The sequence below is a fragment of the Drosophila takahashii genome, chromosome 2R (genome assembly GCF_030179915.1).
Source record: "Drosophila takahashii strain IR98-3 E-12201 chromosome 2R, DtakHiC1v2, whole genome shotgun sequence".
In the NCBI taxonomy this organism is placed as follows: Eukaryota; Metazoa; Arthropoda; class Insecta; order Diptera; family Drosophilidae; genus Drosophila; species Drosophila takahashii.
Genome location: NC_091679.1, coordinates 8,928,031 through 9,000,119, shown reverse-complemented (window position 1 = coordinate 9,000,119; position 72,089 = coordinate 8,928,031). Strand labels below are relative to the sequence as shown.

Below are 72,089 nucleotides of genomic sequence, written 5' to 3'. Positions count from 1 at the left end.
AATTTTACCTTATATAGATATTGCTGTACAACCCTTTGTATCATCACTTTCTGTATTGCTGTCGGTAACCATCACTTTAGGATTATTACCTGGTTATCAATAGTTCTCCTGCTTAATGACTTTGAAATTATGGATGACAAATTTTTACTAACCCTTTGATCGTTTTTTATTTATATTCTGTTAACTACATCTTTATACTATTTTTATGAATCACTATGGATATGGACGGCAGTCCATGTAGTGACGAAGCGCACCAGGAGAGTGTGCGAAGGCGACTACTATATATACACGAAGAAATGAAAATCTACTGTGATGGTCCGATCATAATGAATGATACACCTATCGAAAGGTATTGCGAAAACTAACAGGATTGCATACCAAGACTCTAAGAAAATCAATTGGCTTGGGAGATAGAGCGGTGAAAGTGAAAAAGTGAAAATTTCGAAATTTGGAGCTGTTGGGGCCGGTGGGGATAAATGCCCCTCGCAATGTTTTAGTTGTATTCCTTTTGAAAATACCCGTCGAATGAGGGGTCATTTGTCAAAATCCGATGCTCCGTTCAAAAGTTATAGCCAAAATAAGATTTTCTTCGTCTTTCCAAAATGAAAATTTAATTCTGTTTGTCAGTTTGTCAGTTTGTCCAAAACATGTTTTTTAAGTTTTGAAAATTTGATATGACGTTCATCACATCGATATAAAAAACTTTTGTTCTACCACTTTTGGAAAAACTCGCTAGTTAAGCGGGAAAACAGCTATAAATAGCTAAAATTCGGAAAGCCGTAACTTCTATCCTACTAAAGCTACAGACTTGTGCTGCATCTCGTTTGAAAGGTATTTTTAAATGCTATAAACGCTTTCTATATGCAATTTGTGTAAATGTAATAGTTAAAAAAATATGAACAAAAGACAATTTTTTAAAACTTTTTTTTTAGCTTTTTTTTATTTTTCTCAAAAACGGCTCTAACGATTTTCTTTAAAACCTTAAACTGTATAGCCCTTGAGATACCTTAAATTTTGGTATATAACACATTTCTGTAAAAAGTCACGTTTAAAAGTTATTTTTATAGGAAAATAGCCACTTTTGCCAGCTCGAACAATTAACGCTCCCTGAGTATTGAATTTTGTGGGACGGTATACGAACTGTATTTTAGGGTCATGGAATCAGTAAATTTGCACTTAAGAGTTTATTATTTAATTATTACACTCGTCGTTAAATAGACTTTCTAATATTTTCTCATTCGGCACGCTGCAATAGAAAATGCCTGTGAAGGGAAAAAGGCTGGAATAGTTTGCTAGGGCGGGCCGAATGAGAAAATATTAGAAGGTCTATTTAATGACGAGTGCACTATGGGCAAATATTCAGTCCTTGAGGCATAAACTCCAGTTTTAAAGATACAAATCTAAAATTTTTGTTATATACTTTTAAGGCTAAGATGTAATTTCGGTTTTTGTTGCTTTTTGAATCGGACCACATATTCATCCTACGCCCACGCCGCAGATATACATTTGAAGGCAAGGATTTAAAGAAAATGTTGTTTGTGTTGGTAACTGTAATACAATTTCTGTTTTTGTTAAATTTTGAATTGGACCAAGTCTCCATCAACCGCCAACGCCGCATATTTACTTTTAAAGGCAAGGATATAAAAAAAATGAATTTGTTAATAAATATTTCATATTTAACGCCTTTCGCAACAAAACTGAAGTATCTTCTTGTTTGATATTTTTTGCCAAAAAGAAGCACCATGCCAAATTAATGGCATCGAATTTTCTTTTTCTTTCGCCAATTGAGATGCCACCTTACGCTTTAATCGTGGTCCTGCCTCATTAGAAGTTAGGCATTTGCGACCAGGTTTGTCGCTTGGCAAGCCCTTTTCCAAAAATGAAATTTTCATGTTCGACGAAAGCCGCAGGAAATGTTCTTCCTTGAATCGGTCTATTATTCTATGACATTTTGGCAAATTACGACTAAAAAAGGCAACAATCTGCTTAATTTTTTTTTGACTATTGTGTGCTGACTATCGCTTAATTCGATTCCGTTCATAGTTTGCAAAACAAATTCCATCACAGCGGTTTGTTGCCGGTTGTTGCCGATACAAACATTAAGCAATGTGTAGTGACAGAACTCGAATGCAACTACAACATGGAGGTTTTACGTATAACGTGCAAAAACGTGCAAAAAGTATTGATAGGGTTCGATTAGCAATTGTTTTGTTTATAACTTCCTATTTTTACCTTGCCTATACTCTCCTATACTCACATCTTACACTCCACAGAAAGCAAAAATACATTTCTTATTTGTCATCTAAAAACTAAGCGACAACTCATCAAACAAATGGACAAAAAGCACATATAATAAACATTCAGTGTTTATAATTTATTTAACAATCCTTCACTCTTTGTATCCATATTTAAACTTTTTTGGTTGGCTTACAATAACCAAAGAAATCGAGGTGTGAAAACTACAAAGTTTTTCGTCCCTTTTTGTAAACGTGTGACCCTATTTCAAACTTTCGAATTTCTTAAGGGAAAAAATAGCGAAAAACGCCAAATAAAATTCTATGAAAATGGATTTTAGGTTCCTTTAAGTATTGTAAATAACCACAGAAGGTCATTTATGTAATACTGAAGAACAAAAAAATTTAAAAATGCCTCACTTTCGAATTTTTTGCCCATAGTGGAGTGTAATAATTTTTCGTCAAAAATGTTGATATCAGAACTTTTGTATGTTGAAGGTGCGGTCGTCACTAGTTTTTTACCTCGTTAAGAGGTGTTTTTATTTGATAGATACATTCCTAAGAAATTGTTCTTCTTATTTCCGACTGTGTCAAACTGTTGTTGACAATCTTGACATTGGGATTATTATACACTTGACCTCTTTGTTATTCTTAGACCTTGTAATATTGTTAATAACTGTGGTTATGGGATACAAGGCTAGCAAGTGGCGATATTGAAAAATGTATGATGGAATCCGCGATACGAACCGAGATATATAGAAAGGAAGAATGAAAATAATAAATATCTAAAATAATAATAGCTGATATAATACACTTGTGGAATGAGATTTTATGATACTTTTTAATCTTGTTGGGAGATATTTGCAAATAATCGGAATGGAAAGATTTAATGGTATTTATGATCAAATTATAGCCGTGATATACTTAACTTTCTTGTTTTTGTTTCGTTACAACAATGTAATGAGTATTGAGTAGGTGTAGGTAAAATAGTATTTTATATTAATATTCTATCTATATTTTGCATTCAATATTCATTTATTAGTTTTCTATGTTTAAGCAGGTTTGAATAATAAGAATAATATCTCAAATATTAGTATTATTCTGTGTGTTAAAAATTTTGATGTTAAGTTTTATGATAATTGTTAGCTAATCAATGACGAGAAAATGTGTTATGTTTAACAGGTCTAAGGAAACCGGTTTCCATATTGTGTACACATTTTAAGGGCGGTTTTTCTTCTCTAAGCAGTGGTTTTTAAATAATTTAATGTCAGGAAGTTAATGTTATATACATCATTATAAATTTGAGACCAGATATGATAAGAAATATAACTATGAAATTGATTAATATGTTCAAGAATTATTTTAACTGATGCCTTGTTACTATTAGCTGTTATTAGCTGGTTTTTAGTTGTTACTATCTGTTTTATTTGTTGTGATATGTTAAAGATATTTTATAAAGAAAGAGAATAGAGAAAGAAGATTAACTTTAATAAATTAATTAATAAGTAAAATAATTGAAATTAATAAACAATTTAATATTAATAAATTAATTAAAATTAATAAACAAAATTATCTAAAAACAAGAGAGAACGCTATAGTCGGGTTGTTGTCCCGACTATCTAATACCCGTCACTCAGCTAAAGGGAGTGCGAACGCTGCACTCGGGTTGGTGTCCCGACTAGTAATCGTAACTCAGCTAAAGGGAGTGCGAGGGAGATTGATATATAAATTTTGATTGCGTATAACTTTTTAATGAATGGTCCGATTTGAAAAATGTCTTCTACATTTCGATAGGTATAAATATACACAACAAAATTGCATTTATACTTCTCGGAAATCTTTAAAGATGTGGGCGCAGGACCCATTTTAAAATCGTTAGTGGGCGATTGTGGGCGTTAGAGGGGGCGTGGCGCTCGGCTAAAATAAACTTGCGCTGCGTAGGAAGCCAAAGAATATGTGTGGGAAATCTCAACCTTCTAGCTTTTGTAGTTTCTGAGATCTCAGCGTTCATACAGACGGACAGACGGACAGACGGACAGACGGACAGACGGACAGACGGACAGACGGACAGACGGACAGACAGACAGACAGACAGACGGACAGACGGACATGGCTAGATCGACTCGGCTAGTGACCCTGATCAAGAATATATATACTTTATGGGGTCGGAAACGCTTCCTTCTAGCTGTTACATACTTTTGCACGAATCTAGTATACCCTTTTACTCTACGAGTAACGGGTATAACAAGAAAGGAAGCTACCTTCGGCCAGCCGAAGCTTATACACCCTTGTAGATAAAGTAATGCTCACTCGGTGCAGTTCCAGGGATTCCAGATTCAGCGTTTCTATTTTAATTTTGTTAATACACAAGTAGTCAAGAATCAAAACGCCTACTGCCTACACAGTTACAATGAATTTTCTTATATTTGTTGTAATGTTCCTATGGGAGCCTTAAGATATAGTGGTCCGATCCGGCTCGCTCCGACATATGTACTACCTGCAATAGAAAGAAGACTTTCGGGAAAGTTTCATCGCGATGGCTTTAAAACTGAGAGACTAGTTCGCATAGAAACGGACAGACGGACATGGCTAGATAGACTCGGCTATTGGTGCTGATCAAGAATATATATACTTTATGTGGTCGGAAACGTCTCCTTCACTGCGTTGCAAACATCTGACTGAAATTATAATACCCTCTACAAGGGTATAAAAAAACAAACAAAAAATATTATAATAAATACGACAACATTTCTACAAGCTCTATGCGAGTCTTTTTTATGAAATCTTTATTAGCCATTTGTTGAAAGGAAATAACCTTAGAATCAATTTAACACGTTCTGGGGCGAAAAGAAAAATCTGTATTTGAAAATATTTTTCCACATCTGAGAATCATTAACTTGTGAGATTTGTTTCATTGGACGTTGTTTTAATTTCTTTACTAGTTTTACAATCATAGGATACATATTTCCCTAAAATGATCGGATATGTTTGTCTTAGTTAACAATCTTTAAATACTTAGTTGAATATTAATTGCTCATAATGAGGAAAAAAGTCACGTGATCAGTATTGTTACATGGGGATGTCGGGGATGGACGAAAGGTGAGCTACATTTTCTCACGTGGGTGTGCGACCTTTCTCACGTACATAGAAAGCCCAGTTTAATATTAATTGCTCATAATGAGGAAAAGGTCACGTGATCAGCACCAAATGAATATAAATTGAAAGCCCCTTATCATTGTTATTGATCTTTCAAATCAAAACGAATCTGTTTCGATTGATGTGAGAATTTCAACAGAACTGAGGATACCAAGTCATGAAAATACCCAAGCTTTTTGTCTCCTCATACATGATCGTTTAGAATAACCCTTTAAACGGACTTGTACAACGAGTTGTTTAACATTAGGAAAATGATGAAAGATATAGTTTCAGTTGATGTGCTAAGCTTCTTTGATAATATTACTAATTTCATTCTATAGGAAATAAGAATAGTATTTGAACAAGATCCTAACTTGAATAATAGTTTTGTAATGAAACAACTATATGATTTCACTTTACTTAATAGAAAATCTCGAAAGACTGCAATTTGGTTAAGCAATAAACATCATAACATCGTCAACATCGTCAGCTCATTAATATTGAGGAAATTGATTGTTCGTCCCTATACAGGTTTAAGGGAAACCGGTTTCCATATTGTGAAACACATATTAAGGGCGGGGTTTGTGCTCTAAACAATGCATACATTATTTTAAAATTTATTCAAGATTTTAAGGAGGAGGTAATAGGCCACCACTTTCAATTCCTCCTAAACACAAAAACGATGTTTATGAATCAAGGTGGATATGATCTTAAAACGAGAGAGAACGCTATAGTCAAGTTGGTGTCCCGACTATCTAATACCCGTCACTCAACTAAAGAGAGTTCGAACGCTGTACTCGGGTTGATGTCCCGACTAATAATCGTAACTTAGATAAAGGGAGAGCGAGGGAGATAGATATATAAATTTTGATTGCGTATAACTTTTTAATGAATGGTCCGATTTGAAAAATGTCTTCTACATTTCGATAGGTATAAATATACACAACAAAATTGCATTTATACTTCTCGGAAATCTTTAAAGATGTGGGCGCAGGACCCATTTTAAAATCGTTAGTGGGCGATTGTGGGCGTTAGAGGGGGCGTCCCACCGGGAAAATTCCTCTGGAAAATAACATATTTTCAAGAGGTTTCTCCATACAAGCGGAAGGGACAAAACCTCATTCACCCCTTACATTTCTTCCATCTCTGGTTTCAAAATACACGGGGGTGACACAAAAAGTAAGGGGGAAATGAGGTTTCTATCTGGATCTTTGGCAGAAGAATGCAGGACAAAATCCACTGGTTTTTCGACTTCCCGCATTATAGATTTTCCACACGTACCCAGTTATGGTTTTCCTCCACTTGCCATATCTGCTTTTCTACACCCTCCCAGTTTTGGTTTTTCCAGACCCTCGCAGTTTTGGTTTTGCACTGCTTTGCAGTATCTGATTTTCCACAATAAAAATCATGTTTTTTGTAATATTTGTTTGTGTATTTATTAATAATATTTACAATCGAAGCATTGGAACTACAAATTTTTTTAATTTTGCCTGAAGCATTCCCGGGTTTTGATTGGCCGAATGCAGTTCTTAGATATCCATTTCTTGTCAGTCGTCTGAAAATATCAAAAATAATTAAGATATGAATGTATGACCAGGAGTAATAATAAGAGTAATTACCATTATTACGTCTCCGCACAAAATTAAAGGATCTGGTTTGCCATAACCGATCATTTAACCTCTGATCAGCTGTTTTATGTCGGGTATCTATATAAAAAACTATGAGAAGAAAAAATAAAATATGACAAACGCAGGCGCAACACTTCTGGTCCCAAGAAGTCTCAATCGGCCTGGCTGAAATAAATGTAATATTTTGATGAAGTTAAATAGATAAGTCAGTACTGAAGTACTATTTATACAACCATTTAATGAACACCTCACGCCATTTACCACTGGTAAAGATTAAAAACATTTCAAGTGTCACTGAAATGCAGAATTTGTGTTGAAGATAGCATCCGGAGGCGTATATTTATTAATGGCAAAAATATCTGTGATACTAACCTTTGTAACGCTGAAATAAAGATTATAAAAAGACAAAATTTATTTTATCACTCACCTTTTTATTGTTTTTTAGATTAAAATTAACTATTTTTACGTTTTTTTTCACTTTTTCCAACAAATTTAAAAATGATGTGACCCTGCATTATATTCTTGATAATACCATACAAAATGCAGATAAATTTGGTGTAAATTTCGTTGTAAAGTAGGGTCACACTTTGGCGCCGAATAAATATTTCGCTTAAACACTACTTTTCAGGGACCGTAATCATTAAAGGTTACGTATATTATAGGCATATTAGACATTTTTCGTGTTATCAATACCACCAACACGAATTTTTATATTTTAACAACACTTAAAAATGGCTTAGGCCACGATCTGACGATCAAATTATTTTATTTCACAAAAATGTTTAAAAATGTAAAAAACAATAATAGTTTTCTTTGTAATTTAATGTAATTCCTTGAAAAATGTGATCAAATATTTTAATCGTCTTACTGTGGCTTTTCTCTATAATTTTGTTGAATCCCACATTCACTCTTATTATTATTTGAAAAATGTTGAGTAAAATAAATTAATATTATCATTAATATATATTATATAGTTTAATTTTTTTGATTAAAAATTATTAATATTTTTTCTACGAATTTTAAAATTACTAAAAATTAAAACTAAATGTGAGAACAAGTCTTTTGGTTTTGGTGTAAATCATAGGATTTTTGAATATTATACGTTGGTGATTTTTTTGTTAAAAAATATTATAATCGTAGTGCCACAGAAATCACACAGCGCATAAGTGGCCTGATATTGATGCTACTCAGAAACCCACCCCCATTTAACGCTCAGAAATTATCTATCCCCACACCGCCGCCTACAAAAAGGAACAGGATTTCAAGAACACAAAAACCAACTTCTCACTTTCCCGCTGGGGTGGCGCCCGGCTAAAATAAACTTGCGCTGCGTAGGAAGCCAAAGAATATGTGTGGGAAATCTCAACCTTCTAGCTTTTGTAGTTTCTGAGATCTCAGCGTTCATACAGACGGACAGACGGACAGACGGAGAGACGGACAGACGGACAGACGGACAGACGGACAGACGGACATGGCTAGATCGACTCGGCTAGTGCCCCTGATCAAGAATATATATACTTTATGGGGTCGGAAACGTTCCTTCTAGCTGTTACATACTTTTGCACGAATCTAATATACCCTTTTACTCTACGAGTAACGGGTATAACTATGAAATATGGTGAACACTTTACATTCTGTAATCCCGAGTTGACACCAGCAACATGCGCCTGCCACTTCTATGCAAATCGTCGGGATGGAGCCAGAAAATGAATTTCAATATATAATGAAATATGTTTAGAATCCCAAAATAAAATGAATAAATATATTATTGTGTTACAAATTAAACAAAGTCTTTTTGGAGAATGGAGAATGGACTGATTGCGGGATCGTGATTTCAACCCCTATTATGGCACGTGTTAGAGCTAGCCTTGGGCATTGGCGTAACGTTTATGATCTTATCAATGAGCGCGCGCCTTGAGGCTTGTGGGTTTTATTGCGGTCGGGAACTGTAACAGGTGCGCAGGTTTGGGTATCCCTTGTGCGAGTCCCTTTTCTGACATCTTGTGATCAATATTGCTACATGGGGATGTGGTGGATGGGTGGAAGGTGAGCGACATAGAAAGCCTAGTTTAATATTAATTACTCATAATGAGGAAAAAGTTTCTAGGAAATTTAGCATTTGTCTAAAACCTCTTAAAGGGAATGATTGCGAGGAAGGGATGGTCGTGGAATAGCATGATCCCCCATATGAAGGGGGGATTACTGTGAGAAGTTGCTGTGAAGGAACTTTAGTTCGAACTGAAAGACCACTGGATCAGCAACATCAGCAACAAACAAACATCAATAATCAACCAAACAACAAAACAGCTATACAGTTAAACAACTAGAAACCAGCTAATTAGAACTAATCAGATAAACAACAAAAAACATCTATACAACAACTAATCAGTTAAACAACAAGCAAAAAACAACAGATAAACAGCTAAACAACAAACACCTAATATCAACTAATCAGCTAAACAACAATCAGCTAATAACAAGTAATCAGTTAAACAACAAGGAACAAACAACAGCTAAACATCAAGAAACATCAGTTAAACAGCAATAACAACATCAAGAAACAACTTTATCATCAAGAAACAACTACATCATCAAGAAACAGCTATATCATCAAGAAACAACTATATCATCAAGAAACAACTACATCATCAAGATACAGTAGTTAAACAACAAAACATCATGAATAACAACCACGTGTCTTTCCTCAAAGAAAATGGTGATTTCATTTTTGAGGATCGTCGGCAGTCCCTGGAGATGATTTTCTCCAAACTTCAAAGGATGGATCGAGTCGGTGAGAGAGAAACTAGGTATGGTGTACATATGCTAACATGTCCCTGGGCCGACGATGACGTAAGAGAGGGTCCGGATACTTGTCAATGTCACCAGGCACCATACATTAGAATTAAAGCTATTAATTTAATAAAGAAATACAAAAATCTTAACCTTAAATTTAAAAATAAAAAATTTTAAAAATCTATAGCTATATATATTTGTAAAACGAATAAAAAAAAAAAATAAAATAAAAATATATTTGAACTTCAAATTTGTATATTTTTTTGTTTGGGGGATGTGTTTGTTTTCAGCTATTTCTTTTGAATGTTCTTTTGCTATTGGGGTGGGTGTTTGCTTTAAGCTGTTTCTTTTCAGTTAAAAATATTCTATAAATGTTTTCAATGCCAAGCAAAGGGACCCCTGTTCAAGGGTGATCTTGGTTATACTAATTAAGTGACCAAAGTGATCACATGTGAACGTGTAAACAGCCTGTGACGTAAACAGCCCGTGACATTTGTGCTGATGCTGATGATGAGAAGTAAAAGGTCACTGATCCACTAAAAGGGTCGCTAACAACTACCTGTTGCCACCCTGATCACACCATATTAGCATATAGAATTCCCTTCCGTCGTATTTTTTAAATATAAGTAACGGTCACCCGCCGTACTCCAGGAAACACCACCTGCCAACTCTCATAATCCATTTCCCTAATTAATTTTACTAATTTGGGGACTATATTTAGAACTCTTTCATATATTTTAACTTAAGAGTTATTCATATTTTGTGTATATAAAAAAACCTATTACAAAATTCCAAATAAACATGAACTAAATTCAAATTTACATATTCTTTTTGCTTGGGGTGGGTGATTGTTTCTCAGTGGCAAGCAAAGGGATCCCCTATTTAAGGGTTTGTGTCGCTTGCTCTTAACAACTTGTTTTTCTGTCTGATCCCACCATCCCGTGATGTTATCCAGTATGATAATTAAGTGACCCCGTGGACGTGTGAAACAGCCACTGAGCAACTAAAAGGGTCGTTAGCAATCAACAACCTGTTGCCACTCTGATTACACATATTTGGCCCGTGAACAATTTTTTGTCCACCACTAAATTTAGTTCCCTCGTATTTTCTGAATCTAAGCAAAGGACACCCGTCACACCCCAGTAATTTCTCCCCGCTTAATTAGGAAAACCTAAATACCCCCAGTAACTTCTCACCCGCTTAACTAGATTCCCTCCCCTCGTTTCACCCTATTTTTCTAACTTCTACCATGTTCGATCCCGTCAACCTACTCGTCAACCACTTAAGCAGAATGCCTCCCCTCTTTCACCCTATTTCCTAGATACAAAAGCTGGATATAACTATTGTGGACCCTAATTTACGATCACCCGTCACACCCCAGTAACTTTTCCCCATTAACTAGGATAACCTAAATATATCGCTATGATCACCTGCTAATTCCTGAATACAACTTTAATTACCCCCCACACCTGTCACATTGTCCTGATTTATTACCCTAATTAGCATAATTAATTACCTCCCCCTCCACTTTTGTATCCAGCCTTTGTATCCAGAACTCTCATTTATATACTACTTGTGTCTAAGGTCGGCACATTTAGGGTGAGCAATGTTATTACACAGCCAGCAATCAATTGTGGGCTGACGGGAGGTGATTTTGCCATTTAAAAGGCAAGGTTTCATGCAGCAGGCAGACATAGCGAAATAATTGAAAAATTGTCCAAAAAATACGTGTAGAAAAGAACGTAGATATAGATGTAGAAAGCGCAGCCTGCAGTTTGGTCAGTGATAAGCTTTCCGCGCGTGTGATGCTCGCGCCGAAACGATAATAGAGCAAATGTACTAACAACAACACCAGTGTAGAAGTTTGCGGTAAACTCGAGAATAGAGTAGAACAAGAAAGCAAAAACACGAAACATTTTCTGATTATATTGTAATCATTCGAATTACGTATAAAGTCACTGTCTTTTAGCTATCAAAACTCGTCAGTATGATAAAGATCACCGAAAAATTGTCAACATGTCCGGATTCGGCATTAATCGATGTAGTTTAGGTAGGTAGGTAGAAGTGGTGAGGTCCTCTCTGAGAGCCTCCAAGTAGAGCTGAGCTCCGTTTTGATCCACACCCTCGTAAATTGTTGTCTCCGCGTTCTCTTCAGTACCAGCCTGCATCATTTAGAAAACCTAGGATTGCAGTTATCCTCTGCTTTCCTATTTCTCCCAATGATTCCAGCTGATACGCCCCGAAGTATCTCGCCCTGATATGGTTTAGTGCTGGGCAATGACACATCATGTGCTCAGGTGTCTCCTGTGTGTCTGTTTCTTTGCAGCTCCTGCAATTAGCATTGTACGGAAGCCCCATCTTCATGGCTTGCGTGCCAATGGCCCAATGGCCTGTGATGAGTGCCGTGATCCTTCTAATATCCCTTTTGCTTTTGGATATTAGTTCTCGAGTTCTCTTGCTATTGATGGTTGGCCAGCAGAGCTTTGATCTCCTGAGACCCTGCTTTTCTGACCAACTTTTACTAGCTAGTGTTTTGTAGTGTTCGTGAATCCTTGCTTGGACTGTATTAAGGGATTCAGGTAGACTAGTTGTATAGGAGTCGTCTGCCGACCCCTTTCGTGCAAGTTCATCCGCCTTTTCGTTTCCTGGTATATCATTGTGCCCTGGCACCCATGTTATCTGTACATGGTTGTTTGTTGCTAGTATGTTGAGAGCCGACTTGCAATCGGCTACTAGTGTCGAGTTGGTTCTTGCTGCTGCGAGAGATTTGATAGCCGCTTGGCTATCCGAGTATATCCGTACCTTGGTATTCCTGAGGCATTGCTGAATCGAAAGCTTGGCTGCTTCCAAAATAGCGAGTACCTCAGCCTGAAAAACTGTCGCTGATTCTGGGAGGTGGAATTTCGATTCTATCCCCCAGCTTTCAGCGAAAATTCCAGCCCCTACACCACAGTCCATCTTGGAGCCGTCAGTGTAGAGTGATACCTCATTTTGTCCGGTTACTCTGTCATTCTCCCAGTCTTCCCTCGTTGGAAAGGTAGTCGTAAATCCGTTTCCAAATCTTATCTCCGCTGTCATATAATCCGTCTTGTTCTTTGCCAGATAGTTGTTGTCCTCTAAGATACGGCAGTGCCCTGTGTGGTAGCCTTTCCAGCAATTACTTGCCTTCAGTCTGGCCGCACTCTGCGCTGCCGTATCCTTTATGAAAAGTTCTATCGGCATTATATCCAGAATAGTGTTCAACGCGGCAGCCGGGCATGATCTTAATGCCCCTGTAGCTCCTGCGCAAGCTGATCTTTGTATTCTTGTCAGCTTGGCAATATTGTATGCTCTTGTCAGGGCTGGCCACCAGACTAGTGCCCCGTATGTGAGAATTGGCCTTACCACTGCTGTATAAAGCCATAATATTATCTTAGGGTGTATACCCCAGTTTTTGCCAAACATTTTCCTGCACGAGTAGAATGCTATGCTGGCCTTTCTTACTCGTTCCGTGATGTTCAGTTTCCACGAGAGCTTCGGGTCTAGTATCACTCCTAGATACTTAGCCTTATCCGATAGCTCGAGTTCGATTCCATCTATTTTTGGTTTGCTGTATGTTGGGATCTTTGTTCTTCGCGTGAAGAGCATCAGTTCGGTTTTACTCGGGTTTATACCTAGTCCGCAGGTTTTTGCCCATTCATTTAGTCGGTTAAGGGCCCCCGTCATTATATTACTAATGACATCTGGGAATGGTCCTGATACTAGCAACACTACGTCGTCTGCGTAGGCTACTACTTTTACTCCTCCGCTATTGAGTTCTCTCAATATGTCGTTCATGTTGATGAGCCAGAGCAGTGGCGATAGAACCCCGCCCTGAGGTGTGCCTCTCTTCACAAAGCGTGTGAGGTAAGTGCCACTCAGTTCGGCTGTTATCGTCCTGCTCGTGAGCATAACTCCGATCCAAGCTCTGATGTCTCCTTCAACGCCGATCGAGTTGAGGGAGCTCAGTATGGATTCGGCGTTCACATTATTGAACGCACCTTCTATATCTAAGAAGGTGGCCATTGTATATTGGTTAAAATGTAGCGATTTTTCTATGTGGCAAACTACTTCGTGTAGTGCCGTTTCTGTCGATCTGCCCTTTCGGTACGCATGCTGAGCGTCCGATAGATGCTGCCTCTCGGTGTTTTCCCGGATATGAATATCGATCATTCGTTCCAGCGTTTTCATTAGGAATGAGGTAAGGCTGATCGGCCTGTAATCCTTTGCTAGGATATGTCCTCTTCTTCCTGGTTTTGGTATAAATACAACTTTGGCTTCCTTCCATAGAAGCGGTATGTGTGTTAGTCTGATGCAAGCCGTGTAAATGGCTTGCAGCCACCTACTGATGCTGACCTGTGTTGCTTGAAGCATTGCCGGGAAAATGCCGTCTGGCCCCGGACTCTTATATTTGTCGAAGGAGTTTATCGCCCAGTTGATTCTTTCAATGGTTATGATATCCCTTGTGTGTGTTGGTTGATGAGCCCTCTGACCTTCAGTAGGTGCTGGCTTTTCTCGAAGGTTGCCTGGAAAGTGTGTATCCACTAGTGTCTCTAGGGATTCTTCCACCGTTGTAGTCGCTGATCCGTCTTGTTTGTGTAGTAGAGTTGGGCTGTTATACCCTTTAGCAAGGACCTTGCTTAGTCTAGCCGAGTCTTTTATACCTTCTAGCGATTCGCAGTAAGTCCTTTAAGAGTCTTTCTTGGCTGCGTATATCGCTTTTTTGTATGCTTTTTGTGCTTCTTTGTATGGCTCCCATTCCTTGGTAGCATAGCTGGAGTTATAGGCTTTTCTTGCCCTCTTTCTTAGAGTGCCTAGCTCTTTGGTCCACCATAAAGGGTGTTGTTTCTTAGAGTATGAAACCTTGCATGTTTCCTTATATGCATTGTTTAGAATGTTTGTTAGGTCCTCTACTTCCTTGTCCAGGGTCGTCGTAGAGGTTTGTACCCGTATTCTTCTGTTGCTAACTTTCGAGTAGACAATCTTACCGAATTTGTCCCAGTTTGTTCTACGGGGGTTACGTTTCGGTTCCGGTTTGCTAATCGGAATCGAAATTTCGAAGAAAATGTACCTGTGATCTGAAAAGGAATTTTGTTTCGACACTATCCACTTTTCAACCTTATATCTACTAAATTCTGTCTGTAAAGTGAGGTCTAACACCTCTTCCCATCCCTGAAATTCCCTTGTGCTTGGGAATATAAAGGTGGGTGTGTTACCGGCAGATAATATTATCAAAAAGAGACTCACCCCTTTCGTTGGTTTCCGAGCTTCCCCATAGTGCGTGCCTCGCGTTAGCGTCGCATCCGAGCACCAGGGTCGTCTTAGTATCTTCCGCCCATTGCAGCAGCTTGATGACTGGCTCAGGTGGAGCCGGTTCATCATGGGCCATGTAGGATGAGGCTATCACCATCGATGTCCCATCCGCCGCCACGAATCTGGCAACTGCTAGATCCGGTGTGCTAAGATTGGGGCATAGAAGTGCGTTATAGTTATTCTTTATAATAATACCTGCTCTCGGCCTACCTGTCGAGTTAGTATAAAAGAGTTTATATCCTTGTTGTGTTAGACCCGAGATTTGTCTGTCTCGCGTCCATGGTTCTTGAACGATGCCTATGTCAATGTTCCTCTCACTGAGAAGAACTGCAAGATTGGCTGAAGCATGCATGCTGCGCTTCAGGTTAATCTGCACGACTTTAGGCATCGGTGTTGGGTGTTATGTCTGGGGTCTTGTCGTCGATGACCAGGTCATCCAACAGCTTGTTGGTGTCATCGACCTCCTCGAGAACATCATCCGGCTCTGCCAGGAAGACCTTGATCTTGGCCTTCCGTAGGCCGTACCGGATGGTGTAGTCGGCCTTCTCAAGCTGCGGCAGGCAGCGCTGGTTGATGAGGAAGAGGAACGGCTGGCTCGTCTTCATCTCCTTCTCTACTTTGAGTATTGCCCAGTCCTCAGTATGCACTTCTGGGTTCTGAGCCCTCAGCAGCGACAGCACCTTTCCTTGGTCAGTCTGCCCCTTTGGCAACCAAATGCGAGCCCGCGGCCTCCTTGGAATCTCCCTGGCGTGGACGAGCCTAATGCTAAGGCCGTCCCATGCATTTCCAATCTTGGATATGCATTCCGCCAGGAAGGTCCTCGAGAACGAGTCATCGCACTTGATCACCCGGTGCCCTCTGACCATGTCCGACGAGTCGAAGGAGGGGATCGGACCGTCTGGCACGGCTGATAGCCTTTCAGCTACCATGTCGGCCACCTTGATCTCGATCTCCTCCCACTTCTCCGACAGCAGGCGTCCGTCGTCGTGCAGGTCGTCCACCAGTGCCATCGCGAGGCTGTCTCTGGCTACGTCGCTGAATTTCTTGGCCTTCTTCACAAAGGAGGTCGGTCTTGGCCTCCCCTGTGCGTCCTTTGCCCGTTTCGGTGCGCTCACGCTTGCCTCATGCGAGCGGTCCCTTTTTGTGTTTGTTACAGTGGCTTCCGGGCGCGTCCTCATGTATTCTTCGAATTCTGCGATCTCCGCAAGGCATCGAGTCTTGTCCTCCGCATCGCGCTGGTCAGTCTTGCCCTCTGCCTCATTCTTGGCATTCTTGGCCGAGAATAAAACGGGCCCGACTGACCTTGGCCTTACGCTGCTGATGCGTAACGGTGGCTGCCTTGCTGGTACCCGGCTGGGTTCCGCTGCTGTGTGGGTTGTTGTTCTTGTTGTCTAGTGGGGTGCTGGTCTTAGCAGCCCCTTCCGTTCCCATCGGAGCCGGAGCACCCTGACTGGGTGTTCGCGGCCCTACCTCGACGGTAGCGGAATCGGTTTGGGGTTTAACCTCCCCCGTGAGGTCCGAAGCTACGGTGTTGGGTTTCATTGTCAGTACATGATCGCCCGCGTTGCTCGACCAGGCAAGCGCGGCGGGCCTGAGGGTTGTTGGGGCTCTATGAAAAAGTCGACCGTGACTCCGCCCCAAAGCCACGGCAAGGCCACTTCCGACCCAGGGTTGCCCGGCCCTGGGAAGGCTCCGTTAAAACACAGCTGGATTAACCCCTCAGCTGCGAACCTGAAAGTCAGCGGGCACGGGTCGCTTGACACGCCTGACTTGAGGGGAGGCACTTTAAAGACCTGCCCAGGTCCGCCCGACTACGATTCGTCAGCATCCATAGTCATAGCTAGACTATGGACCTGCTTCCAGCCGCCCTCACGGGGAGAGTATAGTCGCACTACCATCGGTGCACACAGTTACGGCAGGGGACGAGTCCCCCGTTGATCCCCCTGCGTACCCGACGGCTGACGGCCCGATGTAGTTTACACGGGTAAAGTTCGATCAGATGGAGGAGCGATAAAGTACACGTCCAACTACGACGACGATTATGACGAGTGTGGTCAAATTCTATCTACCCTAACCCCTTAAATAGGACAAATTGTATTATTACCCCTGTAATTACCGAAAGTTCTCTCTTAAAGGATTTAGCAACAACAACGCCAACGTATTCTCCCGGTCCAGATGGACTCCCTGGGTGTGTACTTAAGTTTTGTGCTTCAACCATTTGTAAACCGATTCCTAAACTTTTTCATTTGTCTATTTCATCATCAGTTTTTTCAACTATCTGGAAGGGTGCGATAGGGGATGCCCAGAATTATAGAGGTATTTCTAAATTGTCGGCAATTCCTAAAGCATTTGAACGTATTATTACTTTTCATTTGCATCATTTACGTTCCTCGCTTATATCACAGTGTCAGCATGGTTTTGTTAAGCGAAGATCGACCACTACCAATCTTCTTGAATTGTCATCTATTGTAATAAATGGTTTTAAGAATAAAATGCAGACTAACGTAATATATACACATTTTAGTAAGGCCTTTGACTCTGTTAACCACTCTCTCCTTTTATTCAAATTAGATCAGCTGGGGTTTCCATGTAATCTATTAACTTGGATTTCAAGTTACTTGAATGGTAGGGTTAGAAGAGGGTTATATTTAAGAGCGCTGTTTCTAAGATGATTTACGTGACATCTGGACTTCCTCAAGGTAGTCATTTAGGCCCTTTGCTGTTGACTTTGTTTATTAACAATCTTCCCACTATCGTAGCACCTTCTCGTGTACTAATGTACGCTGATGATGTTAAGCTTTGTTTATCGTATAAAGATATAGGGTCAGGTTTCAACTTACAGTCAAATATTGATTCTTTTTAGGGATGGTGTAAGTACAACCTTTACAACCTTTTAAATTTGAACTGCCTTAAATGCAACGTTATGACTTTTTATAGGGGTACTCGTACGTTTATTAGTTATTCTCTTTAAAATGCATTACTTGACCGTATATATTCAATTAACGATTTAGGTGTTCTACTCGACCCAAAACTTAAATTTGACTGCCACATAATGGCCATTGTCAATAAAGCTATGAGTGTTTTTGGGTTTATATACTCATAAAAATTAATTTCTAAATTTTGGAAATCTCGCCATTAAATCGGCCTACTTTTGAAAATAGAAAAAAAGTTTCTTGTTACACAGGTACACAGCAAAAAATTTCCACGAACCATTTCTAGTTTTCCATGATTATTAGGTGCTCCTGAGTAAAAGTCCCATACAAACTTATGTCCCATCACCTACAGGTTCCGCGGTATAGCTAAGAATACAAAAATCCGATGTTTGCCGACATTTCGATTTATGTGGCCGATAAAATTGGACTTACCTTAATTATTTTCGCTGAAATCTACTCTCAATACATCACGGCATTCCTAAAAAATAGTCCCCATTGTGAACCATTGCCCATGTCTTTGGAATTCGACGCCAAAGGTGAAAATCCCAAAATTGTAGAGATTTTTCTGATGGAAAAACAATTCTGAGAGTTAAATCTTGAATAGAACTAATTTTAACTATTCATTGTATCTATTGTTCATTGTATGCTTTAATTTCGGTTTAAAGCGTTTTCATAAGGACATTTTATTGGATTTCTTATACTAATAAAACCGATTTTTTGATTTCATTATCTACTCCTAAATGTTGTCAAATTTTGAATAAGTCATGGCAACCTCTAGAACTAAGAAACTAAACATACTGAACATACATAGAGAAATGTATATGTTTACTTTCATTTTGTAGGATGCCTTGACTTTTTTAAAATTTGACAACATTTAGGAGTAGATAAAGAAATAGAAAAAACGGTTTTATTAGTATAAGAAATCCAATAAAATGTCCTCATGAAAACGCTTTAAACCGAAATTAAAGCATACAATGAACAATAGATACAATGAATAGTTAAAATTAGTTCCATTCAAGATTTAATTCTCAGAATTGTTTTTCCATCAGAAAAATTTCTACAATTTTGGGATTTTCACCTTTGGCGTCGAATTCCAAAGACATGGGCAATGGTTTAAAATGGGGACTATTTTTTAGGAATGCCGTGATGTATTAAGAGTATGTCCTACCGAAAATAATAAAGGTTAGTCCAATTATATAAGCCACGTAATTCAAAATGTCGGTAAACATCGGTTTTTTGTATTCTTAGCTGTACCGCGGAACCTGTAGGTGATGGAAAATAATTTTGTATGGGTCTTTTACTCAGAAGCACCCACATATCATGGAAAACTTGAAATGGTTCGTGGAAATTTCCTGTGTTATTAGAAAATTTGCCTTTGAATACAGAAAACCTTTCTTGATGGAAAAAATTCAAGAAAGAATTTTTCTTAAAAACCGAAAAATGAAAATCTCATATGTTTGTTTTGCCGTCGCAGCCAAAACATTTTCTACGTATTTAAGGACAAAATCATCTTTGAATATATGAATGAAATGACCCTAGAATATAGAAAAGTAGCCATTAACTTCCTTCGGCTGCCGAATGTTAACGACAATAAAAGTGAAGTGGGACGAAGGGCCTACTCGGCCCGACTACTACCCGGCTAGCGACTCCTCTGATCACCCGAGCGTCAGTTGTGAAAAAAATTCGTAAGTGATGGACGTGATTTTCAAGCGTATAAGAGGGGAAGCCTTTTTCAAAATATTCAAAGGTATGTAAATATATAATTTTTTGTATAGCGCGCGTACAATTGTATGTATGTAATTAAAAGATAAATTCCAAATCTCTTTACCAAGCCTATACCAATTTAGTTGAATTGTTTCTTAGCTAAGAGCTACGTACATACATACATTTGTACATAAATTTGTGGGTGTAAAGTTCTATAATAACTTTATCTTATTACTCCAATTTTAATTATTTTTCACAGTGAAAATACCTGCAGTTGCATCAACCAAATAATTTGTTTGGCGAAGCTGTAATTTTGTTTTAAAACCTTCTAAGGTAAGAAAAATATGTTGTATTTGTTTGACATACTTATGTACATATGCATGTAAATATATGTACGCGGCTCACCCGATCTGTAACCTCTCTCTCGCTCGCTTGACCTACACGTCGCGACGTTTCTCTCTTCTCCTTCTTAAAATTGTCATGATCTGCCCTGCTTACATTCGGTCTCCCTTCGCGCAAAGGACTGTATGTAAATATATATGTAGGTATGTACGTGTCTCTCCCGTGCCTCTTTCTCTCTGAAATTCGATTTTCAACCCTTCATTTTCTACCTGTCTTGCTCCTCTCTCTCGGTCGTTTGACCAACGTGTTTGTATTTTGGCTATTATTAACATTACATTATTTCAAAAAAGTTGTTTATCTAAAAACAAATCATTGAAATCCCAATAACTCTTTTTTTCTAGATGAGGAAAGGCGAAGAAAATGGATCACCTTAGGTCATATGAAGTTCAACAGACCTTGGGTAATAATAATGTTTTCTTAAGTCAAAAATGTGTTATTTAAAAATGTTTAAATGTTAAGTGTTAAATGTGTTAAATGTAATTAAATATAATATGCAAAAGAAAAAACCAAGTTACACTTTATTTTTAGGGTTTCAGTATTAATATAAAACTTCCTTTCAAGAAATATTATTTCTTAAATAAAGAAATAAAATTTCTTGAAATTTCTTAAATCAAGAAATAAAATTTCTTGAAAGGAAATTTGAACAAGAAAGAATTTTTCTTGTTTAAAAGGTGCCTTTCTAAAAAACCCTTTCTTGAAACAAGAAATTTAATTTCTTGAAACAAGAAAGAAAGCACCTTTGAAACAAGAATCGCCTTTCTTTTTTCAAGAAATATTTTTTCTTCTTTTAATGGTGGGTTTCTAAAAAACCATTTCTTGTTTTAGGAAATTTAATTTCTTGTTTCAAGAAATATATTTTCTTGTTTTAAAGGTGCCTTTCAAAAAACCATTTCTTGAAACAAAGGCGAGGTCACCTTTGGCAAAAATTCTAGAAAAAATTTTCTAGATTTAACGGAAATTCTTCGATTTTTTTTTTATGAATGTAAAGCGTTCGTCAAAAGAATTTGATGACCCTTATACAACCATATTATTATTTACCTCCCTTGTCCGTCCTATTTTGGAATATTGTTCTTCAGTTTGGAGTCCACAATATCAAGTGCACATCGACCGTATTGAGTCGAACCAAAAAAAAATTTCTCCTTTTTGCCCTTCGTAGTTTGAACTGGGATCAAAACGTAAGGCTACCTCCCTACTAGAGTAGATTACTATTGCTTAATTTGCCTACATTTGAAAACCGTAGAATAATGCTTGGTACTATTTTTATGCACAATCTTATAACAGGTGATATCGATTTTGTAGAACTGGTAAATCGTGTAACTTTTACTGTTCCCGCTAGACTAACACGAAATTATTACCCTCTTAATTTGCCTCGATGTACATCAAATTTTACTCTGCATGAGCCCTTTCGCGTTCTATGTACAAATTATAACAATCTTCATCATTTAATTTGCACTTCAACATCTAACGCTATATTAAAAACCAAAATATTATCTCATTTGCTTCAATCTTAGTTTGACCCATTATAATCCTTATGTGTCCTGTCTCTATTTGTTTCATGTATTTTCCCCGCGAACTCGCATTTTTGTCCTAATTGATAAAGGGTCCCGCGCGTAACAAGCACGTGCTTGGTATCGTTGGGCCACTTGTTTGTACTACTCGTAGTGCATCAACGTCCATCATATATCACATTGGCCACACGATCGGCGGTACGCATTACAGCGGTGCTCGGGTCCAGCTCGTCGGATTGGTCGGTTCCTTTCTCTACCAGCTACCTAAGTTTACTAACACAAATCAATGCTTAATGCGCTGATCATACAAAAAAAACAAAATATAATAAATAATAGTGAGTGTACGTTAATATCCTAGGCTGCGCCGACACGCATTTGAAAGAATTGGTAAATTATAGAAAATTTATATCCGGTGAAGAGATCAAAGATGTTAGTTGTCCCCTACCTCTACCCACCCAACCACAGATGCACAGATTATTGTTCTACTACTGAAGTTTGTGTGAGATAAGCATAAGTACTCGACCGATTGAGATATAAATAATTTAAGCCATCATGATCATTTTTACAATTATGTACAGCGATTCCATTTTAATTTCGATATTCAATAACAAAACAAAAGAGTAACAATTATTCTTACATTTAACATTAATTACCTATATACCTTTCTTCATTTGTTGTTTTACTAAATAATTACTTGGGGCTTGTGGTGGAATATATAGTTTCAAATCAATATATATATATATCTATATATATACCTATATACATATAAATAGTGTATTACATATTACAAGAAGTAAGCATGCATTCTTGTATTGTAATACTCACAGACGTTTAAATCATATGCATCGATGTATCGTTGGGCCCAAGATGATTCCGATGTTTATGTATATGCTCTGTATAATCGTAGACGTTTACGAATTTAAGTTATATGTATATATAGATGTAATCATAATCAAAACAAATTATATTAATACATGACAATAAACAAATATATGCTACTTTAAGTAGGTTTTCTCTTATACTTTTAACAAATTTTAATCGCAACAAAGTTGATCAAACTGCGGCAGTGTGGAAACTTAAGACAGGAGTTCCACGGAACGAGAATCAAAACAGATGTATGAATTTGAGCAGGTATTCGAATTTAGTTATGACGCTGCCATACGGTTTTGGGCACTTGTCAACCTGCACCGGTTTTCCATTTGAGGCCGGGACAGTGAAAGGGTTCTTATAGGGGTGAATCCAGCTAATCGCTACAATTGCCTATAATATCGTGTAGTCGTAGGCGTAGAAGGGAAGCTAGTTCTTGGCGACTGAAGCTGTAGCGGTTGCGTAATCCGTATTCCCATGTGTCTGCACCGACTATGCCCGGGGGGCGGCAGCTTCGCCGTAGACAAATTTGAGGGTTTTCAAAGCTGGTTCACAAATTTTCTCGGATCGAATTAGCCACTTTGCTGGGTGCCTGGACGGTGCACATTGGGATGAAAAGCCTTTTTTTTGGCATAAAGTCCAAAATTATCTTGTGAAATTTTTGTTTTTTAATCTGTTAAAGAAATGTTTAACTAACATAAAACTATTTTTGAAATATTTTTGTGACCATCCCTGGCTTTTTGCCAGGTCTCTAAAGTCAGCTGTTCGAGTTAAGTTGCGTGCGCCTAAATTTTTCTACGAAGTGTCACAAAAGTTTAATTATTTTCGGCTAAATTATGGAAAATCTTCGTCAAAGTATGTATAATATTGCTTAGAGGGCTTACACTAGAAATGCTTTTGTTTTGTGCTGTTTTTAGTTGTTTTAGGGAACCATGTTTTGTGTAGAAGTTTATAAATATTTGTGTTTCGTGGAGTAGAACTAGCAAGTGTACGCAGGATTGCGAAAAGTGCAAATGTGGTAATATGTGTTATTGTGTATATGATTAAATGGAGTTAATAACTTTTGCGCATACTTGCGCCATTTCGTAATATTTAAATAGATTCGGAACAACTCGACATTAGTAGGGGCGAACTGCTGGAAGTGTGGCTGAAGAATAATTGCAGCTATGTCGATACCGTTCACTGGATGTGCGAAAGGTTCAAAAATAAAAATCGACTGTCTGAAAATACGCTGATTGGCATACTATTGGCATCAAGAAGACATTAAAAACTTCTGTTTCTCATGTTAGTAAGCTGCTAAAGAAACACAAAAGGCATGTTAAATGCTTCAAAAATGCAAATGCAAGCTGGCTTGCATCAGAAATATCATTTTTTAAAAAAAATGAACATGGTGGAAACAAGACTGGTCGGCCCCATTTAAATTGCGAGAATGGTGGATCGCGTTAGAAAAGAAAGATGGCTTCAGATCTCTCGAAAGAAAATCCTACAAGTTTTCTAATGCGCTTTTAGAGGCACCCCCTGTTGAAGAAGTAATGGATAACCCGCATTTCGAGTTCGAACAAAATTTGGAATTCGAGTTAAATACAAATGATGAGTAAAATAAAAATATTACACGTACATTTTATTTATATATGGGATTGGGACAGCTGACTGGGCGTGGTCAAAATCAAAAAAGAATAAAACCCGAAATTTTTCCCTGTTTTAATTTAGGGCACAATTAATTGGTGGTTTAATTTAAATTATCTTTTGTTAAAGCTTACATGAACTCCACGTGGGTAACCTTGGTAGTTTTCACTTGAAGTACAAACACTGCCGTTGATAAAAGAATATACGTGTGTATAGTTCAAGGAATATAAGTGGAATGATTGTACAGAACATTTTCTGGAGTCTGTACTTCCAATAACACTACGCAGAATCAAAAATTTACCTCGGTGGATGCTATACTTATGGATTCGTTGCAAATTCCCAAGTTAAACTGCGTTTTCCAAAAAGTTCCCCGACGCAAGGATTCTTACCAAAAGGACCTCAAAGTTCGAAAAATGCTGAAATTTGCCAACTTTCCGGAGCTCTCAGAGGCAAACGGATTCATGGGTTAATTCGGTGTTAAAATGTTTTAAAAGATACACTCTTTATCTTTCGAACCCCGTATTTAAAATAATTTTAAGATTTTTATTAAGGAGGAAACAAATTTTAGAAAACATAGTAAAAAAACATAAAAGTATACAGCTGCGGTCAAAATAGTAGTATTGCCGCCCTATGTTTTTAAAGGTTTGTTGCTGTCACTTTTCTTATCCAATTAGTCTAATAGTACAATTATAATCAAAACAATATTACCAGGAGAAGAAAAATTAAAAGTTAATTTAAAACAACAACAAAGCTGTATGCTTCAATGTTTTTTGACTATGTTTTCTAAAATTTGTTTCTCCCTTAATAAAAATACTAAAATTATTCGAATTATTCGAAGTATAGGGTTCGAAAGATAAAGAGTGTATCTTTTAAAACATTTTAACACCGAATTAACCCATGAATCCGTTTGCCTCTGAGAGCTCCGGAAAGTTGGCCAATTTCAGCATTTTTCGAACTTTGAGGTCCTTTTGCTAAGAATCCTTGCGTCGGGGAACTTTTTGGAAAACGCAGTTTAACTTCGGAATTCATAACAAATCCAAAAATATAGCATCCATCGAGGTACATTTAAAAAGCATTAAAAATGCTGCACAGTGTAATCTATGCTGAACCAAAAAGCTTTATCATAGCGGTAATATCGAATAATCTACGCGGTCTCTGCATTCCACCAGCTACCGATAAACTGCATAGCGAGTTCAGACCGAAATATTTAGCTGTCTTCATATTTAATAGTGTTAAGTAGTTCTTTGTTCAGTTTTACAATAAACTTCCTTTTTTATTAACACGAAAAGGATATTGACTATTCAATATTAATTTATATCACATCATATACATATTATATCAGAAATCCTAAATTTTATAGAAATGTTAACAGTTTAACATACAATTTTGGTATTTTAGCTGTGTGAAAAACACCTCCTGAGTTAAAAACATGTTTTGTAAAAAAATAACACAATTGACATGTGTGTGTTATTTATGTTTCTAACATACATATATAGGCTAAAATTATTAACACACGTGTCAATAACTTTTCTGAACTTAACACTTTGACATAACATGTTAATAACACAAGTTATTTACAGTGTGTGCTATTTTCCGAACCCTGGTTTATAACCTACTAGCCTGATAAGAATTCAATCCATGGGCATTTGGTTTAGATTTAAGAAATTTGAAGGAATATTTCTAATGTGAGTTTGCTTGAAATGTTACAATCGTTTCAAGATGTGGTATGATATTCATCCTTTGACAGTTGAAAAAAATTGCAGTTGGAGACACCAACCAAAGACCAATATAATCTCTAAGATGAGTATCGGCCAACCATTAACATCGTTTTGCAATATGCAAAAATATGAAAGTTGAGAGCGTGTGAGTACCCAGTCGTATCTTTGTCCACAGTAAAAATGCGATACAATGTTGGATCTAGAATGCATTCTAGATGCAACCTAAGACATCTCTCCCATATAGCTTCTTTTAGAAGGCAAAATGGGAGCGGTCCGTTCAATCGTAGCTTCTCCCAGTCGGAAGTTTTGGAGTGGTCGGCTTTCGGAATGCATCCGGATCGCATCTTTGTCCACAGTAAAAATGCGATACAATGTTGGACAGCATCCAGAATGCATTCTAGATGCAACCTAAGACATCACTCCCCTATAGCTTCTTTTAGAAGGCAAAATGGAAGCAATCCGTTCAATCGTAGCTTCTCTTACGTCGCAGCTGAACCCTTGCCGAGACCCGAACGCTTGCCGATCGTTCGTTTTTTTTTTCAATCGGTGCAATTATAGTTTCCATCGGAATGCATCCATTGGCATGGAAAATACATATGAAATGATAATCTCTTAAACGGTGGTCTTGAAAAACAAATAAGGAGAACAAAGGAGATATTGCAAAAACGCGCGCGGTTTTTTCGTTTCTTATGCATTTCTTGTCACTTGTTTTTTGGAATTTGACCAGTTAAGTGTAATTGATTTTTCGGTTAAACCATTTTTAATCGTTTTATTTTTTTTCAGGTTTCGTTAAATATCCCTCACAATATTAATCACAGTCGGCTCGTTTTTGAGGGATATTTAAAATGAGTGATGTTTACGAACCCTGATTTTTTTATAGTTCTTGAAAAACAAACCATTGTGCTCTTTTGTGCCAAGTAAGTATAGTGCGGTGATAAATTGAAATAAAAAACAAGAGAGAGAACGCTATAGTCGTGTTGGTGTCCCGACTATTTTATTCCCGTCACCAAAGAGTATAAATATATAGAGAGGACATGTCATACAAAAGAGTCTGTCGTACGGCGGGTTCTAGCGGTGGAACCCGCATTTTAACAGTAGAACCCGCACTGCTCGATTCTACTTGGAATCTATTCGGCCGCAGCACTGCTTGCCATTTGGCCCAGTGGATAAGACATCTGACTACCAATCTAAGCGGTATGGGGATCGAATCCCGTTGTAGAATTTCAATTTCTTGCGGGGTTTTTTTATTTTGTTTTTTAAGAGTATTTTGTTTTTTTTTTCTATTTTGTAATTTTTTAGTTGATTTTTTCTATAAAAACTGAAATCCATCTAATAAAGATGGATTTAATTCAAACCTTTTGTATATTATTGAGTGTCATTTAAATAACATCGAATAATTTCTTTACCACCGCCAAAAATGATTGGATTTCCATTTTTACATTTGTTTTTACATTTCGCTTAGGAATTAAAAAAAACCCGCCCCTGGGAAGCCCGTTCTTTACTTTTTTAATTTTAAGAAATTTTTTTTGATTTTCCAAAGTCAAGAATGCGTTTTTCAGCTAAAAAATTTGACTTTGGGCTTAACAAAAAAGTATTTAAAGTTTAAAAAAAAAACGATTTCCTGGGGGCGGGTATTTTTAAGGCAGAAAAATATGCGAAAAATTTAAAAACGATCGGTTGAGCCGTTTAAAAATGCCGATGAACACGGACTTTTAAAAACGTGGTTTCGAGAAAAACATGTCACATGTAAAACACGTATAGAGCACTTTAAAAAGACGTTTTGCGGTGTTCACTGTATCTCCGCCAAAAATTGACGAATTTCCATTCTGCTTTTACATTTCGTTTAAGAATAGAAAAAACCCGCCCCCTGAGAAATTTTATTTTTTATTTTTTTACTTTAATATTTTATTAAGCCGTGCAAAATCAAAAATTATTTTTTTTAGAAAAATTGTTCAAGTACTAATTACATCCTAACTTCCAAAGTTCTTTTAGATTGACTTAAAACTTTTTTGTATAATCTTAAGATGTTAATCTACAAGAAAAGAAATATAAAAAAATTTTTAAGCTTTTAACTAAAATAACAAAAAAAATATATATATTTCGAGACATCAAAAAAAGAAAAGAACAATATTAGAAAACGTCTGCCCCTTGCGGGGATCTAACTCGCATCAACATCGCTGATCAACGCTTTAACCAGCACGACCATAGACCGAGTTGAAAATGTTGGACAGAAAACCCTTTTCGACTTTTAAATGTTGTTGGCCCTAGATTATAGAAATTACAAAAATGAAATTTTGTCGAAAATGTGTTGCCACGTTCTCGCACACATACACACAAAGCCCACTTACACTTATGCATTGTGTACTCAATAAACGAATTCTAAAAATAGAACAAGCTCCTTCCCCCTTTTCCCCTTGCCGACAACAGTTTGAACAGAAAGTCAGAGTTATGCCCTCTCTATATAATGTATACTTTTTGCCGTCACACAACTAAAGGAAGTGCGAACGCTGCACTCGGGTTGGTGTCCCGACTATCTAATATTCGAACCTCAGCTAAAGGGAGTGCGAGGGAGATACATACATAAATTTAGATTGCGTATAACTTTTTAATGAATGGTCCGATTTGAAAAATGTCTTCTACATTTCGATAGGTATAAATATACACAACAAAATCGCATTTATACTTCTCGGAAATCTTTAATGGTATGGGTGCCAGACACATTTTAAAATCGTTAGTGGGCGATTGTGGGCGTTAGAGGGGGCGTGGCGCTCGGTTGAAATAAACTTGCGCTGCGTAGGACGCCCAAGAATATGTGCGGAAAATCTCAACCTTTTAGTTTTTGTAGTTTCCGAGATCTCAGCGTTCATACGGACGGACAGACAGACAGACGGACATGGCTAGATGGACTCGGCTAGTGACGCTGATCAAGAATATATATACTTTATGGGGTCGGAAACGCTTCTGTCTAGCTGTTACATACTTTTGCACGAATACAATATACCCTTTTATTCTACGAGTAACGGGTAAAAAATAAATTAAAATCAATTATGAGTTGTGTTTTAAATATGGAGGTTTATTGTTTTTGTTAAAATATTAAGCGCTGTCAGAGGAAAGCTTAAATTACACAGGTCGACAAAATTAAGACTTTTTCTTGGCCCAAGCATAAACGCTACAAACCCTGAAAGAATTTTAGCTGTAGATTACTACCTCATACTTGGAAACTTTCCATCACGTCGAAGTTTTTAGAAATCCGTGGTCAAAGTTCCAAATTTTCGCTTTTTAGGCACTTTTTGTGGCTTAATAGCAAGAAAACCTTTCGTAGCCCAGAGCCACAATTTAGCGGAATTGGTACCTTGAACCTTTAACTTCAAGAGTGTCTAATCCAGGGAACGTAACTGTTATAAGTTTTATTTTAAAAATCACACTTTAACAGTTATTTTCTGATTTGTAATATAAAAATATAAGTATAAAATATGCGCGGTTGCCTTTTTTAACAAATTTTTAGTAAGTTATAAAAAGCACGGGTATCATGTTTTTTTTAATTATTTCATTTTTTCAAAAATGTCAAGGCAATAACTGTTATTCATAAAAATCAAAAAATAACAGTTATTTTTTGAGTTTTATTATAAAAATCAAAAAATAAAAATCATTACGGATTTGTAAACTACAATGGCTAATAAAAATTGTGGTGTATTAAACAAATTTTTAGGACCCTTCTAAGTGCGTGATTTTTTTGTATGAAAAATTTACAATAACAGTTATTTTCGTTCCCTGGTCTAATCAAAGATATAGAGGTCGCCCAGCTTTGTGATTAGACAATCTTAAAGTTAAAGGTTCAAAGTAACATTTCCGCTAAATTGTGGCTCTGGACTACGAAGGGTTTTCTTACTATTGAGTAGCAAAAAGTTAATTCGGCATAAATATCTTCATAAAGTTAGTGTCAACTCAGAACCTGTGCACTTAATACAGTGGAAATTGATTAAAGCCAATAAAACTTAAAATAAAAACTTAAATAAAAGCCAACAGTGGAAAAGTGAAAAGACTCTGAAAAATCCACACACACTCACTGGCAATATACAACAACAAAACACTAAGCAACTACTGTGAATCTGTAACAAAACAAAATCACTCAACATAACAAAACACCCAAAACGCACTCAAAAATAAACGCACTCAACAGCAACATGTCAGCTGCTAAGCGCATGCGGGAAAAAACCAACCCGGATCTGAAAGCGAGCCGGCGACCTGATGAATCCTCAACACAGATGCTCCAACTCATCAATGAGAGGTTTGATGAGCAGAAGGAGATTCTTTCCAGCGAGCTGCGAGAAAGTGAGGCCCGCGTCCTTAGCAACCTCCAGGAGAAGTTCCAGGCGATGGCAACCGAGATCCATAGCAGGACTCCAATACATTACGGGCGCTTTAAGTTATTAAGACAGACAGTGACTAAATTAATTGAATCCGTGAATATAGGCTTTTGTAGTCGTAGGTTTAAAAACTTAACATCTACAAGTCAAACATGGAGAAATATAAAGTCATTAGGAATAGGCAAACAAAAAGCAACACCAGTTCAGGATGTTGACGTAGAGGAACTGAACCTAAGACTGTCGGAATGCAATGTACCTGAAATCTGCAATAACAATATGTACCTGAGATCAGTACCTGAAAATGTCTGTGATAATAGGTTTAGATTTGTGAGTGTCAATCAATGTGAAGTGCTTTTCAACATCCTTAAAATCAAATCAGATGCAGTTGGACTGGACGATATCAACCCTAAATTTTTAAAATTATTGCTTCATAAAATCATACAATACATAACACACATTTTTAATACTGCCATAACAACATCTACATTTCCAGACAGTTGGAAAATCGCCAAAATAGTCCCCGTCCGAAAGGCAAACAATGAATATAGGCCCATCTCTATCCTTCCCTATTTGTCCAAGGCCTTTGAAAACATAATGGCAGCCCAAATTAATTTGTTTATGCAAGAAAATGATTTACTAAACCATATGCAATCCGGATTCCGGAAAAATCGTAGTTGCACTTCAGCTATCATAAAAATTTCAAATGAAATACGTGACTATGCTGACAAATCCTTTGTGACCTTCCTTGTACTCTTTGACTATAGTAAAGCCTTTGACACTGTTAATCATGATGTTCTATGTGCAAAATTAAAAAATCAGTTCAATTTTTCAAAAACTGCCGTTAAACTTATGTCCTCATATCTACTAAATCGTCGTCAGTCTGTTGTAATCTCAAATGTCTCGTCTTCTTTTGTATCTCTAAAACGTGGCGTGCCTCAAGGTTCTGTTCTTGGTCCGTTGCTGTTTACTCTTTATGTGAATGATCTTCCTTCTGCGTTATCAAATTGTTATGTCCATATGTACGCAGACGATGTCCAAATGTATGTGAGTCGTCCCCTACCTAGAATAGATGAGTGTGTAGATATATGTAATAGTGAACTGGTCCAAATAAGCAACTGGGCAAAAGATAACGGGTTAGGTCTTAATCTGGCAAAATCCAAGTGTCTCATAATTTACAAAAAGAAAATTAGCATTAACTCCATCCAGCCCTTAGTTTTAAACAGCTACCTATTGAATACGTTGAAAAAGCCACAAACTTGGGCTTTGTTTTTAACAGTACGCTGACCTGGAGTGATCACATTAACGCAGCTGTAGGGAAAACGTATGGATTACTCAGAGCAATTTACCAGGTTAGAAATTATTTACCCACAAACATACGTTTGTTGCTTGCCAAATCGTGTCTGATCCCAGCACTTTTTTATGGGATTGAAGTTTTTGCAAACAGTGATTCAATCAGCCAGCACAAAATTAAAGTGGCCTATAATAGCATCGCGAGATTCGTATTCAATCTGCATCGATTTGATCACGTCACAGGATTTGCTTACAAAATATTTGAACTGCACTCGGCAGACTGGATGAAAATGAGAGTGTTAGTATACCTACATAAAATAATTATTACTAAACAACCAAGCTACCTCTTTGAAACGCTTAGATTTGCCAATTCGCTCAGATCAAGAACTATCATTCAAATAAGGCATAGATCACTGCTTTCTGACCGGCAATTCTTTATTTATGCAATAAGGTCATGGAACCAACTACCAAACTGTATTCAAAATATTAGTAGTGCAGCGCAGTTTAAGGCAAAATTAATTTCTCATTTCCAAGCAGCTAACATGACATAAAATAAACATAGCGACCCTAGCTTTAGATTAAATATAAGTATAATTACAATTTGTGAATTAGAGTTAAGTCAATTATTGACACAAAATTAACTTGTCATGTGTGACTAGCGCATTAAATTATAAGTATTATACTTGTAGCGTTAGGAAGAAGATATAAATAAATAAATAAATAAATAAATAAATAAATAAATAAATAAATAAATAAATAAATAAATAAATAAATAAATAAATAAATAAATAAATAAATAAATAAATAAATAAATAAATAAATAAATAAATAAATAAATAAATAAATAAATAAATAAATAAATAAATAAATAAATAAATAAATAAATAAATAAATAAATAAATAAATAAATAAATAAATAAATAAATAAATAAATAAATAAATAAATAAATAAATAAATAAATAAATAAATAAATAAATAAATAAATAAATAAATAAATAAATAAATAAATAAATAAATAAATAAATAAATAAATAAATAAATAAATAAATAAATAAATAAATAAATAAATAAATAAATAAATAAATAAATAAATAAATAAATAAATAAATAAATAAATAAATAAATAAATAAATAAATAAATAAATAAATAAATAAATAAATAAATAAATAAATAAATAAATAAATAAATAAATAAATAAATAAATAAATAAATAAATAAATAAATAAATAAATAAATAAATAAATAAATAAATAAATAAATAAATAAATAAATAAATAAATAAATAAATAAATAAATAAATAAATAAATAAATAAATAAATAAATAAATAAATAAATAAATAAATAAATAAATAAATAAATAAATAAATAAATAAATAAATAAATAAATAAATAAATAAATAAATAAATAAATAAATAAATAAATAAATAAATAAATAAATAAATAAATAAATAAATAAATAAATAAATAAATAAATAAATAAATAAATAAATAAATAAATAAATAAATAAATAAATAAATAAATAAATAAATAAATAAATAAATAAATAAATAAATAAATAAATAAATAAATAAATAAATAAATAAATAAATAAATAAATAAATAAATAAATAAATAAATAAATAAATAAATAAATAAATAAATAAATAAATAAATAAATAAATAAATAAATAAATAAATAATTAAATAATTAAATAATTAAATAATTAAATAATTAAATAATTAAATAATTAAATAATTAAATAATTAAATAATTAAATAATTAAATAATTAAATAATTAAATAATTAAATAATTAAATAATTAAATAATTAAATAATTAAATAATTAAATAATTAAATAATTAAATAATTAAATAATTAAATAATTAAATAATTAAATAATTAAATAATTAAATAATTAAATAATTAAATAATTAAATAATTAAATAATTAAATAAATAAATAAATACATAAATAAATAAATAATTAAATAATTAAATAATTAAATAATTAAATAAATACATAAATAAATAAATAAATTAATAAATAAATAAATAAATAAATAAATAAATAAATAAATAAATAAATAAATATAGTAACTAATTATTGTTTTTATTTTTTTCATGACCTCATGGACAAAGTTTTGACAACGCACTATGGTCCGAGCGGCCGATTTTTTGGCATAAAGTCGAAATTTGTATGTTAATGTTTTGTATTTTTGATTTTAAATTCTTAAAGTTAATAGATCATATATATAAAGACTTAAAAAAAAGCGTTAAAAGCTACACTAACGCTTTTATGAGCTTTCAAAAGTACACAATCGATCAGCTGCTTTTGCGGTTATTCCACTACATTGTTCGGCTCATTTATTATGATAAATTATTATTATATGATAAATTTAAAAACAATGACATATGTACTTTAAACAGCTCAAAACATTTTAAAAACGTGGTAAAAATGTGTGATTTCATGGATACACACTATTACTTTTGCAACATTCAACCATAATGAGTTAAACAGTTAAAGTTATTTGAATTATAAAGTTTAAATTTAACGTCTAAATTCTAAGTGACCATGCCATCTTATCCGAAGAACTCCCAAAAATATCATATATATTTGTCCCTTTCTAAGCCTCTAATGAACGCTCAAATGAATGAACCAAACAATGTAGTGGAATAACCGCATTAGGACTAAGAAATTGGAGCGAGAATATTTTCTTTACGTTTGTGCAAAAAAATAAAACTTTTCTGTCCGGACTAAATTAAGTAAATTGTGGAAATGGAAGATCAAGGTATGTAATATTTAGTGTGTATAGTACATTTATGTGTAATCTTTGTCTTCGACCTGTGTTTTATGTCCAATTTTTGTGTATTATTATAGAAAATTAACATTTTTTCCCTGTGTTTCGTGGAATAAAACTAACGACCCGACGTCTGCCCACAAAAACTAAGTAGGGGAGAGTGTGGTAATTTCGTCAGCATTTTTTCAAAGCTATTTTTTGTCCATCTTGAGACACGTCATCATATTTATATTTTTATTGTTGAATGCGGTTAGCACCAAGCTTTAAAATGTGACATTCCCCTATTTTTTTAATTACCTTGGTGATTTATAAAAAACTAAAAAGTAAAACCAATATACTGGGGCAATCTTGCCACATAGGGGGGTAAAATCGGCACACCAAAGGGGCAATTTCGTCACCTGAAAAATGTAGGGAACTTTACGCCTGTAAGTATGCTACACTGATCAAGCGTATTATTTTTGATGACTTCCTATATTTGTCGCTGCTGCCGGTAGTCTGTTCGTTAGCCAGCTCGTCAAATAAAAAAAGTTAAAAATCACTAACGCAGAAATGCACATTATAGCACTGTGTATTATATAAAAAATCGTGTATCTTATTCCTTTTGAATTGTGGCATACAGAAAAAATTTGGTCGAGAACTAAATGTAGCTTTTGAACTGTTAAAACACATTTAATATTATAGCTTAATTATCTTGGAATTCTGTGCAAAAAAAATGCATTGGTTGTGTCATGCCGTCTTGAGGGACTAAAACAAAAAAAATTATATATTTTTAAAACTTATGGATTCCGAGATATTGCAGGTGACGAAATTTCCCCTGTGACGCCATTTTGAACATATATAATATCAAATAAAAACACCTCTTAACGAGGTAAAAAACAAGAGATAACGTTATAGTCGGGTGCCCCGACTATCAGATACCCGTTACTCAGGTAAAGGGAGTGCGAGGGAGATGTAGATATAGATTGAAAACTTTGATCACGCATAACTTTTTAACGAATGGTCCGTTTTGAAAAATTTCTTCTACATTTCGATAGGTATTGATAAACACAATAAAACTGCATTTTTACTTTTCCAAAATATTAAAATTTTTAAAATCGTATATTAGCGATTGTGGGCGTTAGAAGGGGCGTGGCACCCTTTTGAAACAAACTTGCGCTGCGTAGGAACTCCTAAAATCTGCATGCAAATTGCCAATCTTCTAGCTTTTATAGTTTCCGAGATCTCAGCGTTCATACAGACAGACAGACGGACAGACGGACAGACAGACGGACAGACGGACATGGCTAGATCGACTCGGCTAGTGATCCTGATCAAGAATATATATACTTTATGGGGTCGGAAACGCTTTCTTCTCCCTGTTACATACTTTTGCACGAATACAATATACCCTTTTACTCTACGAGTAACGGGTATAACTAGTGACGATCGCACCTTCAACATACAAAAGTTATGATATCAACATTTGTGACGAAAAATTATTACACTCGTCATTAAATACACTTTCTAATATTTTCTTATTCGGCCCGCCCTAGCATACTATTTTAGCCTTTTTACCTTCATAGGCATTTTCTATTGCAGCGTGCCGAATGAGAAAATCTTAGAAAGTGTATTTAATGACGAGTGTAATAATTTTTCGTCACAAATGTTGATATCATAACTTTTGTATGTTGAAGGTGCGATCGTCACTAGTTTTTCACCTCGTTAAGAGGTGTTTTTATTTGATATCAGAAGTTTTTATTTGTTTATATTTGCTCTCATAGGAGCTAGTATATACATTTAAATTTAAATTGGTCAATCATAATTTGTAAACCATTGTATTTAAACAAATTAAGTTAAAAAGGCGTTTAAGTATTTCAAAATACCTTTTAAACGAGGTATAGCACATGTCGGTACCTTTAGTAGTGTAGAACTTACAAACTAACGAAATTTAGCTATTTTTAGCTTTTTCCCGCTAAAGTAGCGGCTTTTTCCAAAATTCGTAGAACAAAAGATTCCTATATGGAACTCTTAAGTGCAAATTTAATGATTCCATGACCCTAAAATACAGTTCGGATACCCTCCCACAAAATTCAATACTCAGGGAGCGTTAGTTGTTCTGAGCTGGCAAAAGTGGCTATTTTCGTTTCTAAATAACTTTTAAACGCGATTTTTTACATAAACATGATATATACCAAAATTTAAGGAATCTCAAGGGCTATACAGTTTAAAGTTGTAAGGAAAATCGTTAGAGCCGTTTTTGAGAAAATTTAAAAAAAGCTAAAAAAAAAGTTTAAACAAATTTTCTTTTGTTCATATCTTTTTAACTATTACATTTACACAAATTGCATATAAAAGGCGTTTATAGCATTTAAAAATACCTTTCAAACGAGATGCAACACACGGCTTTCCGAATTTTATCTATTTATAGCTGTTTTCCCGCTAAACTAGCGAGTTTTTCCAAAAGTGGTAGGACAAAAGTTTTATATATCGATGTGATGAACGTCATATCAAATTTTCAGAACTTAAAAAACATATTTTGGACAAGTGGACAAGTGGACAAACTGACAAACAGAATTAAATTTTCAATTTGGGAAGAAGAAGAAAATCTTATTTTGGCTATAACTTTTGAACGGAGAGTCGGACAAATGACCCCTCATTCGACGGGTATTTTCAAAAGGAATACAACTAAAACATTGCGAGGGGGCCTTTATCCCCACCGGCCCCAACAGCTCCAAAATTCGAAATTTTCACTTTTTCACTTTTACTGCTCTCTCTCCCAAGCCAATTGATTTTCTTAAAGTCTTGGTATGCAATCCTTTAAGTTTTTGCAATACCTTTCGATTGGTGTATTACTCATTACGATCGGACTATCACAGCAGATTTTCAATTTTGCGGCTATATAATAGTAGTCGCCTTCGCACACTTTCCTGGTGCGCTTCGTCACTACATGGACTGCCGTCCATAGTGATATATTATATATGTCGTTTTCCATTACTAATTAACACCTTTTCCCCGTTCGTCCCCCTTTTCAGGCAATTTCACACTATTCAGGGACCTTAAAGTTTCTTCGTAGCGATCTCTAGGATATTTGGTGCAGCAAAATCAAAAATTTATTTTTTTTCGGATTGAATTACTTTAAAAATTATCAGTTATTACTTAAAAGCTGATAAAACATCAAAAATAAATAAAAAAAAGTTGTTATTTTGAATCCTTCTTTGTTAAGCATTCGTAGAAGAAAGAAAAGGAAATGTCTTCTTTTGCTTATAATTCCATTAAAAATATTACAAAAATTATATTGAGTGTGGTGTTTGCACTTTTTAAATGTTTTAAGTTATAATACATACGAAGAATCTATTCGTCTCCAAAATAGGTTCAAAGATAGCCAAAAAAAGAATTTTTCCAACTTTAATGTCCTTTTTTTTAGAATCCTTGCGTGTGAGATTTTTGAGAGCACATTTAGAGCACTGATTATTTAAAGCAAATAGGATTTTTAAGATTTCATCGAGGTAATTAAATAAAGGTTAAATTTTATAACACAGTGTAGTATTATGAATTTGCTTGTATGGGAGGCAAGAGAGGGCGTGGTCGCACAGACTTCAAAATTTGTTTGCATGCTATTCGTTAAAAAAAAAAACAAAATGTGAAAAGTTGGAAGTCTGTATCTCAATATTTAGAATTTATGCCAAAAAAATCGACTTTTGGACCATATTGCAACGGAAGAACAACAACATCAAAAACTGTAAGTATTGAATTTAATTTTAGTTTTTGTGGAACAAAAGTGCCGTTTTGTGTTTTTTGTGTGCTCTATTTGTTTTTGTTTCTGTTAAGGTAAACCTAAGTGGACCTAAAGATAGTAACCGAAGAAAGGCGACGACCAATAAAGACAAAAGACCGGACAAGGACAACGATTTGGACAACGATTTTGGGGATGATGGGGATGAAGTAGGTTTAGTTTAGTATAATTTAAGGGGGAGTTACATATAGAACTGCAAACTTTTCAAGTTTCTCGTGATTTCTTTCAACCAATAAGGGTTGGTGCTGGAACTTCGCAACTTGGCATGTTAATTACATAGTTCTTATATAATTTAAACCAATTTTAATATTTTTTTATATTTTAAAATGGCGCCCGTAGGAATTTTTTTGTCAGGCCTTTTTATAAAAAAGTAGGCCAGCTGCGGATCGTCCACAGCTCACTTTAAAGATCCGATTTTTATGAAACCAAATTTATTTTGTTATGAAATAATGTAGAAACTGTCTGAACCTAACTTACATAAAATATCTCAAAAACTCTGCTTGTGGCACTCTCTCAATGTCAAAAATCAATTTTTTTCATATTTTTATACCCTTGCAGAGGGTATAATAATTTCAATCAATAGTTTGCAACGCAGTGAAGAAGACGTTTCCGACCACATAAAGTATATATATTCTTGATCAGTATCAATAACCGAGTCCATCTAACCATGTCCGTCTGTCCGTCTGTTTTTTTTTTATTAATCAGTCTGTTTATTATGGGGTATGGGTTTAGAGAGATGTGGGAGTGGTGTGTACAGAGTTTTTTACATGGAAAGTATAGTAAGAAAGAGAATATAGAAGAATTTGGTTCCTGATATCCCTGCGGGACTACCGCGTGACTTTGCTTCGCAGGGTCAGGATTTACTCTGGGGCTCAGGGGCTCATTTCAAGGTCCCTCGTCGAACTTCGTCTCGAGCTCTCTCTATTTTCCGTAGGGTCTTCATGACTACGGCGGCAAAGTTCTTCATCTGGGCCCAGAACTCTTCATCCGAGATCATGCGGTCTCCCAGGGCAACAGGGTCCCTGGTCTCGCCTAGGAATTCTTCCCTTTCACGCTCAAACCGTGGGCAGGTGAAGATCACGTGCTCGGCGGTCTCCTCCACTCCGCATTGGGGGCAGCTGTGGTCGTCGTCGTGACCGAATCTGGTCAGGTAGCTCCTGAAGCATCCATGTCTGCTTAGGATCTGCGTCAGCCAGAAGTTTACTTCTACTTTTCCTCTTTGCATCCACCTCTTAATGTCGGGAATGACCTGGAAGGTCCAGCGTCCTTTCGTGGATTGCTGCCAGCGGGCCTGCCATGCTCCTAAGCTCCTTTCTTTGCCTTAGTTTTAATGTCGCGTCTCTGTGGGGTAGTGCATCGCCTTCCAAGCGCTTTAACTTCTTCGTGAATCTCCCTAGCCTTGATTGCCAGAAGGTCTATGGGGACCATTCCGGAGATCACAAGGACTGCGTCATCTGATACCGTGCGGAATCCGGAGCAGACTCTCAAAGCGCATAGCCTGTAGGTGGATACCAGGCCCTTTATGTATGACTCCGTGTTCACAGCTTCGGCCCATATAGGGGCGGCATACAGCATTGTTGACCGAGTTACCGACTGCAGGAGGAGTCGGCGCCCTTGTTTTGGTCCTCTGGTGTTGAGCATTATACGCGCCAGAGCTCTAGCGACGTTGGCGGTCTTTTTGTTCGCTTCGAACAGGTGCTCCCTGAATGACAGTCTCGTGTCTATCATGATAAACTTCGGCTGGCCGAAGCTAACTTCCTTTCTTGTTCTTGTTGTATTTGCTTAACAAAAAACTTTTCAACGTACAAATTTCTTCATAAAGTAGGTTCGGACAGTGGACAACTTCATTACAAACATTTCTGTAAAAGCAGCATGATGATCGAAGCATTACTTTTTGAGATACACGATCCGCAGCTGAGGAAAACATGGTTTCAAGAAAAACGCATTTAAAGTAATGAAATATATCTACTGCACAAGGAAGATGGGTGCCGTCATCCTGGTATAAGTTCCAAAATATTTCGAATTTCTTCGTGAAACTTTCATGACACATTTTTAAAGAGTTATTCTACCAATTTAAGTAATAAAAAAAATTTAATTTTGTTTGTTTTCTATGTGTATCTTTCCCTTTAATTTAGTATTATTTAATTTTAATTTTTTTGAAAAGATTGAAGAAAATTAAAGAATGAATAATGCAACTAAAAACAAGTGTGACGACCCGACGTCACAAATAATAAAAAAAGAACATTCCAAAAACACATCTATCTTTTTTATTCTCACTACGCCGCACCACATTCAAAATACGCGCCAAAAAGCGCACACGTTCAAACCGCGCGCCCAAACAGATACGTTGGTCACACTAACATATCGATAAACAACTACCAGGTCTGGCCACACTAACCCTTACGATACTTCGATAACCTAGTACCATCGCTATATTGAGGAACCGATAACGAGTTATCGATAGCGGTATTCTCAACATCGACCGCTCTGGGCACACTCAACGGGGCCTATATAAGCAGAGGCAAGACCCCAGATGAGTGACTTGCGTTCCGACGATCTTCGAGGAAACATCAGCAACAAGGAGAAATATCCGGGTAAGTGTTCTGGTAGATAGTCTTGGTATTGGTGGAGGATCCGTAAGAGTGCGGTTTTAAATCGGCTCTACGACCTGGTGAGGATCACTGGCGTCCCGGTGTGGTTTCCCTGAAATCAGCCCAGACCCAGTCGTGATCACTGAGGCGGCCCGGTTTACGTAATACAGGCCCACCTCAGTGAGTTCCCCCAGACGTCACGTTTCCGGCTTCCGACCCAGAAACGAAACGGATGTAGAAACGGCAGGTCGAAAGAAAACTAACGATGCCCGGCAGCCGAAACTAACGATGCCCTACATTCCCGAATCCCACTAGAAATCCAAGTAGATCGTTCCCAACGACCCAGAACACTACAAACCCGACGTACACGACGTACACGACATACGCACGACGAAGCAGTTCTCACTCGGCCGCCCGCAGCGCCAACGCGATAACCCGGCCACCCGCAGCGCCAACACGGTCACTCGGCCGCCCGCAGCGCCAACGCGACAACCCGACCATCCGCCGCGTCAACGCGACCACTCGGCCCATCTACGACGTCAACACGATCACTCGGCCCACCCCGCAGCGCCGACTTCATCTCACACGCTTCTATAGCGTCACGGACACACCGCGAAGCAGTCCCTCTCACACGCTTCCATAGCGTCACGGACACACCGCGAAGCAGTTCGTCTCACACGCTTCTATAGCGTCACGGACACACCGCGAAGCAGTTCATCTCACACGCTTCTATAGCGTCACGGACACACCGCGAAGCAGTCCCTCTCACACGCTTCTATAGCGTCACGGACACACCGCGAAGCAGTTCGTCTCACACGCTTCTATAGCGTCACGGACACACCGCGAAGCAGTTCTTCTCACACGCTTCTATAGCGTCACGGACACACCGCGAAGCAGTTCATCACACTCGCTTCCGGAGCAACGGATCTACGACGGCAAGCAGATCTCCACACACGCTCCCGGATCTACGACGGCAACCAGATCTCCACACACGCTCCCAGATCTACGACAGCAAGCAGTTCATCACGCTCGCTTCCGGAGCAACGGATCTACGACGGCAAGCAGATCTCCACACACGCTCCCAGATCTACGACAGCAAGCAGTTCATCACACTCGTTTCCGGAACATCGGACCCACGACGGCAAGCAGTTCCTCACACACGCTCCTGTAGCATCACATCCCGACCGCAAGTAGTTCACCACTCGGCCCTTCCGGAGCGCTGAACCAACGAAGCAAGCAGTCTCAACTCACGTATACGTCATCACCCGACAAAACACTACTTTTGTACAATTACTACGAAATACACGCCTACTTTATAGTTCTATCCCTCTGTGTCATTCTTGGGGAAAGGGAGGTAAACCGATCTATAGAGGAAATAGAAATATCTGTCTCGAACCCTGACCACGGCGAGCTATACCGCCTCCCAAAACAGGGTCGTTACAGTGGCGCCCGAACAGATTGAAGACAAATAGACAGAAACCTCAAACACCACAAAGATCGTTTACCCTCTTCCTCAACAAATCACAGATAAAATGGCAGACAAGCTAACTAGAAGCTGGATCTCCAATTGTAATAAAACACAACTGGAAACCTATCTAATGGAATTTGACATCGAGCCAGAAACACTGTGCGAAGACATGCGAAAACAAATGTCGGAGTTCATAAAGAACGGTGACCACAGCGAAAAAACCATCATACGCCTCCTAGAACTGGCACAAAAACACGCAAGGACCCCATCACCAGCACCCGACGGATCAGGGAATCAACCGAAAGGGGCTAAGGGGACATCCAACACGGAGCAACACATCAGCGAGAAAACCCCAAACTTGCTACAAATACCAGACACACAAGCGACAAGCAGCGGAAAGTCGATACCCGAACCCAGGAAGACTGACAAAGTGGCCACAATGGGAGTAATACGTAGCTGGGGAGAATTTTATGATGGCACGGGCGACCCGACAGAATTCATCTGTAGAACGGAAGAGCTGGCAAGGGCCTATGGGATAGAGCTCGACCAAGCAGCAGGAGCTATGGTGATTTTTCTCAGAGACTGTGCCTTGGACTGGTGGCATACCCACCCAATTCCAATGCCATCATGGAAAAGCTTCAAGACAGAATTCCTGGGATACTACAGACCGGCGGACTCCGAAGAGAAAGCGATGGAAAACATAACACGCAGGCACCAGGGTTCAAACGAGCCAGCAAAGGACTACGCACGGGAACTTCGTAAAATCATGAGATTTACCACTCTCACGGAGGAAAAGAAACTAGAGTGGGTCTACCGAAACAGTCGAGTGGAGTTCAAAAAATACGCCAAACGAGGGGAATGCCGAACCCTAGCGGAATACTTACAGTTGGCAGAGGAATTCGAGGCCCTCCAACCACAGGAACGCGCACCACAACACACTTCGGAAAGCCACTGGACACAACGGCAGCAACCGGGAAATTCCGGGAGACAAACGAGAAACCAATGGAGACCACAGGAACCTCCACAAGCACTGAGCAGAGGAATAACTCGATCATTCAATATGAATAATAGATGTTCAAGGTGCAAAGAAGAGGGACACAGAGGACAGCAGTGCAACAATACGCCAAGAATATTCTGCTGGATATGCGGACAGGATGGAATACGAACGATCCATTGCTGTCGCCGGAACGAAACGTCGGGAAACGCCAGAGGCCCGGGGGATCACAGCGGGTGCCCAGGGCAAACACCACACCCGCAACATCAATAAACTTCAACGGCCGACGACTACTTGCACAAGTAAATATAGGCAACGCAAGAGTTCGCGGGGCCATAGACACAGGAGCTACAAGAAGTTTCATCGCCAGGAAACTAGCCAGCAGAATAGCCAGACATGGGAGGAAAAAACAAGTAACCGAAGCCATTAGGCTAGCAGACGGAACAAACAGAACGGTCACAGAGGCACTAGAAGTTCCAATACAACTCGGAAACAAAACAAGCACAACAACGCTGCTAATCCTCGAAGAGGTAATCGGCGACCTTCTGCTGGGGATAGACTTCTTGGAACAATGCAACGCGACACTACAATGCGGAGGACTCACAGCAAAGATGAACGGGGACCAAAGAAACAAAAACAGGAGGAAAAAAAAAAGAGTCACGGCATAGGATCACTAGCGACAGGCGATCTAACGGAAGCAGAGGTACAAGAAACCCTTGAAAAAGAGTTGGAAATGATGAGTCAAGTCAAGGGAGTCAGCCATATTGCCACGCATAGGATATTCATGAAGCACGATCGCCCAATCAAACAAAGGTACTATCCTCGAAACCCAGCCATGCAAGAAATAATAAACAAACAAGTGGACGAGCTTCTGGCTCAGGATCTCATCGAACCCTCGCATTCCGCTTACAGCTCACCAGTAGTACTAGTAGAGAAGAAAAACAAAGAATGGAGACTTTGCATAGACTACAGGCAGCTGAACGAGCACTCAGAACGTGACGCATACCCAGTACCCCGTATGGACCACATACTCAACCAACTACGAGAGGCCAAATATATAAGTACACTAGACTTAAAAAGTGGCTACTGGCAAATACCGATGGATAAAGGAAGCAAACAGTTCACCGCATTCACCGTACCTGGGCGCGGGCTGTATCAGTGGAAGGTAATGCCCTTCGGACTACACACAGCACCAGCCACGTTTCAAAGAGCTCTGGACTCAGTCATAGGACCAGAGATGGAACCCTTTGCATTCGCATACCTGGACGATATAGTGGTCATCGGGCGTACCAAAAGGGAACACATGGAAAAACTACAGGAAGTAATGAGCCGACTACGCAAAGCAAATTTGAAGATAAACGCAGAGAAATGTCACTTCTTCAAGGAAGAGCTGAAGTACCTAGGCCATGTGGTTAGCGCAAGGGGGATACACACGGACCCGGGAAAAATAGCCGCGATCCTAGACATGCCAAGCCCACAGACAACGAAGCAAGTACACAGCTTTCTGGGAGTAGCTTCATGGTACAGAAGATTCGTCCCAAACTTCACGGAACTGGCACAACCACTATATAACTTAGTGAAGAAAGACACGAAGTTCAAATGGAGCGAGGAGGCAGAACAGGCAACGCAACACCTAAAAAAGGCACTAACGGAAGCACCAGTTCTGGCCTGCCCAGATTTTGGGAAAACTTTTCTACTCCAGACAGACGCCAGCAACTGCGGACTAGGAGCGGTCCTTACTCAAGAAGACGAAGACGGCGAGCACGTGATATCGTACGCCAGTCGGAAACTCACAAGGACGGAACAGAACTACTCAGCAACCGAAAAGGAATGCCTGGCAATCCACTGGGGCATCCAGAAGATGAGGATGTACTTGGAAGGTTACCACTTCATAGTCATCACGGACCATCAGGCGCTAAAGTGGCTTAACTCGATAGAGAGCCCATCAGGACGGATCGCCAGATGGGCGTTGGCAATGCAGCCATACTCGTTCGAGATTCGCTATCGCAGAGGAAAGCTCAATGTCGTGGCGGACGCATTGTCCAGAATGCCAGAAGAAGAAGCCCACGGAGCCGAAATCGAAGAAGACGTCTGGATTAAACGGAAAGTTATAGACTTAGAAAAAAACCCCGAATCATGGCCAGATTACGCGATAATTAACGGAAGGCTATATAGGCATATACCGTCATGGGCTGCAGACGAGGACACACAGCCATGGAAACTATGCGTGGCTAAAAAACAACGAGAGCGAGTACTTCGAGAAAACCATAGCGAAGCAACAGCAGGCCACCTAGGGGTGAGAAAAACAAAACACCGGATAATGGCACAATACTACTGGCAAGGAATGCACAGAGATATACAGCAGCATGTGAGAAGCTGCGAAACGTGCCAACGCTACAAAACATCTCAGCAACAAGCAGCAGGGAAAATGTTGTCAGAAATAGCAAAAGTACCCTGGGAAACCCTATGCATAGATTTCGTGGGCTCACTACCGAGATCCAGCCACGGTAACAACATGTTGCTAGTGATGTTCGACAAGTTCACAAAATGGGTAGAAATTGCAGCCGTCCGGAAAGCAACGACAGATATCGTACTAAAGGTACTAAGGGAACAGGTCATATCCCGGTTCGGAACACCAAAAAAAATAATCTCGGACAATGGGGTGCAATTCACTAGCAACAAGTTCAAGGCACAGCTACAGAAATGGGGAATTGCTCACCAGCTGACAGCCCCATACACCCCTCAAGAAAACCCGGCAGAAAGGGCAAACCGGACGATTAAAACAATGATCGCACAATTCTCGGGAACAGAGCACACAAGATGGGACGACTGGCTACCTGAAATATCGTTGGCAATCAACAGTAGCAGATCAGAGTCAACTGAATATAGCCCAGCATATCTGCTCTACGGACGGGAAATTAGATTACCAGGAAGCCTGTTTGCCGAAAACACACAAGGATCGGGAATTGTGGAGGAGACAATACATGCACGATGGGAGCGTATCATGGAAACGAGGAAACTTGCACACCTAAACATGGGAAAAGCGGCACAGGATCAAGCTAGATCATACAACCTCCGGAAAAGGGACTGGAGACCCAAAATAGGAGACTTAGTATGGGAAAGACAGCACCCATTGTCAAAAGCAGCAACTGGATTCGCGGCAAAGTTAGCTCCGAAATACGAAGGCCCATTCAAAGTTACAGGTTTCATATCCGCGGTTATTGCAACAATAAAACACACGGTGACCGGAAAGACGCACAGAACCTACGTAAACGAACTGAAACCCCATGTAGAAACCCTCAACTAACAAGCACGCACAACTCCACAAAACCAACTAAGAAAAAAACCATTCGTCGTGTTTCAGAATGAACAAAAAATTTCAAAACTCGCTGGAAAAATACAGGGAGAACCTGCAAAGGATCAACCAGCAGCGGCGACGAGTAGTTATACTCGGAGCCGTGGACGTGGCAGGTCCAGCTGGTTGCCGGAAGCCAACCAGGGCTGCCCCGATGGGCAGACAAGCCCCACATCGGAACCCACACGGAACTACAACCACGGCAACGACACGGAACACGCTGGCAACCCCCACGACCACGAATACAACCACGGCAACGACACGGAACACGCTGGCGACCCCTACGACCACGAATAGGACCATTACATCAACACGGCAAACATTGGCAACATCAACGACAAAGGAAACGACACGGCAAGCAACGGACAACGAAGAACGACCCCCCATGCCCAGGACAACGACCGGCACAAAAAGGCACCAACTGGCAGATCATCAGCGTCCGCAAACAAAATGGGTAACCCCGCGGCGGCTCTCGGCTCTAGACTTTCCCGGAGTGAAGCCGATCAACTTATCGGAGGAAAGCGAGGAGGAATGGGAGCCAAAACCACGGGGCCGCGAGGAGCACCTGAAACGCGTGGAGGAAGCGGTCGTGCGTCTGAAGGCAACCTGGCGGAGCGGAAACCGCAAGACAACACTGGTGGTCTCGGACAACCACACAACCCGCATCCGCATCGGCAGAGACGGACACGTACACACCAACACCAACGAGACGCCAGTGTCTTAAGCGGGGGGGGGGGGGCGGGGTGTGACGACCCGACGTCACAAATAATAAAAAAAGAACATTCCAAAAACACATCTATCTTTTTTATTCTCACTACGCCGCACCACATTCAAAATACGCGCCAAAAAGCGCACACGTTCAAACCGCGCGCCCAAACAGATACGTTGGTCACACTAACATATCGATAAACAACTACCAGGTCTGGCCACACTAACCCTTACGATACTTCGATAACCTAGTACCATCGCTATATTGAGGAACCGATAACGAGTTATCGATAGCGGTATTCTCAACATCGACCGCTCTGGGCACACTCAACGGGGCCTATATAAGCAGAGGCAAGACCCCAGATGAGTGACTTGCGTTCCGACGATCTTCGAGGAAACATCAGCAACAAGGAGAAATATCCGGGTAAGTGTTCTGGTAGATAGTCTTGGTATTGGTGGAGGATCCGTAAGAGTGCGGTTTTAAATCGGCTCTACGACCTGGTGAGGATCACTGGCGTCCCGGTGTGGTTTCCCTGAAATCAGCCCAGACCCAGTCGTGATCACTGAGGCGGCCCGGTTTACGTAATACAGGCCCACCTCAGTGAGTTCCCCCAGACGTCACGTTTCCGGCTTCCGACCCAGAAACGAAACGGATGTAGAAACGGCAGGTCGAAAGAAAACTAACGATGCCCGGCAGCCGAAACTAACGATGCCCTACATTCCCGAATCCCACTAGAAATCCAAGTAGATCGTTCCCAACGACCCAGAACACTACAAACCCGACGTACACGACGTACACGACATACGCACGACGAAGCAGTTCTCACTCGGCCGCCCGCAGCGCCAACGCGATAACCCGGCCACCCGCAGCGCCAACACGGTCACTCGGCCGCCCGCAGCGCCAACGCGACAACCCGACCATCCGCCGCGTCAACGCGACCACTCGGCCCATCTACGACGTCAACACGATCACTCGGCCCACCCCGCAGCGCCGACTTCATCTCACACGCTTCTATAGCGTCACGGACACACCGCGAAGCAGTCCCTCTCACACGCTTCCATAGCGTCACGGACACACCGCGAAGCAGTTCGTCTCACACGCTTCTATAGCGTCACGGACACACCGCGAAGCAGTTCATCTCACACGCTTCTATAGCGTCACGGACACACCGCGAAGCAGTCCCTCTCACACGCTTCTATAGCGTCACGGACACACCGCGAAGCAGTTCGTCTCACACGCTTCTATAGCGTCACGGACACACCGCGAAGCAGTTCTTCTCACACGCTTCTATAGCGTCACGGACACACCGCGAAGCAGTTCATCACACTCGCTTCCGGAGCAACGGATCTACGACGGCAAGCAGATCTCCACACACGCTCCCGGATCTACGACGGCAACCAGATCTCCACACACGCTCCCAGATCTACGACAGCAAGCAGTTCATCACGCTCGCTTCCGGAGCAACGGATCTACGACGGCAAGCAGATCTCCACACACGCTCCCAGATCTACGACAGCAAGCAGTTCATCACACTCGTTTCCGGAACATCGGACCCACGACGGCAAGCAGTTCCTCACACACGCTCCTGTAGCATCACATCCCGACCGCAAGTAGTTCACCACTCGGCCCTTCCGGAGCGCTGAACCAACGAAGCAAGCAGTCTCAACTCACGTATACGTCATCACCCGACAAAACACTACTTTTGTACAATTACTACGAAATACACGCCTACTTTATAGTTCTATCCCTCTGTGTCATTCTTGGGGAAAGGGAGGTAAACCGATCTATAGAGGAAATAGAAATATCTGTCTCGAACCCTGACCACGGCGAGCTATACCGCCTCCCAAAACAGGGTCGTTACACAAGAAAGGAAGCTACCTTCGGCCAGCCGAAGCTTATATACCCTTGTAGATAAAAGAATACTCACTCGGTGCAATTCCAGATTCAGCGTTTCGATTTATTTCAATGTTGTTTTTAAGTAGTCAAGAATCAAAACGCCTACTTCCTACAAAGTTACAATGAATTTTCTTATATTTGTTTGGGAGCCTTAAGATATAGTGGTCCGATCCGGCTCGCTACGACATATGTACTACCTGCAATAGAAAGAAGACCTTCGGGAAAGTTTCATCGCGATAGCTTTAAAACTGAGAGACTAGTTCGCATAGAAACGGACAGACGGACAGACGGACAGACGGACAGACGGACATGGCTAGATAGACTCGGCTATTGGTGCTGATCAAGAATATATATACTTTATGTGGTCGGAAACGTCTCCTTCACTGCGTTGCAAACATCTGACTGAAATTATAATACCCTCTACAAGGGTATAAAAACTTATTTTTTAATCGACTAGAACTAATTTTTTTCACTCGTGAAAGTCGCATCCAGAAGCACTCCAAATGGTGTGTTCTGTACCGCATCTTTTGTAAAGGAAAAATGGACACCAATCCCGAACGTTTCCCGAAGTTGAAACCCATTCCCGATGCGTAAAAAGGGAGCGCTCCAGGAGCGCTGAATAGGACAGCACCCATTTTGCCCTGCTTTGCTGTAAAACGGAAGTGAGAAGTTCAGCGATCGGGCATGCATGCATCGGATGCTGGATTCTGGATGCGTTCCCTTTCCTACTGGGTGGCTCTAGAGCGCTCTCATGCTGGCTTTTGGGAAAGAGAGCGAAAAGCCAGTTGAAAAGACAGCACCAAAAAATCGTGTGCAAAAAAAATCATATGGCGTTATCCATTTTCATATTCTAATGTCTTTGCACCAACTCAAATTTTGAAAATTGAAACATTAGTATCGCCTTTGAGTGGACACTCATATTATAAGAATCACAAAAGAGAACGCTATTGTCTGATGGGTATCCCGACTATCTAACACTTGTAACTCAGCTAAAGGGAGTGCGAGGGAGATGGGATGTGTAACGAACTGATTTTGTAGGTCTGCTCGCTACGAGATTCGTGCGGCTAGCTCAGAGAAGTTATGTGTTCGTCCCACCAAATTTATGTAAGCGTGACCGCCCAGTAGATCAGTGAGAAAGCACAGAATTCACGGGTTCGAATTGGGTTTATTGCGGGTATGATTACAGCGGGCTTGGTGGCTCGGTTGGTCTTGGTGTCGCCACTCGTGGTCCTCGGTGCCTCCTAGTGATGCTCGTCTCTCCACGACGGTGCGTCGCCTCGGTGATCGCCTGCCTCGTTGACTCCGTGCTCCGGTCTTGTAGCTCCCTGTAGCTCCCCGTGGACGCTCGGCGATGTTCTGCTCCGATGCGTTGACTCGCCGACCACACGTAGCGCCTCGGACTCGCAAGGAGATCAGCCGTGTGGGCTTAGGGAAGCGTCACCGTTCTTAGACTAGGGTGAACAGGAGCTGCGCTCTACAGGGCAACGCCTATAGACACACAACTGCCTGTCCCTGGCTCTGTCCCGGATGGTCCCACTAGGCTCTTGCTCGGATCGCGCTGACAGTCTAGGTGGACACCTGGAGGCTGCCTAGTGCTTAACCTTGCTTTACGCCTGGTGTAAACGAAAGTTCCACCCTGGCCACACCCGCTGGCTCGTTCGTGACGTTTCCGTGCAGCTCGATGTCCGATGCTCTGCTCCGGGATGCGTTGGTTGTGAGGTTGGACGTAGCGTGGCTTTTGGTACTTGGGGTTACGGACACGCCGGTCACGGCTCGTAAAACCGTGGGTCTTTCTAGACCAGCGCCTTGAACTGACAAACGGTCGGTTCTCTCTAGGACAGCGCCTTGAAATCACGACGGGCCTAGTCGCTCTAGGACAGCGGCTTGAAATGACCAATGGCCTGTTCTCTCTAGGACAGCGCCTTGAGATGACAATTGGCCTGTTCACTCTAGGACAGCGCCTTGAAATGATAAACTGCCTGCGGCTCTCGCCCCAAGTTCACGATCTCTTATCGCAGGACTTCACTGCTCGACTCTGAGGGACACGCCAGACGCAATGCAAGGCTTTAGTCGGACAGGAGTAGGAACAGTTTGCTTTGACTTAGCCGTGTGATGCCCTCCGGACCTCAGCTACCTTTGTCTCAATTCGGAGATTCCTGATGATCCAATCCCGAACGTCTCGACATAGCGATCTTGGTCCTTGTAGGCTCCCACGGCGCTGCTTCCGACGACTTGACTTGGGTTTTTACTTGTAGATTACTTGGCACTGATTGACTGACTTATTCACTTTGATATCTTGACTGATCTTGATCGTCTGATCCAGTTGCCAGCGCCCGGCGGCTTTATATAGGGCCTCCGGGAACCGTTATTTCCCTTTTGCGCTTTGCCCGCTGAATACCTCCACTCCAGGTCCAAAATCCGTGGTCCCTGTTCGACCCACTTGTCCTTCACGCACGGCCTTAAATTGTTCTTCTGCATGCTGCTGCCGTCCCGCTGATTCTGTTGTTGCATGTGGCACGCCTGTGTGCCGCTCTGTTGCTGAGAGGTGGCACTTGTCCTCCTGGTCCAAAATCCGGTGCAGTTCCGTTATTTCCTTTTGCACACACGGTACTCTGGCTCTGCCCGCGAAGTCTCCACTCCAGGTCCAAAGTCCCTGGCTCCGGTTTGAGCCCGTTGTTTTTCTCGCCCAGCTTCGAACTGGACATCCGTGTGTTGCGGCCGTCCCGCTGATCCTCCTGGTGCACGTGGCACGCCTGTGTGCCGCTCCGCTGCTGCGATGTGGCACTCATCCTCCTGGTCCAAAGTTCACGGCAGAGTCCAAAGTCCGGTGCAGTTCCGTTATTTTGTTTTGCCCCCACGGCACTTTGGCTCTGCCTGCGAAGTCTCCACTCTCTCACTCTCCGCCATGACTCTCCAAACTCTCTTTGTGAGAGTTCTCTCTCTTGACCTCGAAGTCTCCAAACTCTCACTCTACACTTCTCGGTCTCCAAACTCTCTTCTACACTACTCGGTCTCCAAACTCTCTTCGCCGCGCCGCTACTACGCTAATTCGCAGCGTAACTGGTAAGCGGCCGGCCATCCGTTATTCTAGCTGCTGCTATTTGTGATGAGTTATTCAACTCCTCACAGATGTCTTCTACATTTCGATAAGTATAAATATACACAAAAAAATTCCATTTATACTTCTCGGAAATCTTTAGAGGTGTGGGCGCCAGACTCGGCTAGTGACCCTGATCAAGAATATATATACTTTATGGGGTCGGAAACGCTTCCCTCTAGCTGTTACATACATTTGCACGAATACAATATACCCTTTTACTCTTCGAGTAACGGGTATAAAAACATTTTTGAATGGAATGCCAAAGGAGGGATAATTATAACCGTTACTCGTAGAGTAAAAGGATATATTGTATTCGTGCAAAATTATGTAACAGCTAGAAGGAAGCGTTTCCGTCCCCAGATCTGTATGACCGCTGAGATCGCGGAAACTACAAAAGCTAGCTTTCTAGCCTGGGATTACCCACACATATTCATTGGCTTCCTACGCAGCGCAAGTTTGTTACATCGATGTGCCACGCCCCCCCTAACGCCCACAATCGCCAAAAACGATTTTAAAATGTGTCTGGCGGACCATTAAATCAATCAAAGTTTTTTATCTCCTTCTCCCGTGCACTGCAAGCTGAGTGACGGGTATCAGATAGTCGGGACACCAACCCGACTATAGCGTTCTCTCTTGTTTTATGCTGGATCTTATATCATCAGTCCTTCAAATCAATTCCTGTTGATATTGGCCTTGCTATTTCGTTTTACCTTTTCCTCTTTGTTAATTGTTCCTGTAATTTTTGTTTATCAAAGACGAAATTTTAAAACTATTTAAACATAGGTATTATAACTTATTTGTAATCAAATAAAAACACCTCTTAACGAGGTAAAAAACTAGTGACGATCGCACCTTCAACATACAAAAGTTATGATATCAACATTTGTGACGAAAAATTATTACACTCGTCATTAAATACACTTTCTAATATTTTCTCATTCGGCCCGCCCTAGCATACTATTTTAGCCTTTTTACCTTCATAGGCATTTTCTATTGCAGCGTGCCGAATGAGAAAATCTTAGAAAGTGTATTTAATGACGAGTGTAATAATTTTTCGTCACAAATGTTGATATCATAACTTTTGTATGTTGAAGGTGCGATCGTCACTAGTTTTTTACCTCGTTAAGAGGTGTTTTTATTTGATATCAGAAGTTTTTGTTTGTTTATATTTGCTCTCATAGGAGCTAGTATATACATTTAAATTTAAATTGGTCAATCATAATTTGTAAACCATTGTATTTAAACAAATTAAGTTAAAAAGGCGTTTAAGTATTTCAAAATACCTTTTAAACGAGGTATAGCACATGTCGGTACCTTTAGTAGTGTAGAACTTACAAACTAACGAAATTTAGCTATTTTTAGCTTTTTCCCGCTAAAGTAGCGGCTTTTTCCAAAAGTCGTAGAACAAAAGATTCCTATATGGAACTCTTAAGTGCAAATTTACTGATTCCATGACCCTAAAATACAGTTTGGATACCCTCCCACAAAATTCAATACTCAGGGAGCGTTAGTTGTTCTGAGCTGGCAAAAGTGGCTATTTTCGTTTCTAAATAACTTTTAAACGCGATTTTTTACATAAACATGATATATACCAAAATTTAAGGAATCTCAAGGGCTATACAGTTTAAAGTTGTAAGGAAAATCGTTAGAGCCGTTTTTGAGAAAATTTAAAAAAAGCTAAAAAAAAAAAGTTTAAACAAATTTTCTTTTGTTCATATCTTTTTAACTATTACATTTACACAAATTGCATATAAAAGGCGTTTATAGCATTTAAAAATACCTTTCAAACGAAATGCAACACAAGTCTGTAGCTTTAGTAGTATAGAAGTTACGGCTTTCCGAATTTTAGCTATTTATAGCTGTTTTCCCGCTAAACTAGCGAGTTTTTCCAAAAGTGGTAGAACAAAAGTTTTTTATATCGATGTGATGAACGTCATATCAAATTTTCAGAACTTAAAAAACATATTTTGGACAAGTGGACAAGTGGACAAGTGGACAAACTGACAAACAGAATTAAATTTTCATTTTGGGAAGACGAAGAAAATCTTATTTTGGCTATAACTTTTGAACGGAGAGTCGGATTTTGACAAATGACCCCTCATTCGACGGGTATTTTCAATAGGAATACAACTAAAACATTGCGAGGGGGCATTTATCCCCACCGGCCCCAACAGCTCCAAAATTCGAAATTTTCACTTTTTCACTTTTACTGCTCTCTCTCCCAAGCCAATTGATTTTCTTAAAGTCTTGGTATGCAATCCTTTAAGTTTTTGCAATACCTTTCGATTGTTGTATTACTCATTACGATCGGACTATCACAGCAGATTTTCAATTTTGCGGCTATATAATAGTAGTCGCCTTCGCACACTCTCCTGGTGCGCTTCGTCACTACATGGACTGCCGTTCATAGTGATAATGTTATTTCTTGATAAATAGTTAATTACCTAGAACGTAGCAAAATCCATTTTTTTTAGCACATAGTTAACGAAAAGGTAAAATAAAAACCAAATATAAAAAAGGCATCAATAAAATCAATTTGATATTAACCGCATTTTATCATTGATATTTTGTTTTTATTCACATACGGGGGTGTTACAGAAAACCATTCCAACCGAATTTCTCCCGAATAGCAAATCTCGGTGTCACAGACGTCATTTTTGACAGTTTCTAAATCCCCCGTATTTTGCCGGACGTTTTGATAAAATTAGCCAACTTACAAATGTTTCCCAAAAATATAACTTTATTCAAGACAACTCTAATGAATTTTATGAACTACCTGCATACTACGATTTTATACCTATTTCGGGTTATATTTAAAAATATGCTTTTTATAAAAACTCTCGAAAAAATTAGCTAAAAAAACCGTCGGCAAACCGTCTACCTGGCAGTGTTACCAATTAGCTAGCACTTTAAAATACCAAATTTGTCCAAATTTCGGAGTAAGTTATCGAAATGTTTTGTTAACGAATTATTTATTCAAAGGTACTTAGTATTGTCGTTAAAAATAAAACTTATTTCTGGTAAAAATTTTATGGTAAAAGAAGTTGTAGTTATTGAGAAATTAATAAAAACAGGCCGCCTTTGCAAAAAGTTGGCATCACTGTCGTGAAAAAATTTCCTATTTTTGCCGGGTGAAACGCCGGCTGTGAAGAAGAAGAAGATATGTAAGTAAACAAGTACAACATTTTTGTTTATTATTAATTTAAACTAATAAACGTTGCTAATTTTCAGGGGTAAACATAGGTCACCAGCGCAAGACGCTATATTCTTGCGATTCATTCGCGATAATATCGACATTGCCAAAGGATTTACTCGGGGCGACGCATTCTGGTGACCACCGCTTGGGAGGATCTGGCCACTGAGCTAAATGCCCATGGACCACCATGTAAAACCGCTGACGGGTGGCGCCGAGTAAGTACAGAGTATGTACTTTATACACACTTGTCTATTAAATGTGATTTTTGGTAAATAAATTAAGGTTTGGAAGGATTGGAAGCAGAAAAAGATTGCGACCAACAAAAAGGAGACTAGGGCGACAGGAGGTGGTCCCTTTCAACAGGAAGCATTGACGGCTTCGGAGGACGCCATAGCAGTCGCTATCGACCTCTACCAGATGGTAGAAGGAATAGCCGGGGCTGAGGCTTTTGGGTTAGGCAAGGAAGACGAGCTCCCAGCCCCTTTAGGTAACTACCATATAAACCCATCGATTTACAATTTTTAATTTACAAAGCTTCATTTGAGCCATCAGCTAAAAGGCCTCGAATGGAAATCAGTGCTGCTCCCCAAAGTGAGGACGAAGACACGGTCGAAGAACCCGCCATCTTCCAATTGCCGCAAGAGTCTCCAACTCCAAAGAGAAATTCCAAGGCTGGATTTCATTTAAATGGAAACGCCGATCTCAACACCCTTGTAGCCGAAGAAGGTGCAAAGATAGCTGAAATGGCTGATGGTATTAAGAATTTAAATAAGACCCTCAAGGATGGAAACGATGCCATTGTAAAACAAATGATAAAGCAAAATGAACTTATTGCATAGGCATAGTTCATAGTTCATAGGCATTTTCTATTGCAGCGTGCCGAATGAGAAAATCTTAGAAAGTGTATTTAATGACGAGTGTAATAATTTTTCGTCACAAATGTTGATATCATAACTTTTGTATGTTGAAGGTGCGATCGTCACTAGTTTTTTACCTCGTTAAGAGGTGTTTTTATTTGATATCAGAAGTTTTTGTTTGTTTATATTTGCTCTCATAGGAGCTAGTATATACATTTAAATTTAAATTGGTCAATCATAATTTGTAAACCATTGTATTTAAACAAATTAAGTTAAAAAGGCGTTTAAGTATTTCAAAATACCTTTTAAACGAGGTATAGCACATGTCGGTACCTTTAGTAGTGTAGAACTTACAAACTAACGAAATTTAGCTATTTTTAGCTTTTTCCCGCTAAAGTAGCGGCTTTTTCCAAAAGTCGTAGAACAAAAGATTCCTATATGGAACTCTTAAGTGCAAATTTACTGATTCCATGACCCTAAAATACAGTTCGGATACCCTCCCACAAAATTCAATACTCAGGGAGCGTTAGTTGTTCTGAGCTGGCAAAAGTGGCTATTTTCGTTTCTAAATAACTTTTAAACGCGATTTTTTACATAAACATGATATATACCAAAATTTAAGGAATCTCAAGGGCTATACAGTTTAAAGTTGTAAGGAAAATCGTTAGAGCCGTTTTTGAGAAAATTTAAAAAAAGCTAAAAAAAAAGTTTAAACAAATTTTCTTTTGTTCATATCTTTTTAACTATTACATTTACACAAATTGCATATAAAAGGCGTTTATAGCATTTAAAAATACCTTTCAAACGAAATGCAACACAAGTCTGTAGCTTTAGTAGTATAGAAGTTACGGCTTTCCGAATTTTAGCTATTTATAGCTGTTTTCCCGCTAAACTAGCGAGTTTTTCCAAAAGTGGTAGAACAAAAGTTTTTTATATCGATGTGATGAACGTCATATCAAATTTTCAGAACTTAAAAAACATATTTTGGACAAGTGGACAAGTGGACAAGTGGACAAACTGACAAACAGAATTAAATTTTCATTTTGGGAAGACGAAGAAAATCTTATTTTGGCTATAACTTTTGAACGGAGAGTCGGATTTTGACAAATGACCCCTCATTCGACGGGTATTTTCAATAGGAATACAACTAAAACATTGCAAGGGGGCATTTATCCCCACCGGCCCCAACAGCTCCAAAATTCGAAATTTTCACTTTTTCACTTTTACTGCTCTCTCTCCCAAGCCAATTGATTTTCTTAAAGTCTTGGTATGCAATCCTTTAAGTTTTTGCAATACCTTTCGATTGTTGTATTACTCATTACGATCGGACTATCACAGCAGATTTTCAATTTTGCGGCTATATAATAGTAGTCGCCTTCGCACACTCTCCTGGTGCGCTTCGTCACTACATGGACTGCCGTTCATAGTGATAATGTTATTTCTTGATAAATAGTTAATTACCTAGAACGTAGCAAAATCCATTTTTTTTAGCACATAGTTAACGAAAAGGTAAAATAAAAACCAAATATAAAAAAGGCATCAATAAAATCAATTTGATATTAACCGCATTTTATCATTGATATTTTGTTTTTATTCACATACGGGGGTGTTACAGAAAACCATTCCAACCGAATTTCTCCCGAATAGCAAATCTCGGTGTCACAGACGTCATTTTTGACAGTTTCTAAATCCCCCGTATTTTGCCGGACGTTTTGATAAAATTAACCAACTTACAAATGTTTCCCAAAAATATAACTTTATTCAAGACAACTCTAATGAATTTTATGAACTACCTGCATACTACGATTTTATACCTATTTCGGGTTATATTTAAAAATATGCTTTTTATAAAAACTCTCGAAAAAATTAGCTAAAAAAACCGTCGGCAAACCGTCTACCTGGCAGTGTTACCAATTAGCTAGCACTTTAAAATACCAAATTTGTCCAAATTTCGGAGTAAGTTATCGAAATGTTTTGTTAACGAATTATTTATTCAAAGGTACTTAGTATTGTCGTTAAAAATAAAACTTATTTCTGGTAAAAATTTTATGGTAAAAGAAGTTGTAGTTATTGAGAAATTAATAAAAACAGGCCGCCTTTGCAAAAAGTTGGCATCACTGTCGTGAAAAAATTTCCTATTTTTGCCGGGTGAAACGCCGGCTGTGAAGAAGAAGAAGATATGTAAGTAAACAAGTACAAAATTTTTGTTTATTATTAATTTAAACTAATAAACGTTGCTAATTTTCAGGGGTAAACATAGGTCACCAGCGCAAGACGCTATATTCTTGCGATTCATTCGCGATAATATCGACATTGCCAAAGGATTTACTCGGGGCGACGCATTCTGGTGACCACCGCTTGGGAGGATCTGGCCACTGAGCTAAATGCCCATGGACCACCATGTAAAACCGCTGACGGGTGGCGCCGAGTAAGTACAGAGTATGTACTTTATACACACTTGTCTATTAAATGTGATTTTTGGTAAATAAATTAAGGTTTGGAAGGATTGGAAGCAGAAAAAGATTGCGACCAACAAAAAGGAGACTAGGGCGACAGGAGGTGGTCCCTTTCAACAGGAAGCATTGACGGCTTCGGAGGACGCCATAGCAGTCGCTATCGACCTCTACCAGATGGTAGAAGGAATAGCCGGGGCTGAGGCTTTTGGGTTAGGCAAGGAAGACGAGCTCCCAGCCCCTTTAGGTAACTACCATATAAACCCATCGATTTACAATTTTTAATTTACAAAGCTTCATTTGAGCCATCAGCTAAAAGGCCTCGAAAGGAAATCAGTGCTGCTCCCCAAAGTGAGGACGAAGACACGGTCGAAGAACCCGCCATCTTCCAATTGCCGCAAGAGTCTCCAACTCCAAAGAGAAATTCCAAGGCTGGATTTCATTTAAATGGAAACGCCGATCTCAACACCCTTGTAGCCGAAGAAGGTGCAAAGATAGCTGAAATGGCTGATGGTATTAAGAATTTAAATAAGACCCTCAAGGATGGAAACGATGCCATTGTAAAACAAATGATAAAGCAAAATGAACTTATTGCGGAAAACAATCGCTTGTTAAATTTATTAATAAATAAAAACATCTAGCTACAAAAATTTAAATACAGCTTTTTATTCAAATTATGTTCAGCGGCGCCTTAATGTTGCTGTGATTTCATCTCGAATACTCGATGCTTCTGAAGGTTCATTATTTACTTCATTTACATCTTCCTCACTCGCATCATTTTGATTGTTGTACCTTTCAACATCGAAATCCGGGTCATTGCGATCACGGCAAAGGTTGTGAAGCGCACAGCACACATTAATAATGCGGCTAACCTTTAAGGGGTGGTACAACAAACATCCTTGAAGGGATCGAAACCTGCGCTTAAGAACACCAATGGTTCTTTCTACAACATTTCTGGCCGACGGCAAATGTTAGGGGTCAAAACGAAAGGTTCCAGTGGATATCCGGAGTCCCCAAGAAGCCAGCTTCCGCGGACCCCACTATCATATTTTTGTTGCAGAAATTCTCTGGCCAGGCTCATATTCCAAGCAAATGAATCGTGAGTTGCCCCTGGCATTACCGCATCCACAAAGAGTATTCGTAGATTATAGTCACAAATCTGTAGATTATATCAAACTTAATACTAATACAGCCTTAAAGAACGACATTTAAACAATTGACATACCCACAGATTGCACAGAAACACTTTTGAGCAAACATCAAAATATCAACTCACAATAGTTGCATTTATGCTAAAATACCCCTTCCTATTCAAGTAATGGGACTCTCCTTCATTTGGCTTAATTATTTTTATATGGGTGCCATCAATACATCCAATAAATCCAGGAATCCCGTACTTATTGTAGAAATGGGTTTTAGATTTGAGGATAGCCTCATTGGTTTGGTCAAATTTAATGAATTTTGGGCAAAGATCCTTTCCATCAAGGGAAGAACATCCCATAATATTTTGCAAGCCGTGGTTCTAGAAAGGGCCAGGTCAGAGTCCTTCCCAATTACTCTTTGAAAGGACCCAACTGCCAGGAACCGCAGAACCGTGGCCAGCTGGAACAAGGGCGGGATTGATGATTTTGGGATGTGCTCCTCAATCAGATGAAACACCATTATAAATGTATGTTTATCAAGTCGGAAATTGTACCGAAACCTAAAAGTTACAAAAATACTTAAAGTTCCAGCAGAAAATACACTTGAAATTATCTTACGTTTCATCTGTTTGCGAAAGAAAATCGGACGAGCTTCTAAGTATTTTCCTCTGTAGCCTAGCCTTTTGAAGTTTTTGTCTTCGCAAGTACTCCAGAGCAAGAATTCGCGCAGATGGCATTTTGCTTTAAAATTCTTGCCAACTTATAAACGTAAGTAAACAAACGCAGCCGCTGCAAACAGCTGTTCAGGGCTGCAATATGTACATAGCCTGGCGGGTAATTCAAATTTTTAATTTTTTCTTTTATTGTGTACAATATGCGCTTTAAACATATATTATTTTTGTAATTTTGCAATAAAAACATAAATTGAGTTTAAAACTTATTGGAAAATAGTCAAAATAAGTCAAATAAAATTCGATAATTATTGAATATTCGATATTTAGTGTATGCATCCAGCCCTCGTCGTTTTTCGGTAAATTTTCCGAAAAAAGGAAATCTCTCGAATTTCTGTGACTCCTACGGTTTTGATCGGTTGGTTTCTAAACCAACCGTCCCCAAAACCGTCGACGGTTTCTGTGACACCCCTGATTAAGGAAGGAAAACAGCAATAGGAATTTTAAGCGGAACTGTGTTTCCACAGAGAATCACTTAAGAGCGCAGCTGATCGGCACAATCAACCCCGAACCTGTAACGCCCTAAATCTGAAAGCGTACAAACCTTATCAATATAATAATTAGCTTAAAGATTTGGACACGGAGTCCATCTGTCATAAATTGAAGTAATAATATTTAAGGAAAAAACTAATTTAACTGGTGTTTAAATTTGAAGCCGAGACACGCACCACGGACAGAACCCCCTTAACCCGCTATCGCACTCGTGAAGTTGGCGATCGATATCACGATTGATACCAGGGAACTGGTTCAGGGAACACGACGTGAGCTGAAGTGCGATCTCTTGGAATCTGACTTTTTCTCGTTGGTTTCGACTTTTCTCCGACACGCCAGAAATTCACAAGCCAAAGACCCGCGCACGACGCCAAACCCCGCGTGTTATTTCTCTACCAGTACACTTCCCCTCCTTCTAACCCCACCCGTTCTCGAACCCGATCGACGACGCGTGTTTGGTTTCGCATCCACACGACGTATTCCGCTCGAGAGCTCCCTCCTTAGAATCCTCGTAGACTCCGAGCCTAGTATATCCGGAGTGGGCGACCCCCGTAGCCCCAAGCTCACCCGGCGGAGTTCCCCTCCCCGTAGCCCGCAGCCAACTCCAATTGGAATCATCGGAGTTCACTGCCAAGCAGTGCGATCGTCCTTTCAGTGTCTCGCCCCGCCACCAGAGGGCGTTACTGACGGGTCCCACCCGAGCTCACTGCCAAGCAGTGTGATCACTCTCTCAGTGTCTCGCCCCGCCATTAGGGAACAGTACTGACAAGTCTCATCCAGGGACCGTAAATAATCATTATTTGAGATTTTTATTTTAAAAAGACTACTGTGATTTTTTGTTTTAAACGTCAAAATTAACGTTCTTTTTACTATTGTCCACAAAGTATAAGCATGTCAACAAATCTGGAAAGCAAGTTAACTGTTATTTGTTCATGTCTATAAAGTGCATAAAAACCAGTTAAATTGTTGACTAAAACTTGTACAAATCTCAGTAGGCCTTTTAAAATAAAAATCTCAAATAATGATTATTTACGGTCCCTCGTCTCATCCAAGTGTTCCACCAAGCAGTGCGATCACCCACTCAGTACCACGTTCTACCACCAGGGGGAGCCTCAAACAGGATCCTCCCTGGGTTTCGCACGAAGCAGTGTAGTCGGCCCCATTCCCACCGCAGGCCGCCAGGCGGCGCTCTAATAGATGCCTAGTCGTCAACCTCGTGTTCAGATCGGTTTGACTAACGGCTCTCGCGCGCAAAAGCATACTCGGCGACTAGGACCCGTGCGAAAACAACCCTTTACGATCGACTACCCCGTCGAAGAGCACTCGTATCCGGGCGTCTTACAGCCTCCCCATATAAATTCCTACTACAGGTCCCACCCTTCTATATAAATTTCTTGTATAGGTTCTTTGGCCCCGATTGAGATTCTACCCCGGCCAGCGGACTGCGTTACAAGTGGCGCCCAAACAGAGACCTGATAGGGAGAAAGACCAGGAAAACTACCACCTGTATGGGGAGTGCGTAGCCGCCGAGTGAGTGACGTAGCCTAAAGGTTTCCGCGAAAACAATCGAAGACTATAACAAAAGTGTCCCGACCGGGGAAAATAACCTTGACGAACTAGTGAACGCGCCCGGTGTCAAGACCACGAACTAACTCGCTATCCACGCTATCGAGTGTCTGTGAAAATACAAACTTATAGCCCAAGAATCCCAATAAAGATAACGAAGGCATCATTCCAAGACAACACATCAAAGGCTCGCTGCAAGCATGGACCCCGACCAGAAAATTACCCGTGAGTCCGTTCCACACTTGTTTCACAATCCCGGGGTCCCCTCGCGGTGGATTTATTCCCGCTTGAAGGCCGAATTACTAGCTTTTGCTGCCGAATTCGGGTTCTCCGCCAAAACTTTGTCACCCTAGTTAGAAAATCGGATCAAACCCAAGAGGTGTGGGCTTGACTCGCCGACCTAGGAAGACAATATACATCACGTGCCCCGAGCCCTGCACCTTTGGGGGAAGACAAAGCCTATCTCAGCGGCCCCGCCTCGAACATAAGCGCCGGAGCAAGCCCCGGTGTCTCCCCCGTAGACCGGTCTCGAATTACCCCTAGCCCCACGGTTACTGCCCCCTCTCCGGTCGGCAGTAACCAAGAAACTTTCATGGAGTCGAGCCATGACCGGAATCGTCGCGAGATTGTTTGCGTCCCCGAACGAATTCGTAAATGGGGCCTCCAATTTGACGGGTATTCAGACCCCTTAGCGTTCATCGAGCAGGTCGAAAGTCGGGCCTTATCCTACGGGATCGAACTAGGACTCCTTCCTTAAGCCTTGGCAGAGCTGCCACCGAGTTTGAGGCCGTTCAGAAGCGGAGCCTCGGGAGGAACAACTATAAATTTAATTTAATTTATTTGTTTATTGTATCCTAGCGTTACAAGTTTTTGAAACTTATGAATTAGTACGCTAGTCACTCCGTGTTGATAATTATAGTAAATTTATAGCTGACAATATTTCTTAAAAATACTACATAGTTGTTTACAAAGGACTTAACTAAACTTATCTTTAATTGTTAGAGTTATTTATTTTTAGAAATTCTTTTAATTTAATTTTAAACTGATTAGCACTTCTTATTGATTTGAGAACATGAGGCAGTTCGTTCCACAGGCGCACAGCATTGATGTAGAACTGTCTCTGAGAACACAGTAATCTTGTTCTCGGATGTATTAAATTATTAGTTCGATTTGATTGGGCATGCACAAGTTTGTCAGCGAGGTAGGTTGGTTCATTTGTCATTATAATCTTATGAACGAAAATTAGAGTTCTAGAATCTATCCATTGCTCTAACTTCATATCGTAAATAGACTCTGCCAGGGTGGATATGTGTTCTGCTCTTCTTTTATTAAATACGTATCTGGCTATGGAGTTGAACCCTACTTTTAATTTTTGAAAGTCCCGAGTATCGCAATGGCCAAAGATTTCAACACAATAAAATAATGAGGGTAGTAGGTACATTTTTGCTATTAGGATCTTAAGGTTTCCTAGTTTCCTAAATCCCTAGAAACAACTATAGCCCCTAGAAATACGACAGCGTACCGCTCCACTTCACAAGGTCAGACCCAACCTACGTTCGCTGAGATAGCCCCCTAGGGAACCCACACCGTACATCTCCAGAGCCCAGAGCTGCCCCGCCAGCTAGGTTTAACCGTGTGACCGCCCCGAACGACGAATAGAAGTGCGGGATGCTTGCCGAAATTGCGGAGCACCGGGACACTTCAGACGCGACTGCCGGAATCCACGACAGTACTTTTGTTGGGACTGCGGACGACGGGACGTCCAATCCATCGGAGAACCGCCAGTAACCGGACCGCTTAGGGTAGAGAGAGGAAGGATCGCCGCAGAAGTCGACCTTGGCGGACACGTACGGTTGGCCACCATCGACACCGGGGCATCGAGAAGTTTCATTAGCGAGGACATCGCCGACGTAGTCGGTCAGCCACACCAGTTTAGGGAGATTCGCACCCAGATTAATCTCGCTGACACGTCTCGAGTCAAAGTAACGAGGTTACTCCTTGCTGACGTGACGCTCGCCCGGAAGACAATTCAGGTTCCCCTTCTAGTAATGCCCGGCGTGCTGGAACCTTTAATCCTAGGGATGGATTTCCTCGCTTCTATCAGCACTACCCTCCGATGCGGTACGGCAAGCCTCACGCTGTCCCGACAAAGACCCAGAGAAGGTCAGACGATTAGGTATAGTGAGCCACGGCCTGACAATCAAGGCAGTCCATCAGAACCACCACCTCGACGGTTGGTGGGAAAACTCCAAAGGGATACAGCCACGGCAGCTCCCAAGCAACAGGAACGTGTACGACCGGCGCCTGCCGTGGATAACCCCTTTCACCTGGAGCCCTTGGCTGACACCGCCATAGCCCAGAAAAGGAACCCTTTTCGAACGGAACCTCGGCTAGGCATAGCCAACCACGAAACAGAGCCACAGCATGACAGGGATGGGCCCGAAAAACAGCACAGAGTACGAGAAACGCATTGCGTTACAGCATGCAAGGAAAAAGACGCGAACAGCAACACAGGAGGAAACACCAGCATGGCAGCCGAGGACCACGACAGGAAACACCGGGAAGAACACGCCGAGAATCCACGAGGGACATCCGATACGGGCACTGTGTCCCAGGGGGGTCAAATACTCAATCAGGAGGGCAAGGAACGCGGCTGCGAGAATAATCCGGAGGTTCAAGCGTTCCTTAGCGAACAGCTAGCGCGATTTGAAGGAATGGCGGGGGTATCAAACATAGCGGAACACCGGGTCACCATGAGGGACGACCGGCCGATTAAACAACGCTATTTCCCAAGGAACCCTGCCATGCAACGGATCATAGACGAGCAAGTAGACGCGTTGCTGGAGCAGGGATGTATCGAGCCATCGCGTAGCCAGCACAGTGTTCCTATGGTCTTGGTCCGGAAGAAAACCGGCCAGTGGCACAACTAAACGCGAAATCGATTCCGGATGCGTACCCGTTGCCGCGTATTAACCACATCTTAGAGCGACTGAGAAACGCGAAATACATTTCGACCCTATATCTGCGCAACGGGTACTTGCAGATACCCGTGGCCAAAGATAGCCGGGCATTTACCGCATTTACGGTACCTGGCCGCGGCCTATTTCAATATAGTGTCATACCTTTCAAGCTGCATTCGGCCCCGGCAACCTTTCAGCGAGCCCTAGATAGCGTTATCGGGCCAGACCTCGACCCATACGAGTTCGCCTGCCTCGATGACATTATTGTCATCGGAGCCAGCCTAGGGGAACACATGGACAACCTGCGCAAAGTCTTCGAACGATTGAGGAGAGCCAACCTGCGCATCAACCAGGAAAAGTGCTCCTTCTTCAAGAGAAAACTGGCCTACCTTGGACATGTGATCAGTGACCAGGGTATCCACACCGACCCGGACAAGGTAGCCGCCGTGCGAAACTTGAGCCCTCCCACTAGCTTACGGGAGCTGAGGAGATGTCTCGGGATGGCCTCATGGTATCGGCGAATCGTGCCCCACTTTGCCTCGGTGGTCCAACCCATGCCGAACCTGCTAAAGAAAAACCGACGGTGGAAGTGGGAATCGGAGCAGCAGAATGCCCAGATTTCTCCATCAAGATGACGCTCCAAACTGACGCCAGCAACTACGGACTCGGGGTAGTGCTAACCCAGGAAATCGACGGCCAGGAACGAGTCATTGCCTAGGGAAAAGGAATGTTTTGCCATCGTCTGGGGAATACGGAAACTGCGATGCTACCTCGAAGCCTATAGTTTCGACGTAATCACCGACCACCTGGCCCTGAAATGGCTAGACCAGATCGAAAACCCCACCGGAAGGATTGCCAGATGGGCCTTAGAGCTCCAGCAATATCAGTGCGATGTACATTACCGGCGCGGGAAGTATAACGTGGTAGCCGATGCTCTCTCCCGGCAACCACTAGAGCACTTACAGTGACTCACGGACGGCGAACACCAGTGCAAGTGGCTGCAACGAAAGATGAAGGACGTTCGGGACGATCCAGAGAAGTTTCCCGATTTCATCATTGAAAACGGAGAACTATATCGCCATCTCGGCCGCCGTCAAGATGACCAGGACTATGTGCCCAGAAATCTGTGCTTAGCAGCAGAACATCGGGATCGAATCCTACATGAATGCCATGATGCCCCCACAGCCGGACATCTTGGTATTATGAAAACCATCATCAGGATCTCGCAGAAGTACTACTGGCCGGGGATGTTCCGCGACGTACGACGACACGTGCGATAATGTATCCCGTGCCAGAAATACAAGTCGGAGCAGCGACAACAGGCCAGAAAGATGGTAACGAGACAAGTCAGCGAACCCTTTGGCATTCTGTGTGCGGATTTCGTCGGACCCTTGCCCCGCTCCAATGAAGGAAATACCATGCTCCTCGTCTTCTTCGACATATTCACCAAATGGGTCGAGTTAATCCCCCTACGCAGAGCAACTACGGCGACGTTGATACGAGCTTTCCGCGAACGGATCATCAGACACTTTGGAGTCCCAAGGAAATTGATGTGCGATAATGGTTCACAGTTCACCAGCAAGGCATTCAAGGACTTATTCAAGGAAACGGGAGTGGAACCCCAATTCACTACCCCATACTGCCCGCGAGAGAATCCGACCGAGCGCGCGAATCGCACGGTGAAGACCATGATCGCCCAGTACGTGGAGAATGGGCAGAACACCTGGGATATGTTGCTACCAGAACTCTCGCTCGCGATCAACACAAGTGTCTCGGAATCGACCGGGTATAGCCCAGCCTTTCTTTTACAGGCTAGAGAACCACGGCTACCCGGATCCTGGTACGACAGCGTAACTCCCGGAACAGCAACGACGTCCTCGAGCCCATCGGAGAGAGCGGAACGCCTGAAGGAGATCTTTCAGATCGTGCGAAACAATCTCCAAAAAGCCAGCCGAGAACAGGGGAGACATTATAACCTGCGTCGTCAAACCTGGAAGCCTGAAGTGGGATCACTGGTCCTCGTGCGACAACATCACCTGTCTAAAGCAGCAGAAGGGTTCGCAGCAAAGCTCGCCCTGAAGTTTTACGGTCGCTTTCCCGTCACCCAACGTCGTCCGAATCCGCCTACCCGGCCAGCGGAAGGGGCGACTTGCTAATATTGGAGATTTAAAAGCGTTCCTCAACCTCCCTTTGTGTCTTTATTGCTAAGCATCAATAGAACTAAGCTAGTTTAATTGTTTTTTTCACAGAGCTGACGGGCGGAAATGGAGACAATCATACTGTCGTCTGTCCCAGCTGTCCAGATAACCGCCAGTCGACGACCACAAGGGATCCTCGGCTACTCCCAGGAACGGCGTACGCCGAGAGATCCACCCGGTCATGCCCGACGGGTAGGGGCCAGCCAGGTGTCTCGTGAAGAGCGACCCCATCCTCTCCCGGATCCTGTGCTCGGACATCATCTCGCCGGGCAGCGTCGAACTGCGTCCCGGAATCCAGCGACTCCGGGAACGAGTCGATGCCGACGCCACCTCGAGCCGGGGGAGCCTCGCCGCACTACACGGACGCGGCCGGACATCGGATCTACCCGGATTCCTATGAGTGCTACCCGAGTCCAGCCGGGTTAGCGGAGAGCAGCAGGAAACTACCGGGATCACCCGACCCCCTACCCCAGTGACGATGAGGAAGGACGGTACGAACAAACACCCTATGTCGAGAATGCCAGCGACTCCGATAACGAGGACGCGTACTCGGTGAGCAGCCGGGAGGACGACGATGATCCCAGGGAAGGTGCGTCGCAGTATGTCTACACGGGCGAGGGGATCCGGGGATCCTGGATCTACCTCATGAAGACAAGTTGAAAACGATGCAGATAGAGGCACCGTATCGGCCACCCGATGACCCCATCGTGACCTTCCCACCGTCCCCCGGTGGGATGCACAGGCCCCATGTGCATCATGGGGCCTGATGAGACCGAGGCAGCCGAAGACCTCGGAGTCCCGACGGAATGCCCCGTTGACCTGACCTGCTCGCAGGACGAAGAGATGGGATCAGGGCCGTCCACCTCGCTCCCTCGTGGGCTGTCTGCGACGCTTTCCCGCGGTCCGACTACGACGTTTTTCTTCGGACCATCCCCTCGGGACATCCGCCACACAGGATGAGTCCGGCCCACGACGCTGCCCTACGGGCAAAGCCATTGAGTGGGAGTCGGAATCCAGCGACGACGAGGAGAGCACCGGGCAGCGTTTTCGACGGAAGGAGCCTACGCTCGCCTTGTACCGTATCCGCCACCACCAAGCGATACACCCTTCGACACGGCGTCCCAGCCCACACTCCCACTTGGCGGACCGGGACCGGACACCGAGGCAGTCACCCACGACTTTCCCCTCCCAACAACAGCAGCCTTCACCCCATCAGACACCTGGACGGGAATGTCGCCCACGACACTCGACATCCTGCTGGGGCAGATCTCACCCGACATGGAGAGGCTATGCTGGGAGCCGCCACAAGAATGGCTCTCGAACCAGGTCGACAATCCGCAGGCCGTAACGACAGCCCCAAATATGGACCACTTGGCCACCGAAAGCTGTTCACCCCCCGGTGGCGAGCGCTACCCGCTTCCAACTGGGTGGACATGCAACACCACAGACGGCCAAGTCTCGGCCGCCGCCTGGCAGGCCATCTGTGCCCGACGTCCTGCAGCCCGCATCTCACGACAACGCTTCAGGGTCCCGACCGAGGAGGGCTCATATCAGGTCACCCTATAGCCGAACGGCGCGGGAAACATTTCGTTTCTCCCCCGAAGTAAGGACGGGATGTAACGCCCTAAATTTGAAGCCGAGACACGCACCACGGACAGAAACCCCTTAACCCGCTATCGCACTCGTTAAGTTGGCGATCGATATTAAGATCGATAACAGGGAACTGGTACAGGAAACACGACGCGAGCTGAAGTGCGATCTCTAGGAATCGGACTCTTTCTCTTTGGTTTCGACTTTTCACCACGAGTAGACGTGTGCCCGAGTAACCCTCTGACACGCCAGAGATTCACAAGCCAAAGACCCGCGCCCGACGCCAAACCTCGCATTCACAGTCCTCATCCACGCCACATTAGTTAACATCCTCAAGTTACACATAAGCAAGAACAGTCATTGTGAGGTCAGCAGCCTGGGAACTACTTTCACGAATTGCCAAATATAGACCTGAAATCTAAGAACTAAAATCCGCGTGTTATTTCTCTACCAATACACTTTCCCTCCTTCTAACCTCACCCGTTTTCGACCCCGATCGACGACGCGTGTTTGGTTTCGCATCCACACGACGTATTCCGCTCGAGAGCTCCCTCCTTAGAATCCTCGTAGACTCCGAGCCTATCCGGAGCGTATAACCCTAGTAGACTCCGAGTATATCCGGACTGTAGAAACCCGTAGACTCCGAGTATATCCGGAGTGGGCGACCCCCGTAGACCCCAAGCTCACCCGGAGCAGATCAACCCCGCCGTTCACGCCCGGCGGAGTTTCCCTCCCCGTAGTCCGCAGCCAAGTCCAATCGGAATTTGTTTGCATAAATTCCAAAAATGTTCATAGAGCGCTGTAACTTGGCTCATTTGATAGAAGGATCATTATAAAGATATATACAAACTTTCAAACTTTAGATCTGGCCACGCCTACATTTACCGCCCATATTTTGCAAAGCGCATTGTTAGCTAAATGAGTAAGAGAAAGGTAATTTTTTTTATTTTTGTGTTTTGTAATAGAAAACAATTATATTTTAGTAAATTAAACAACAATATTTACATTTTTAATTTTCTACTGCTTAAGTATAGCTTCTTTACACAGGTTATTGCGATAGCAAATGTCAAGCACCGTGCTAGGACTAAACTTAACCTTGTCCTTAGCTGGAGGGGAAAGATAGAACGGGCAAATACAATTAATGAATTCGTATAACCTATATATCTACAAATACTGTTGCAGACTTACTTTTATATAGCGAGTCATAGCAGATTAGTTATATTCCACAAAACACGGACACTTTGGTTAAAAATATACTACTTTAAAACAATTCAAAAACGATTAACAATATTAAGGCATTTTTCCACTATGCGGTTTTATCGGTATTTTTTGTGTATTTTCGATTGGCAACGCGACTTGGGCAGGGAATGATGCCCATCAAGGAACCATCATACCGGAATACGAAGCCGCGATAGACGTACGCTACGCATGCAGGAACTGCGGTGGAAGAGGCCACTTCGCAAGGGAGTGCCGGCAGCCCCATTTATTATTTTGCGTGCGCGGCAGTCCCTCCTGGACAAGTAGAAGCAGCAGGTTCACCAGCGAGGCACGGCGTACCCAACTCGGATTTAGTCGTGGTTCCCCCAGGAAGATCCAGACCGCGACGGCGCTCACAACAAGCAAGGGGCTACAACTTGAGGAGAAACCTTAGCAAGGAACCGCATTGAAATCGCAGCCCCGTGCTACCACACAGCGAAGGACAGGCCGTGGAGCGAAACCCTTTCCGCCAACGATACCGATCAGATAGGCCGACGCGGGCAAAACAAGTGAGATTTCTAGAGCCATTCCCGCACATTCCTCACGAGCAGACCCTCGGTGACCACCACCCGGCAACACACGCACTTAAAGGATATACCTTAAGTACTTCGCTGAAGACGGTCGTGCTTTTCAATCGCTCCCGAAAAGTTTAGCCCATCGTGGTAATAAGTCTATCTTTATATCCCCACTGGGATTTTCTTATCACTTTCGGTACGCCGATCCACTGTGAAAAGCTCAACTTTGCAGCTTTCCGTTACATAGCTAGCATTTCTCGAGTACGAAATCGCGCTCTGAACATCGCCTGCAGATTACGCTCTCCTGCTGTCTTCTCTCTGCGCCCCTCATCGTTAAATGAACCGCCGCTGGACTTATCGCTTCTCCGTTACATAGCTTCTCAAATACGAAATTGCGCTCAGAACATCGCCTGCTTATCACGCTCTCCTGCTGTCTTCTCTCTGCGCCCCTAATCGTTGGATAAACCGCCGCTGGACTTATCGTTCAACCGCTCTCTTATCCGATCTTGCTGCTTTTTCTCTTATCAATTACTCTTCAACTACACAAAGATGTCTCTAATTTGCTGCGCCAAGAAATGCGAATTTAGTGGCACCATCTCTGGTGATAACTACTTGATGTGCTGGCTGTGTGATAACTGCTCACATGTTAAATGTGGTGGTGGCGGGCATAATGGTAGAATCGGAGATATAGTTGGGAAACACAGACAATTTTACTGGACTTGTACTTTGTGCCTAAGCATTACCATGGAAATGAGAACTTTCATGAGGCAAACGAGAATTGGGTTCCAAAAGTTTCGGACTTAACTCAATGTCCTCTCTGACATATTTGGTTCCGTCGAATCTTCATTTCTGGGACTCAAACTTTTAAGTGAATCTCCCAGAGGGAATATTCCCAATGTTCCCAATATCCAACCCAATGTTGAACTTAT

General features: G+C 40.8%; 3 protein-coding genes across 3 annotated transcripts; 2 read left to right on the top strand and 1 right to left on the bottom strand.

Annotated features, from left to right (window-relative positions):
• Window positions 1-15,049: 15,049 nt before the first annotated feature.
• LOC138912613 (uncharacterized) lies at window positions 15,050-16,226 on the bottom strand. Its single transcript, XM_070213755.1, has 2 exons — window positions 15,332-16,226; window positions 15,050-15,267 (listed from the first exon to the last, which is right to left on the bottom strand). Exon 1 carries the CDS (start codon window positions 16,129-16,131, stop codon window positions 15,502-15,504), a length of 630 nt encoding a protein of 209 aa, XP_070069856.1. The 5' UTR covers window positions 16,132-16,226; the 3' UTR covers window positions 15,050-15,267; window positions 15,332-15,501.
• A 39,739-nt stretch (window positions 16,227-55,965) lies between these two features.
• LOC138912101 (uncharacterized) lies at window positions 55,966-59,350 on the top strand. Its single transcript, XM_070211957.1, has 5 exons — window positions 55,966-56,199; window positions 58,505-58,506; window positions 58,579-58,684; window positions 58,752-58,956; window positions 59,022-59,350. The coding sequence occupies exons 1-5, from the start codon at window positions 55,966-55,968 to the stop codon at window positions 59,348-59,350; spliced, it is 876 nt and encodes a 291-aa protein (XP_070068058.1).
• A 3,490-nt stretch (window positions 59,351-62,840) lies between these two features.
• On the top strand, window positions 62,841-66,235 carry LOC138912100 (uncharacterized). The gene is made up of 3 exons (XM_070211956.1): window positions 62,841-62,865; window positions 64,300-65,531; window positions 65,684-66,235. The coding sequence occupies exons 1-3, from the start codon at window positions 62,841-62,843 to the stop codon at window positions 66,233-66,235; spliced, it is 1,809 nt and encodes a 602-aa protein (XP_070068057.1).
• The last annotated feature ends 5,854 nt before the right edge of the window (window positions 66,236-72,089 follow it).

Coding starts and splice junctions, on each gene's coding strand:
- LOC138912101 (XM_070211957.1), top strand. CDS start 55,966: ATGGAAATCAGTGCTGCTCCCCAAAGTGAGGACGAAGACACGGTCGAA. Junction 58,685..58,751: donor CCGCTGACGGGTGGCGCCGA/GTAAGTACAGAG, acceptor AAATAAATTAAG/GTTTGGAAGGATTGGAAGCA. Junction 58,957..59,021: donor CGAGCTCCCAGCCCCTTTAG/GTAACTACCATA, acceptor TTGAGCCATCAG/CTAAAAGGCCTCGAAAGGAA.
- LOC138912613 (XM_070213755.1), bottom strand. CDS start 16,131: ATGGCACTGGTGGACGACCTGCACGACGACGGACGCCTGCTGTCGGAG.
- LOC138912100 (XM_070211956.1), top strand. CDS start 62,841: ATGGACCCCGACCAGAAAATTACCC. Junction 62,866..64,299: donor CCCCGACCAGAAAATTACCC/GTGAGTCCGTTC, acceptor AACGACGAATAG/AAGTGCGGGATGCTTGCCGA. Junction 65,532..65,683: donor GCCAGCACAGTGTTCCTATG/GTCTTGGTCCGG, acceptor GGGTACTTGCAG/ATACCCGTGGCCAAAGATAG.